At 44.1% G+C, this 72089-nt stretch overlaps 1 protein-coding gene across 1 annotated transcript; it reads right to left on the bottom strand.

The window, feature by feature from the left end:
* Positions 1–41542: 41542 nt before the first annotated feature.
* Positions 41543–63127, bottom strand: xrcc2 (X-ray repair complementing 2). The gene is made up of 3 exons (XM_080213005.1): positions 63025–63127; positions 58271–58352; positions 41543–42949 (listed from the first exon to the last, which is right to left on the bottom strand). Exons 1-3 carry the CDS (start codon positions 63061–63063, stop codon positions 42216–42218), a joined length of 855 nt encoding a protein of 284 aa, XP_080069131.1. The 5' UTR covers positions 63064–63127; the 3' UTR covers positions 41543–42215.
* Positions 63128–72089: the final 8962 nt, after the last annotated feature.

Here is a 72089-nt window from a genome sequence, read left to right as displayed (position 1 = left end):
ATGTAAGTCAGCACAGGGCGGCACGGTGGCACAGTAGGTTAGCATTGCTGCCTCACAGCACCAGGGACCCGGGTTCAATTCCAGCCCCGGGTAACTGTCTGTGCGGAGTTTGCACTTTCTCCCTGTATCTGCATGGGTTTCCTCTGGATGCTCCAGTTTCCTCCCATGGTCCAAAGATATGCTGGTTAGGTTGATTGGTCATGATAAATTGCCCCTCAGGAGGATTAACAGAGTAAACGCATGGAGTAATGGGAATAAGGCCTGGATGGGATTGTTGTTGGTGCAGTCTTGATGGACTGAATGGCCTCCTTCTGCACAGTAGGGATTCTATGATTCTAAAAACCTGCCATTGCCACCATGCATGTCTTCAACAACTACTTGCATTTAGCCTTTATCGTAATAAACTGTCCCACAGCCCTTTGCAGAATCAGGCACGGTGATTAACATAGCTGTCTCACAACCACAGGGACCCAGATTCAATTCCCAGTTTAGATCGCTGTCTGTGTGGAGTCTGAGTGTTCTCCCCGTATCGAGTTTCCTCTGGGTGCTCCAGTTTCCTCCCATAGTTGGAAAGACGTGCTGGTTAGGTGCATTGGCCATGCTAAATTCTCCCTCAGTGTACCCGAACAGGTGCCGGAGTGTGGCGACTAGGGGATTTTCACAGTAACCTCATTGCAGTGTTAATGTAAGCCTACTTGTGACACTAATAAATAAACTTAGAATCATTATCACCAAAATTTGACAATAAGTACATCGGGAGGTATTCAAACAAGTGACTAAAACCTTGGTTAAAGAGATAGGTTTTAAAAAAGTCTTAAAGGAGGGAAAATAAGGATCATTCAGACTTGAAATGTTGGCTCTATTCTGTCTCCACAAATGCTGTCAGACCTGCCGAGATTTTCCAGCATTTTCTGTTTTTGTTTCAGATTCCAGCATCTGCAGTATTTTGCTTTTATTATAGAAAGATTGAGAGATTTATGGAGGGAATTCCAGAAAATCGCAGCCTGAAAACAGGGTGAAAAATCAGATTTACTGACCTGCATTTCCTGAAAGGGTTCCTTTTGCACCTTCCTAAATTTTCATTACATGCCTATTAGTGTCATATTTCATAAAAGAGATAGGTTTAAGGGTTCAAGCTTGACGTTATAAAGTCAATTAATTTATCAGATAAAAAATGCACATTTAAAACAGCAATTTTGTTTCATCTTTGAATTTTTACATCATACATCACACAGATATTATTGCGAAAACTTTCTCCGACCTCCATGCTGTTCAAAGCATTAATTAGATCTGTATTCTGGAGCGCAAGTAAATGGATACCCTCTCTTTATGAGATATCAGTCATTTATTGTTGCACCTTACTGAATTCATCCTGTCAATAATCTCCTTCAAAATTGCAACGTAAGCAAAAGGTCATCTTCTGAAGACAAACTTGGGGCAGGCAGCAACATAAACTCATTCTCGGGAGAACAGTTTGGCTGTCGCTGCACATAAAAACTGGCATTCCATCATGAGAAATGAAGTAATACTATTCCACTTGAATATGTTAGCTCATATTAGTTCATATCATAGACATCAAATAGTGCAATCAATGACCCAGGTCTTGCTGGAGCTGGCAGCTCGCTGCATGTGCCATTAATTAGACATTTCTCTGCGTCCTACAGTTCAAAACATCGTTGCAGTGCAATTTGCTGAAGTTCGAGCTGTTAACGGCACAGCAGGGACAACAGGACACCTATTCAATGACAGCACTGACAATCTACCAGTGAGAATGGGGCATCGGATAAAGCGAGAAACAACTGAGAAGAAGGTTGGATTAGAATTAAATCAGTAGGAGATGGAAAGAAAGCTTGGATTAAGAAAGAGAAAGAGACTTAAAGAAAATGTTAGATTTTTAAAAAATCTGCTGGAAAGAGAGTTTGGATTAAGAAAAAGAGAAAGAGGCAAAAAGGAAATGTAATTTTTTTTAATCTAAGAAGAATTCACTACATGTATTTAAGAAACTCAATAGTTTAAATTATTTCCCTTTGATAGACAGATAGATAGATAGATAGATAGGTAGATTACTAAATAGATAGATGGATGGATGGATAGATGGATGGATGGGAGAAGCTAAAGTTCAAAAAAAGGTTCAAAAGTTCATTTGTTATTAGTCACAAGTAAGGCTTACATTAACACTGCAATGAAGTTATTGTGAAATTCCCTTGGTCACCTATAGTCCAGCGTCCAGGTCAATGCACCTAACTGGCACATCTTTCAGAATGTGGGAGGAAACCAGAGCATCCGGAGGCAACCCAAACAGACACAAGGAGAACATGCAAACTTCACACAGACAGTGACCCAAGCTGGGAATCGAACCTGGGTTCCCTGGGGTTGTGAAGCAGCAGGGCTAACCATTGTGCCAGCATACCGCCCAGCTTTTTCTGAGGACTGTTGTCATCAGAGAAAAGAGAGTTGAGAGGGGGATTGACAGAGCTAGTCAAAATTGTGGAGAGAGTAGATATGGAGAAACTGCTCCCATTCACGAAAGGATTGAGAATGAGTGGACACGACTTAAAATAATTTAGCAAAAGTGATCTGAGGAGAAACTGTTCTATGTGGCGAATGTTTAGAGGCTGGGACACACTTCCTGAGAGTGTGATGGAGACAGGTTCAACTGAGGCATTCGAAATGGAATTAGACTGTTACCTCAAAACGAAGAATCTACTGGGTTATCAGGGGAATGGGACTAGTTGAGTTGCTCATTTGGAGAGCTGGTGCAGTCACAATGGACCAAATGTCCTTCTCCTGTGGCGTAACAATTTTGTGAATGAGGCCAGAGCAGTTGACTGCAGTATATTAACAATTAGAACATTGTTAAGAGGGTACTTGCTAAGTCTGAGCCTAAACTTCTTGTATCAAGTTTGAGTTCAGTACTCAAATCCAGCAAGTTCTTAAAAATAGCAGATAGGTTCAGGTTTGCGTGAGGCAAAAGGTGGAGTAGCGTAAATCAACCAACAACTTATAATGATTCATAACTCACAGCACATCGTTTCTTCCCCCGAGTTTGCTGGCCAATTAGTACCTTAATAATGCAGTGTGCTGTGAACTCGCTGTTATTTTCCTGGGAAGATTTGGACAAATGACTCCCCTAAAGGTTTCTGTCTTCAACAAAGAAAACACAACTCATCACAGTGATTGGCTGGTTGAGGCCAGTCACCGCCCTATAAACTTTGCATTTTATCAGTCATTATCTGCATGTTGGTAGCCTTCCTGTATTTTGTCCACAAAGTCCCAGGGTAGATTTTATCTATAAAACAATACTTCATGCGCTTTGAGATTTCTCATTCGGCTCTTAGCACCTTATTCTAGTAGTAAAAAGATTTGTTTGCACAAATTGTTCTCGAATGCAACTTTTATCTGCGCCAGATACTTTCCATCGGCTGAGAAAATGCCCCAACACTACATGTACATCCATCTTCATTCAGCTTCACCATTTCAATAAAAGATTCGAGCTTGCTATGTGACGTCCCAAATCAACTTCTTCCCCAGTAAATGGGAAACAGCGCAAGAGCATCCATGAGTCATATCCTGAACCGTTGCACCAGTGGAAATGCATCCAGGTCTTTCGCACCTAACAGGCATTAAATCTGTCTCCATATGGAATTGGGTACTGATGAGCTCGTCATCAACTGTTCATAATCTGGTCTTATTCTGCTTCTTTTTTTATTTGCATTCATTACTATGCAGTGGCACATAAAACTTATGTTAGGCATGGTTTCCAGATGACTATTTCTGTTGCAGTCTTACTTCTGACCTTTATGATGACATTTTGTTGACATTCTGTCTTCTAGCTATTTTGGGTCACAAAGGGTTAATATGGTGTTATAAGGAACTTGTTCTTCAAATGTTATCATTTGGACACCCATGAGTTGAGGGAAGCTAACAACAGCAGAACTTTACTCAACTTAAGGGGAGGCAATGGCCTAGTGGTATTATCTGTCGAAAATTAATCCAGAAACTCAGCTAATGTTCTGGGGCCCCGGACTCGAATCCTGACCCAGCCGTTAGTGGAATTTGAATTCAATGAAAAAAATCTGGAATAAAGAATCTACTGATGATCATGATCATGAAACCATTGTCGATTGTTGGAAAAACCCATCTGGTTCACTAATGTCCTTTAGGGAAGGAAATCTGCCATCCTTACCTGGTGCATGTGACACCAGAGCCACAGCAAAATGGTTGACCCTGAATAAGGGCAATAAATGTTGGCCAGCCAGTGACACCCATGTTCCATGAATGAATAAAACCACAATTTATCATCTCATGGCCTGGAACATTCTCACTCTACCATTACCACCAAGCCAGGGAATCAACCTTGGTTCATTGAGAAGTGCTGTTGAGCATGCTAGGAGCTGTACCAGACATATCTAAAGACAGCAAGGGAAGTCCAGATTAAACTGCATTTATTTCAATGCGAGAGGTCTCACGGGCAAGACAGATGAACTCAGATAGGTATGTGGGACTGTGATATTATTGCAATTACTAAAACATGGTTAAGGGAGGGACAGGACTGGCAGCTCAATGTTCCAGGGTACAGATGCTAGAGGAAAGATAGAACAAGAGGTAAGAGAGGAGGGGGAGTTGTACTTTTGATTAGAGAAAATATCACAGCAGCACTGAGACGGGATATATCTGAGCGTTCGGGGACTGAGTCTATAAGGGTAGAACTTAGAAATAAGAAGGGGGAAATCACTTTGATAGTGTTGTACTATAGGCCCCCAAATAGTGAGCAGGAAATTGAGGAGCAAGTGTATAAGGAGATTACAGATAGCTTCAAGAAAAATAAGGTGGTAATAGTAGGGGATTTTAACTTTCCAACATTGACTGGGACAGCCATGGTATTAGAGGGTTGGATGGAGAGAAATTTGTTGCATGTGTTCAAGAGGAATTTCTCATTCAGTGTGAGTGACCCGACTAGAGAGGGGACAAAATTTGACCTCCTCTTGGGCAATAAGAAAAGGCAGGTGACAGAAGTGTTTGGGACCAGTGACCATAATTCTATTAGTTTTAAGATAGGTCTGGCCCAAAAGCTAAAATTCTAAATTCGGGCAAGGCCAATTTTGTAGGTATCAGGCTGGCACTTTCAAAAGTTAATTGGGGAGGTCTGTGGGAAAGCAAAGGGATGTCTGGTAAGTGGGAGGCTTTCAAAAGTGTATTAACCAGGCTTCAGGGTAAGCACATTCTTCTTAGAGTGAAAGGCAAGGCTGGCAGAAGTAAGGAACCTTGGATCACCTGGGATATTGAGGCCCTGGTCAAGAAGAAGAAGAAGGCACATGACATGCATAAGCAGCTGGGATCAAGTGAATCCCTTGAAGAGTATAGAGGGTGTAAGAGTAGAATTAAAAGAGAAATCAGGAGGGTAAAAAAGGGACACGAGATTGTTTTGGCAGATAAGGCAAAGGAGAACCCAAGTAGCTTCTAAGAACATAAGAACATAAGAAATAGGAGCAGGAGTAGGCCATCTAGCCCTTCGAGCCTGCCCCACCATTCAATAAGATCATGGCTGATCTGAAGTGGATCAGTTCCACTTTCCCGCTTTCTCCCCATAACCCTTAATTTCCTTGTCTATCAAAACCTATCTACCCGTGACTTAAATACATTTAGTGAGGTAGCCTCCACCACTTCAATGGGCAGAGAATTCCACAGATTCACCACCCTTTGAGTGAAGAAGTTCCTCTTCAACTCTGACCTAAACTGCCCCCCCTTTATCTTGAGGCTGTGTCCTCTAGTCCTGCTATCCTTTCTAAGTGGGAAGAATCTCTCTACCTCTACCCTATCCATCCCTTTCATTATCTTATACGTCTCTATAAGATCCCCCCTCATCCTTCTAAACTCCAACGAGTACAGACCCAGTCTATTTAGTCTCTCTTCATAGTCCAACCCCCTCATCTCTGGTATCAACCTAGTGAACCTCCTCTGCACTCCCTCCAAGGCCAAAATATCCTTGCGCAAGTGCGGCGACCAAAACTGCACACAGTACTCCAGCTGTGGCCTCACCAGTGCCCTGTACAGTTGCAGCAAGACCTCCTGGCTTTTATATTCTATCCCCCTCACTATAAAGGCCAGCATTCCATTCTCCTTCCTGCACCTGCAGACTGGGTTTTTGTGACTCCTGCACAAGGACCCCCAGGTCCCTCTGCACCGCAGCATGCTGCAGCTTTTTGCCCTTTAAATAGTAGTCCCTCCTTCTATTATTTCTGCCAAAGTGGACAACCTCACACTTGCTAACATTATACTCCATCTGCCAGGTCCTCACCCACTCGCTCAGCCTATCCAGATCCCTCTGCAGACTTTCCACACCCTCCGTGCAATTTGCTTTACCACTCATCTTCGTGTCGTCAGCAAATTTCGTCACCCTACACTCAGCCCCCTCCTCCAGATCATCTATATAAATGGTAAATAGCTGAGGCCCCAGCACCGATCCCTGTGGCACTCCATTAGTTACCAACCGCCAACCAGAATAGCACCCATTGATACCAACTCTCTGTTTCCTATTAGACAACCAATCCTCTATCCACACTAACACCTTACCCCCAACTCCGTGCACCCTAACCTTCTGTAGCAACCTTTTATGAGGCACCTTATCAAACGCCTTTTGAAAATCTAGAAACACCACATCCACCAGTTCCCCTCTGTCTACCGCACTAATCACAACCTCATAGAAATCCAATAAATTTGTCAAACACGACTTCCCCTTAACGAATCCGTGCTGCGTCTGCTCTATCAAACCATTCCTTTCTAGGTGCCTCGCTATTTCTTCTTTGATGATGGATTCAAGCATTTTTCCAACTACAAATACAAATACATAAAGGACAAAAGAGTAACAAGGGAGAGAGTAGGTCTTTTAAGGATCAACAAGGTCATCTATGTGTGGATCCACAAGAGATAGGTGACATCCTAAATGAATATTTCTCATCAGTATTTATTGTTGAGAAAAGCATGGATGTGAGGGAACTTGGGGAAATAAATAGTGATGTCTTGAGGAGTGTACATATTACAGAGAAAGAGGTGCTGCAAGTCTTAAAGCACATCAAGGTAGATGAATCCCTGAGACCTGATGAAGTGTATCCCAGGGCATTGTGGGAGGCTTGGGAGGAAATTGCGGGTCCCTTAGCAGAGATACTTGAATCATCGATAGTAACAGGTGAAGTGCCTGAAGATTGGAGGGTGGCAAATCTTGTGCCTTTGTTTAAAAAGGGCTGTAAGGAAAAGCCTAGGAACTATAGGCTAGTGAACCTCACATCTACGGTGGGTAAATTGTTGGAAGATATTTTGAGAGACAGGATCTGCAGGCATTTAGAGAGGCAAGGACTGATTAGGGACAGTCAGCAAGGCTTTGTGAATGGAAGATCATGTCTCACAAATTTGATTGAGTTTTTTGAAGGGGTAACCAAGAAGGTAGATGAGGGCAGTGCAGCTGATGTTGTCTACATGGACTTTAGCAAGGCCTTTGACAAGGTACTGCATGGTAGGTTGCTGCATATGGTTAAATCTCATGGGATTCAGGGTGAGGTATCTAAATGGATAAAAAATTGCTTCTTGGAAACAAGAGGAAACATCGTCTCTGCGTCTAGAATCATAGAAATCATAGAATCATAGAAAAACTTCAGCACAAACAGGCCCTTCAGCCCCCAAGTTGCACCGATCTTATCTCTACCTACTAGGCTTACCTATAACCCTCAATCCAATTAAGTCCCATGTACTCATCCAGAAGTCTTTTAAAAGACCCTAATGAATTTGCCTCCACCACCACCAACGGCAGCCAATTCCACTCACCCACCACCCTCTGAGTGAAAAACTTACCCCTGACATCTCCTCTGTACCTACTCCCCAGCACCTTAAACCTGTGTCCTCTTGTGGCAGCCAATTCAGCTCTGGGGAAAAGCCTCTGAGAGTCCACCTGATCAATACCTCTCATCATCTTATATACCTCTATCAGGTCCCCTCTCATCCTTTGTCTCTCTAAAGAGAAAAGATCAAGCTCTCTCAACCTATCATCATAAGGCATGCCACCCAATCCAGGTAACATCCTTGTAAATCTCCTCTGCACCCTTTCAATGGCTTCCACATCCTTCGTGTAATGAGGTGACTAGAACTGAGCACAGTACTCCAAATGGGGTCTGACCAGGGTCTTATACAGGGCAGCATTATCTCCCGACTCCTAAACTCAATTCCTCGATTGATGAAGGCCAGTACACCATATGCCTTCTTAACTACCTCCTCTGCCTGCAAAGCCGATTTGATAGTCCTATGAACCCGAACCCCAAGGTCCTTCTGATCTTCCACACTGCTAAGAGTCTTGTCCTTAATATTATATTCCTTCATCCCATTTGACCTGCCAAAATGTACCATTACACATTTATCCGGGTTGAAGTCCATCTGCCACTTCTCTGCCCAGCCTTGCATCCTATCTATGTCATGCTGCAACTTCTGACATCCCTCCAAACTATCCACAATACCCACAATACCTCTGACCTTCATGTCATTGGCAAACTTACCAACCCATCCCTCCACTTCCTCATCCAGGTCGTTTATAAAAATCACAAACAGCAAGGGTCCCAGAACAGATCCCTGGGGGACTCCACTGGTGACCGACCTCCATGCAGAAAAAGACCTATCTCCAACGACTCTCTGCCTTCTGCGGGCAAGCCAGTTCTGGATCCACAAGCCAATGTCCCCTTGATCCTATGCCCCCTCACTTTCTCAATAAGCCTTGCATGGGGGACATTATCGAATGCCTTGCTGAAGTCCACATAAACCACATCTAACGCTCTTCCTTTGTCAATGTGTTTAGTCGCATTTTCAAAAAACTCAACCAGGCTCGTAAGGCATGATCTGCCTGTGACAAAGCCACGCTGACTACTTTTGATCATACTATACTTCTCTAAATGTTCATAAATCCTGTCTCTCAGGATCTTTTCCATCAACTTACCAACCACTGAGGTTAGACTCATCCATCAATAATTTCCTGGGCTATCTCTTTTCCCTTTCTTGAATATAGGAACCACATCTGCAATCCTACAATCCTCCGGAACCTCTCCCGTCTCCATTGACGACACAAAGATCATCGCCAGAGGTTCTGCAATCTCTTCCCTCGCCTCCCACAGTAACCTGGGGTACATCGCCTCCGGTCCCGGCGATTTATCTATCTTGATGCTGTTCAAAAGCCCCAACACCTCCTCTTTCTTAATGTCCACACACTCAAGCTTTTCAGTCCGCTGCAAGCCTGCACTACAACCACCAAGATCTTTTTCCACCGTGAATACCAAAGTAAAGTATTCATTCAGCACCTCTGCTATTTCTACCGGTTCTGTACAAACTTTCCCACCGTCACATTTTATAGGTCCTATTCCTTCGCATCTCATCCTTTAACTCTTCACATATTTGTAGAACACTTTAGGGTTCTCCTTAATCTTACCCGCCAAGGCCTTCTCATGACCCCTTCTGGCTCTCCTAATTTCCTTCTTAAGTTCCTTCCTACAAGCCGTATACTCCTCTAGATCTCTAACATTACCTAGCTCCCTGAACCTTTTGTACGCTTTTCTTTTCTTTTTGACTAGATTCGTCACAATTTACGTGCATCACGGTTCCTGTAACCTACCAAAACTTCCCTGTCTCATCGGAACGTTGTCGTGCAAAGCTCCAGACAAACATTCCTTGAAAATCTACCACCTTACTTCAGTACATTTCCCCGAGAATACCTCCTTCCAATTAATGTCTCTAATTTCCTGCCTGATGGCTTCATATTTCCCCTTACTCCAGATAAACACTTTCCTAGCTTGCCTGATCCTATCCTTCTCCAATGCTAGTGTAAAGAAGATAGAGTTATGATCACTATCCCCAAGATGCTCTCCCCCGAGAGATCTGACACCTGTCCAGGTTCATTACCCAATACCAGTTCGAGTACAGCCTCTCCTCTTGTAGGCTTATCCACATACTGTGTCAGGAAACCCTCCTGAACACACCTAACAAACTCCTCCCCATCCAAACCTCTTACCGTAGGAATATTCCAATTGATATTCGGGAAATTAAAGTCTCCCATCACGACAACTCTGTTTTTATTGCATTTCTCCATGATCTGTTTCCCTCTCTGCTCCTCAACAACCCTGTTACTATTGGGCAGCCTATAGAAAATAGTTATTGACCCCTTCCTGTTCCGAACTTCCACCTACAGATACTCTGTAGACAATCCCTCCATGGCGTCCATCTTCTCTACAGCCAAGAGACTATTCCTGATCAACAGTGCCACTCCCCACCTCTTTTGCCTCCCTCCCTGTCCCTCCTGAAACATCTGAAATCCAGCACTTGAAGTATCCAGTCCTGACCCAAGTCTCTGTAATGGCCACCACATCACATTTCCAAGCAGCGATCCAGGCTCTAAGCTCATCCACTTTGTTCACCACACTCCTAGCGTTAAAATAGATACATCTCAAATCTTCGGTCTGAGCGCTCCCCTTCTCCATCACCTGTCTATCCTCCCTCTTACACTGTCTACAATCAGTCTCTACTGGCAAGCTAACCTCCTCGCTCCCAGTCACTTCATTTCGATTCCCTCCCCCCACTACTTTAACAATTGCCCTTATTATTTTGTTCAGCTCAATTAGATCTCCTCTCATTCTTCTAAACTCCAGAGAGTATAGGCCTAAACTGCCCAACCTCTTTTTGTCAGACAAACCCCTCATCTGTAGAATCAATCGAGTGAACTTCTTCTGAATTGTCTGCAATGAAACTGCATTTCTCTCAAGTAAGAAGACCAAAACTGGACATAATATTCTAAGTGTGGTCTCACTAATGTTTTCTACAGTAGAAACACTTCACCATTTTTATATTCTATTCCTTTAGCAATAAATACCAAGATTCCAATTGCCTTCCTAACTACCTGCCGCACCTGCATACTATCTGCAAGTCATGCACGAGAACACCCAGATCCCTCTGCACCAAAGCACTGTGATGCTTCTCTCCATTTAGTTAATAATTTGCCTTTGCATGTTTCCTACCAAAATGGATAAGCTCACACTTACCCCCACACTTATCCATGACCTGAATGATGGTGGATGATTAAACAATTCAATGGAGGAGGAGGCTCTAAATACAACCCCATTCTCAATGATGGGGAAGACCAACATCTCAGTGCAAGAGACAAGGTTGATGCATTTGCAGCCATCTCGGCTTCCTCTGGAGGTCCCCAGTTTCACAGATGCCAGTCTTCAGCTTTTCTGATTCACTGCATGTGATATTGAGAAATAGCTGAGGCCATGGGATACAACCAAAACTATAGTTTATAGAACTTATGTTCCAGAACTTGCCAAACTGTTCCAGTACAGCTACAACAGTTAAAATTCATGTACCTCCCTGACGAGGTAGAAATTGCCTAGATATTCCCTGCCTACAAAAGCAGAACAAATTCAATCCAGCAATTAACTTCTTATCGGTGATGGAAGGTGATGTCGACAAAGCTCTCCCTCAGTACTTAGCAATAACCTGCTCATTGATACTCAGGTTAGGATCTGCGAGGGCCACTCAACTCCAGATTCCATTACAGCCCCAGTTGAAACTGAAGAGCTGATTTCTAGAGGTGAGCTGAGATTTACTGCTCTTGACATAATGGCAGGATTTGACCAAGTATGGCATCAAGGAGTCTGAGAATGAATGAAGTCAATGGGGGTGAACTCTCCACTGCTTGCAGTCCTGCTTAGTACAAAGGAAGATAGTTGTAGTATTTGGAGGCCTTTGTAATGGTTGGAGGCCATCACCTGGTCCGGGGCATTGCTGCAGGAGTTCCTCAGGATGGTGTCCTAGGCCCAACTATCTTCAGCTGCTTCACCTGTGACCTGTCTTCAAACATAAAGTCAGAATTGGGGATGGTCGCTGATGATTATACAATGTTTAGCACCATTCACAACTCTGCAGATCCTGAAGCAGTCCATGCCAACATGCAGCAGAATCTGGATAACGTTCAGGCTGCGGCTGACAAATGGCAAGTAACATTCACATCATACAAGTGCCAGGCAATGAACCTTTCCATAAAGAGGGGATTTAACCATCTTCTCTTAACATTCATTCAATGGCATTACCATCGCTGAATTCCTCCCCACCCTCAGCAATCAACATTAATACTTTGGCGATAAGACTAGGTAACAGGCTGGGAGTTCTGTGATGAATAACTCACCTCATGGCTACTAAAGTCTATTCACCATCTGCATGGCACAAGTCAGGAATATTCTCCACTTACAGCTCCAACAACACTCAGAAAATGTCACATCATCCTGGACAAAGCAGTCCACTTGAGCTTCACCCCATTAACTGCCTTAAGTATTCAGTCCCACTATTATTGATGCACAGTGGCAGCAATGTACACTAAATGCAAGATAAGCCTCCTTTGACAACACAATCCACACCTGTGACCTCTACCACCTAGGACAAGGATGGCAAATGCTTAGGAACACCACCACCTGCAAGCTCTCCCCAAGCCACATACCATCCTGATTTGGAACTATATTGCTGTTCCCTCACCATTGCTCTGTCAAATTCTTGTTTCCGAAGAACACTATGTGTGTACGTCCTCCACAAGGATTGCAGTGGTTCAAGAAGGCAGCTGCATTCACCGCCTTCTCAAGGACAATCAGGGATTGACAATAATTGTTGGTCTATACAGCATCACTGATAAAAATCCCCAGTAATAGGTCTCTAGAAAAAAAAGAAAATATGCCCAAAGACTTTAGGGTGGTAAATATTACAACCCCACGTGTGAAATAGGCAAAAGGTTAAGTCAGAGAATGAAGAGCAAATTAGTCTTATCTTCATCAGACTCCATTTGGAGTATTGTGAGCAGTTTTGGGCCCCATATCTAAGGGAGGATGTACTGGTCTTGGAAAGGGTCCAGAGGAGGTTCACAAGAATGATCCCTGGAATGAAGAGCTTGTCGTATGAGGAATGATTGAGGACTTTGGGTCTGTACTTGTTGGCGTTTACAAGGATGAGGGAGATCTTATTGAAACTTACAGAATACTGCGAGGCCTGGTCATGGTGAGGATGTTTCCACTAGTAGGAAAATCTAGAACCAGAGGGCACAATCTCAGGCTATAAAGGGATGATCTTTTAAAACAGAGATGAGGAGGAATTCCTTGAGCCAGAGAGTGGTGAATCTTTGGAGCTCTTTGCCGCAGACAGCTCTGGAGGCCAGGTCATTGAATGTCTTTAATGCAGAGATAGATAGATTCTTGATTAATGAGTGTAGGAGTTATGCGGAAAAGGCAGGAGAATGGGGATGAGAAAAATATCAGCCATGATTGAATGGCGGAGCAGACTCGATAGGCTGAGTTGCCTAATTCTGGTCCTGTGTCTTATGGTCTTATAGTTGTGTCTGAATCTCTGGAACCTAAAATCCGAGTTAAATTAGCTCCATTCACTCCTCCTGTAATGAAGCCAACATACAGCAGGGCTTGGACAACACCCAGCTGCCTAAGGGTAGTGCTATGGATCTGGGTCTGTTGCAGGTGTCTACACATGTGCAGACTTTACTTGACGCAGTCCCACTACTTGCTCAGTTGAGTCCGTCTGTGCTCTTTTAGATTTCTGAGAAGCAAGAGTCAGAGTGTAGCAATATAAGTCCTTTGTGATCTGGGCTGAATATCTGCGTTAATCACTTGTATACTGTTCAAACATAGAACATAGGAAATAGATGCAGGAGTAGGTCATTCGGCCCTTTGAGCCTACACTACCATTCAAATGATCATGGCTGATCATGCACTTTCAGTATCCCATTCCAGCTTTCTCTCCATACCCCTGGATCCTTGTAGCCTTAAGGGCCATGTCCAGCTCCCTCTAAAACATATCTAACGAACTGGCTCCAACAGCTTTCTGTGGTAGACAATTCCACAGGTTCACAACTCTCTCAGTGAAGAAGTTCTTCCTTATCTCAATGCTGAATGGCTTACCCATTATTCTTAGACTTCCCCAACACTGGGATAATTCTTCCCACATCTAGTTTGTCCAGTCCCATCAGGATTTTATATGTTTCGATAAGATCCCCTTTCATTCTTCTAAATTCCAGTGAGTACAAGCCCAGTCGATCCAGTCTCTCTTCATATGTCAGCCCTGCCATTCCAGGAATCAATTTGGTGAACCTTCGCTGGACTCCCTCAATAGCAAGAATGTCCTTTCTTAGACTAGGAGACCAAAACTGCATGCAATACGCAAAATGTGGCTCACCAAGGCCCTGTATAACTGTAGCAAGACATCCATACTCTTATACTCAAATCCTCTAGCTATGAAGGCCAGCATGCCATTAGCTTTCCTCGCTGCCTGCTGTACCTACATGCCAACCTTTTGCGACTGTTCCATCATGGCACCCAGGACACGTTGCACTTCCTCCCTTCCTAAACTGCCACCATTCAGATAATAATCTTTCTTCCTGTTTTTGCCACCAAAGTGGATAATCTTACATTCATCCACATTGTATTGCATTTGCCAAGTATTTGCCCACTCAGCCAGCCTGTCCCAGTCACCCTGCAGCCTCTTAGCATCCTCCTCATAGCACACACTGCCACCCAACTTAGTGTTATCTGCAAATTTGGAGAAATTGCATTCAATGCTTTCATCCAAATCATTAATGTATATTGTGAATAATTGGGGTCCCAGCACTGAACCCTGCGGTACCCCACGAGTCACTGCCTATCACTCTTTTAATTTTTCTGAAGGTGAATAAGGTTAACACTTAGGCAAAAGGACAATCAGTTTGATTTGTAAGTTACTTTATTACAAAAAATATTTATAGGATCAAGAGAAACCAGAGTGTACATTGTATGTAAAACATTTGTTTTTTAAAGGATCTTACTTCATTCCATTGTATGTAAAGCACTATGATTACGGGATTAAAGCAAAATATTGCGGATGCTGGAATCTGAAACCAGAACAAAGAATGCTGGAAAAACTCAGCAGGTCTGGCAGCATCTGTAAGGAAAGAAAAAAAAGTTAATGTTTCGAGCCTGTTTGACTTCTTCAGAACTAATGAGAAGGAAAAATGCATTGGATTATATACTGTATAAAACCAGCCTCCCATCGATTGACTCTGTCTACACTTCCCGCTGCCTCGGCAAAGCAGCCAGTATAATTAACAACCCCACACACTCTGGAAATTCCCTCTTCCATCTTCTTCCTTCAGGAAAAAGATACAAAAGTCTGAAGTCACGGACCAATTGACTCAAGAACAGCTTCTTCCCTGCTGCTGTCAGACTTTTGAATGGGCTTACCTTGCATTAAGTTGAACTTTCTCTACACCCTAGCTATGACTGTAACACTACATTCTGCACTCTTTCATTTATTTCTCTAAGAATGGTATGTTTTGTCTATATAGCGCGCAAGAAACAATACTTTTCACTGTCTGTTAATAGATGTGATGATAATAAATCAAATCAAACCAAATCAAAGAGAGGAGTGGAACAGTTGAAATAGTGTAGAAGGACAATGATTAATGTGAGCTGGGGGAGAATGCAACAGTGACATAGCAAAACTTAAGGATACGTGACAGATGGCCCAGTGGGGAGGGGGAGGGAGAGTTTTTGCATTGGGATATGGGTGGGGGAGTCTAAAACTAGAGGGCATAGGTTTAAGGTGAGAGGAGAGAGATACAAAAGTGTCCAGAGGGGCAATTTTTTCACACAGAGGAACAAATCTGGAACAAGCTGCTAGAAGTAGTTATAGCGACGTATAGACAGTTACATGGGGAAGATGGGTATCGGGGGATATGGGCCAAATGCAGGCAATTGGAACTAGTTTCGGACTTTAAAAAAAGGAGTGGCATGGACAAGTCGGGCCAAAGGGCCTCTTTCCATACTGGAAATCTCTATGAAGCTGTGACTCTAAAAGGGTTAGAATGGCAGAGAAAGGTCACAGTGTAAAGTTGTTGAGCTCAGTGTTGAGTCCTGAGTGATGTAACGTGCCTAATCAGAAGATGAGGTATTGTTCTTCCAGTTTGCATTGAGCTTCACTGGAACATTGCAGCAGGCCAAGGATAGACATACGAGCATGAGAGCAAGATGCTAAGTTGAAATGGCAAGCGGCTGGGATTATACTTGCGGGCTGAGTGAAGGTGTTCCACAAAGTGATCACCCAATCTGTGTTTAGTCTCCCCAGTGTGGAGGAGATCGCGTTGGGAACAGCAAATACAGTAGACCAAATTGAAGGAGGTGAACGTGAAATGCTGCTTAACCTGAAAGGAGTGTCTGGAACCATGGACAGTGAGGAAGGAGGAGGTAAAGGATAGGTGTTGCACAGGGGGACGGGTGAGCAGGAGGGTGGGAACCTTAGTTAAGAATAAAGGTCTGCATGTCAGAAGTATTATTTTTGAAGGTGACATCATTGGAACATGTGGTGGGAGTGGAAACTGAGAGAATGGGATGGACTGCTTGCAGGAAGCAGGGTTTGGGGAGCTGTAGTTGAGGAAGCTGTGGGAGTTGTATGTAATGTAATGTTGTATGTAATGAACATTGGTGGTCAGTCTACCACTGGAAATCAATTTCTTTAACTTGAGCTTCCCTCACTCTGTGGTTGACAGGGCACTCAAACAAGTTTGACACCCAGACCTCAGTCCTCACCCCTTCTTCTCCCTCCCACAACCACGACAGGGTCCCCCTTGCCCTCACTTTTACTTCACCAGCCTCTGCATTCAAAGGATCATTCCTCGCCATTCCTGCCAATTCCAGCATGATGCCACCATGAACCACATTTTCCCTTCACTGTCTCCTGTCAGCATTACTCAGGAAATCACTCCCTCCGTTAAACTCTAGTCCGGTCCTCCATTCAGCCCGACTCCTCCTAGTGTTGGAGGGATTAGGGAGATAAATATGTGGGGTTATGGGAATAGGGCCTGGGTGGTGTTGTGGTCAGCGCAGATTTGAAAGGCCGAATGGCCTCCTTCTGCATTGTGGGGATTCAGTGATGAATATCTGCTGTTGCTTAACTGCATCCACAGATTCTGCCTGAGGCGACCACGGTAGGGCAGAACAAACCTTCCCTCCTACTGGATCTCCACACCTCTTTCTTCACTTTGGGACATTTTACCCTCCCCATTCTGCCCCAAGGTCCTCCTTTACCCTTTCACTCCCATCCCAGAGTTCCAACTGTACCCTTTCACTCCCCACCCAACTTTTCCAGATCCAGCTGCACTCCTTCAAGCCGCCCTCCACCTCTCCCTCAGCTTCTGTTTAACCCTTTCATTCCTCCCCATGTTCCTCAAATGACTTTGGAGAGCTGTTAGCAAGGAAAATGAGAACAAAATAATTGATTGCCACTTAGGTTAGGAATTTCCTTGAATGTATGTCACGTTGCTGCCATAAGCTTCCCCACGAAGTTGTATCGACAGGTTCCCACAGCGCTTCTGCTGAAATTACTTGGCAGAGCGGGAGTAGCAGTCAGGAATGTCCTCCCCTTAAAAGAAACAAAAGAAAGATTTGCATTTATATAGCATCTTTCACAACCACTGGACATCTCAAAGTGCTTTACAGCCAATGAAGTGATTTTGACGTATAATCATTGTTTTACTGCAGACAACACTGCAGCCAATTTGCATTCAGCAACCTCCCATAATACAGCTAATAGAGATGGTTAAAACTGCTGCTTCAAAGCGCCAGGGACCCGGGTTCAATTCCGGTCTCGGGTCACTGTCTTAGTGGGTTTCCTCAGGGTGCTTCAGTTCCCCCCACAGTCCAAAGATGTGCGGGTTAGGTTGATTTCGCTGTGCTAGATTGACCCTAATATCAGGGAGATTAGCAGAGTAAATGTGAGGGGTTGTGGGAATTGGTCCTGGGTGGAATTGAGGTTGGTATACCCTTGATGGGCCAAATGGACTCCTTCTGCAATGTAGGGATTCTACAATCTATAGATCTCTGTTTATCTATGGAGTAAGCACAGTAAGAAGTCTCACAAAATCAGGTTAAAGTCCAACAGGTTTACATGATAGCATGAGTTTTTGGAGTGTCACTTCTTCAGGTGAGAGAGGAGTTGTGTTCACAAACAGGGCATATACAGACACAAACTCAATTTACAAGATAATGGTTGGAATGTGAGTCTTTACAGGTAATCAAGTCTTTATAGGTACAGACAATGTGAGTGGAGAGAGGGTTAAGCACAGGTTAAAGAGATGTGTATTGTCTCCAGATAGGACAGTCAGTGAGATTTTGTAAGCCCAGGCAAGTTGTGGGGAGTTATCTGATCCCGCATGAGGCTGTCCTGAATCTTTGGTTCATGTCAGACTGTCTGTAACCCCCACGACTTGCCTGAGCTTGCAAAATCTCATTAACCATCCTGACTGGAGACAATACACATCTCTTTAACCTGTGCTTAACCCTCTCTCCACTCACATTGCCTGTACCTGTAAAGACTTGATCACCTGTAAAGACTCGCATTCCAACCATTATCTTGTAAGTTGAGTTTGTGTCTGTATATGCCCTATTTGTGAACACAACTCCTCTCTCACCTGATGAAGGGCAGTGCTCCAAAAGCTTGTGCTACCAAATAAACCTGTTGGATTTTAACCTGGTGTTGTGAGACTTCTGACTGTGCTTAACCCAGTCCAATGCTGGCATCTCCACATCATACCTATGGAGTGTCAGTCAAGACTTTGTGATCAAGTCCTGGAGTGGGTCTTGAACCCAGAACCTTTTAACTCAGAGGCAAAAATGTTCCCAACTGGGATACAACTGGTGCTTAGCACGCGTCAGTTTTATTATTAACAACTCCATTTGTGAAGTATTAACTTAAATATGGGTATTGGCAGAAATTGACTGAAAATTTGTGGACAATACAAAGAGTGGTTCGCTGTTATGATTGTGGAGAAGGGCACCATACTGCAAACAATGTTGAGGCATTGGGAGAAAATGGGAAAATGGACCAAGATTAGCAAATGATGTTTAACTTGGTTAAGTCCAATGTTATGCGCACAGAATAGGGAACAAAAATTAAATCTGCAAAAAAAAGAAAATGATCTTGGACTCACATTCAATGTAATCACCAGGACTAGTTTTGATCACGTGGTGAGGAATTTTCCAGAAGTTCTTCGCTTTGCTAATTGGTCATGGTGGTTGGAATTTTCTGGCTGTTCATGCCCCGTCACCATTGCCAGCGAGGACAGTGAATTTGGCGCAGAGCCAAATCTCTGTTCACTGCAGCAGGACCGGCTGCGAGCGAGGTCGGAGAATCTGGCCCATTGCGAACCTCCCAGAACAGAAGGTGGGGACACGTCTGAATCATGATGCATAATGAGCCATGGCAGGCAAGTTTGATCAGCCATGATCTTATTGAACGGCGGAGCAGATTTGATGGGCCGAATGGTCTACTTCTGCTCCTACATCTTGTGTTCTTGTGGACTGGCATCTTCTCCTGTCCTGCCTTTGCATATGTTTAACACTGATTCTCAATTCATCGATAGGTGGAAAGATAATGAGGTTCATTTTCCGGTGCCACCTGCCCCAGGAATTGTCGCAGGCGGGACGGACAATTTGACAGACCATCGAACGATCTGAAGACCTCTGATGGGAATTTCAGAACTCGGGTTGGACGGCCCCAGAAATTCCCACCAAGTGTGTTTGGTTATCCAGGCTGTTACTGACAAGAATTATGCAAGTTGGACATGTTTGCATTGCCCAATTTTCTCATTTCCCACTGTTAAATCAATAAATTTAACTTGCAAGAAACAGCTTGCATTTATGTGAGGTCTTTAACATGAAATAATCCCCGAAGGTGTTTCACAAATAAACACAATAACAACACTGAGCCAAGAAAGTAGACATTAAGAGCAGTGAATTAAATATAGTCGGAAGAGATGGATTTTGAGGATGTTCTTAAAGGTTAACATTTCCAGGGGTAAATTAGATACTTCAGCTGGATCCTTCTGTTGATTTCAGACAAGTTTGACATTTAAAAATCTCTAAGAACAACTTACTACCTCCAGGAATGAGATGCCATTGCTTATCTTGTTAAATTTCTGGTTTGGAGCAGGTAATAATTTTCTAATTTGTTGTTCATTTATGGGATGTGGGTGTCGCTGGCTAGGGCAGCGTTTATTGACCATACCTAATTGCCCTTGAGAAGGTGGTGATCAGCTGCCTTTTTGAACTGCTGTAGTCCACGTGATGTATGTACCCACAGGGAGGGAGATCCAGGATCTTGACCCAGCGACAGTGAAGGAATGGTGATATAGTTCCAAGTCAGGATGGTGAGTGAGTTGGAGGGAAACTTCCAGGTAGTGGGTGTTCCCAGGTATCTGCTGCCGTCGTCCTTCAAGATGGTAGTGGTTGTAGACTTGGAAGGCGCTGTCTAAGCAGCCTCGGTGAGTTCCTGCAGTGCACCTTGTAGACGGTACGCACGGCTGCTACTGTTGGTTGGTGGTGGAGGGAGTGAATATTTGTGGTAGGGATGACAATCAAGTGGGCTGCTTTGTCCTGGTTGGGTTATGCATTAGAAGTTATCACTGTTAAAAAGCTATTAAAAGCTACTTGTGCCGTTAACATGCTGTGGCAATTTCTTAAAAATAGTGGGAGGTCAAAGGTGACATTCAGCTTGTGCAAAAACAAATGTCGGAAAGCCATAAATCAACCAGCTGGTTTGGAGATTCACAACTATTGGTGTTCCTGTCAATCTCATGAATCTGTTGGCTGTTTGGCGCATTAATCATAACATATGTTGTTAACACAACATTATTTTTCCAGCAAGAACCAGCCTATGGAAGGAGTACTCTGTAGATGGTTAATATTCAGCTTAGTTTTGTACCGACGTTCACAAAATGAAGCTTTTGGCGTGGAATTTGAACCAACGGTATCAGACATAATAAACATAATTCATGAAGTAATAATTTGGGCCGTGCAGGTTGATTATAAAAAATACTTGCATTTATATAGCGCCTTTCACAACCACCTGGCAACTCAAAGCATTTTGTAGCCAAATAACTACTTTTGAGGTGTTGTCACTGTTGCAATGTCGGAAACATAGCAACCAATTTATGCACAGGACGCTCCCACAAACAGAAAGTGATAAGGACCATATCATCCGTTTTTGTCATGTTGAAATGTTAGCCCTGCCACCAGAGATAACTCTCCCGCTGTTCTTCATGTTTCATCAGAAGTAACTCTTCAAATGCGGACAATAAAAACAGAACAAAATTTACTTCAGCTTATAAATCAAAGAAAGGGTTTAATAAATCATTACTCCACACTTGGGGCCTCGCCCTGGGCCAGTTCAAGCTCTCCATAATTCCAAACAGGTTCTTATTTATAGTGAGTCAGCTGACTATTACATCATTCTGTGATTGGTTCCACAGTTTACTGGGTCAGCTGACCCTTACATCTTGTTACCATTTGTCACATTACATTCAATACAAAGTTGTCACCAGTTACATTCTAACACTTCAAAGCAGTGCTGTGGGATTGCTTGCATCCTCCCTAGAGAGCAGACAGGATTTATAGTCTCATCTAATAGACAGCACAAGCAGACCCTCAGTACAGCACTGGAGTGTTTTTATATTCAAGTCCTACAGGGGAGCCTGAATCAACAGCCTCCTATTCTGGAGATGATAATGTTGGTTACTTGCACCTTAACATCCAGCCTCAAACTCTCTGCCTTTAGCAGTGCATCACGTTTATACATTGACAAGTTGCATTTACTGTTTCACAGATGCCTGTACTCATTTGGTCGTAACGTTAAGATGCAGCCAATTTTCCTTCTAAAGTCTGCACATAAAAGCCGCATTTTATTGACTGCAATGACTTAAAGTTCTACGTTTCTTTTCAAACCTTAGGTTTTCTGCTGAAGATGGAGGACAACATGCCAAATGTACGTTTTCGGCGACTGCCAGCTTAAAATAATCAATTTTTGCAGGAAGAGAAACTTTCCTTCCTCTTTGTGCTTTTCCTTCCTCTCCTGAAAAATACTTTAGATTTTCTAAACAGCCTCTCTTTATGTGACGACGAAGCCTCTCGTGCAGCTGGGTGTCCTCAGATATAAAGTGCTTTGTGATTCCAGTTTAAAGAGGTTCCTTCCAGATGGGACAAGAGTCGCCTCTGTCTGCTGATGTAAGGTTTCTACATGAAGTGAGTGCGGGCAGCCTCAAGCCAGTTCTCATTGCCCCCCATCACAAAACGGTTCCTTATTTGGCATCAACGGCTGGGTGAGGTTTCCACTGGCAGCGGGTAATTAAAAAATTAATTCCTTCCATTTACCATGTTACTAAGCCGAGATTATGCAGTACTGTGTCAACCTTGGCTCAGTTGGTATCACGCCTCTCCATTGTAAGGTTCTGGGTTCAAGTCCCACTTCATACCTTCAATACAGAAAAAGCAAAGCTATCACTTCAGTGCAGTGCTGAGAGAGTGCTGCACTTTCAGAGGTGACGTCCGTCAGACGTTGGGCGGGAACTTCCAGCCGTGCTCACCTCGAGACCAGAAAATCCCGTCCGAGCTCAACCGACCTTCTCATGGCTCGAATGCTACGATTCCCAGTTTGGGCAGGACAGGAAAATTCCATCCATGATGTTTCAACTGAAGCTGTCTTTTTTTTATTGATTCATGGGACATGGGCATCACCAGCTCGTGAGCATTTATTGCCCATCCTTAGTTACCCTCGGAGGGCAATTGAGATTCAACCACATTGCTGTGACTCTGGAGTCACATGTAGGCCAGACCAGGTAAGGACGGCAGATTACCTCCCCTAAAGGACTTTAGTGAGCCTGATGGGTTTTTCTGACAATCGACAATGGTTTCATGGTCATCAGTCGATTCTTAATTCCAGATATTTTTATTGAATTCAAATTCCACCATCTGCCGTGGCAGGATTTGAACCCGGGTCTCCAGAACATTAGCTGCTTGGTGGTTGGGCACTATATTGAAGTATGTTTAATGCTCAAGAAGCAGATTATCTGATCATTATCACATTGTTATTTGACTGCTGTGTGAATATTGGCTGCTGTGTTTCCGACATTACAACAATGACCACACTTTAGCATGCTTTTGAGATGTCCGTTGATTGTGAAAAGTGCTATATAAATGTAAATCTTTATATACATATTCACACAAATAGGCATATAACAAAACATGTCAGCTTAGGCCAACTAAACATTTGTATTAGAAAGAATACTTGTATGATTTGGTTCGTATGCACACACACGTACATATGTATCATTACATGTAATTTAATCTTACCTTTACCTTTCCATCTCATGATGAAAATCGGGATCAGGGTCTTGATGGCTCAGTGAATAGTCGAACCTGTTTTAATGTCACTGAGGGTATGAACAGTACTGCAGTATCCAATCTGACAAGATACTGCAGTCCAACTCCACTTTCAAGAACATAGACAATGCGGCAAAAGATGAAATGAAAATCTGCAATTCATTGGTATATGACATCAAAGTGTTCTTAGAACATTTGCCTGGGGGCAAAACAAACCAACGTGACCTGGTTCCAATGTAGAGGTTGAAGTAGAAGAGGCATGAGCTATATTTTTTTATATATATTTACGTGATGCAAAAACAACTGATAGAAGACTATATTACAGTAGATTTGGCAGATGACAACTTCAATGAGATTACATTAAAGGGAGAACTGATGCCCGAGTTTCTCTGGTGCCTATTCCAATACCCATGGGTTCAACTATTTCATTGTGCTCTGCACTCTTTGTGCACAATACATGAGCCTAAATGATTCAGTTAATACCGCATAATCCAAACTTGTTACAGATCTTGCCGGCCATACAGAAATACAAAGAAGAACAAAGAACAGTACAGCACAGGAACAGGCCCTTCGGCCCTCCAAGTCTGTGCTGACACAGCTGCCTTTCTAATCCAATATTTTCTTGCCCCTACATGGTCCCTATCCCTCTATTCCCTTCCTATTCGTGTATCAATCCAGATGCCTCTTGAACGTTGTTTAGGATTCTGCTTCCACCAACTCCTCCGGCAGTGCGTTCCAGGCATTCACCACCCTCTGTGTGAAAATCTTGTCCCTCACATCTCTTTTAAACATCCCCCCCCTCACTTTCAACCTATGCCCCTGAGTAATTGACCGTTTGATCCTGGGAAAAAGACTCAGACTATCCACTCTATCCAAGCCTATCATAATTTTGTAAACCTCTATCAGGTCCTCCCTCATTCTCCGATGTTCCAATGAAAACAATCCAGGTTTGTTCAACCTTTCTTCATAGTCCATATCCTCAAACATCCTGGTAAATCTCTTCTGCATCCTTTCCAATGCATCAACATCCTTCTGGTAATGTGGCGACCAGAATTGTACACAATACTCCAAATGTGGATTATACAGCTGCAACATGATTTTCCAATTCCTATACTCAATGCCCCAAATGATGAACGCCAGCATGCCATATACCTTCTTGAGGACCTTGACAATCTGAGTTGCAACCTTCAGGGAACTGTGGATCTGCACGCCTAGATTCCTCTGAATGCTAATATTTCTAAGGGCTCTACCATGTACTCTATACTTTCCTTCTGTAGTAGACCTTCCAAATCGCATCGCCTCACATTTGTCCAAGTTAAATTCCATCTGCCATCTTTTGGCCCAGTTCTCCAGTGATTTATATCCTGCTGTATCCTCTGACAATCCTCCTCACTATCTGCTATGCCCCCCCCAATTTTTGTATCATCTACAAATTCACTAATCAGACCACCTTCATTTTCTTCCCAATCTTTTATATATGTTACAAACAACAGAGGCCCCAGCACTGATCCTTGTGGAACACCACTTGTCACAGTCCTCCGGTTAGAAAAGTACCCTTCTACTGCTGCTGTCTGCTTTCTATGCCCAAGACAGTTTTGTATTCATCTTACCAGCTCACCTTGAATCCCATATGACTCCACCTTCTGTATCAGCCTGCCATGAGGAGCCTTATCAAAGGCTTTACTAAAGTCCATGTACATAACATCCACTGCCCTGCCCTGGTTAGTTTTTCAGCCAGGATTGTGAGACACAACCTTCCCTTCATAAAACCATGCTGCCTATCGCTAATAAGCCTATTGTCTTCCAGATGTGAATACAACCTGTCCCTAAGAATCTTTTCCAATAATTTCCCCACCACTGATGTAAGGCTCCCAGGCCTGTCATTTCCTTCTTAAACAGAGGCACAATGTTAGGTACTCATCAATGCTCGGTACATCACCTGTGGCTAAAGAGGATACAAAGATTTTGGCCAAGGCCTCAGCAATTTCTTCCCTTGCCTCACTCAGTATTTTAGGGAAATTTCACAGTAACTTCATTGCAGTGTTAATGTAAGCCTTACTTATGATTAATTGATAAACTTTAAATTTTATTCTGGGATAGACCCTATCTGGCCCTGGATACTTCTCCACCTTAATGTTTTTCAAAGCATCCAATACTTCCTCCCTTTTTATATCAACATGTCCTAGAATGTCAACAACCTCCTTTCTACACTCACCATCCACCACATTCTTCTCCTTTGTAAATACTGATGTAAAGTACTTGTTAGGGACCTCATCCCCTCACCTGGACTCACACACAAATTCCCTACGCTGTCCTTAAGTGCACCTACCCTTTCCTCAGCTACCCTCTTCCTCCTTATATATACATAAAAAACCTTGAGATTCTCCTTAATCTTGCCTACCAAGGATATTTAATGCCAAAGTCCCTGATTAAGCTCTTTCTTGCTATTGCTATATTCCTCAGGAGCTTTATCTGTTTTCAATTTCCTGAAATTTATGTCTGCCTCCTTCTTCTTTTTCACTCAGCTCACAATGTCTCTTGTCATCCAGGGTTCCCAAATGTTGCCATCTTTATTCTTCATTTTTACAGGGACATACTTGTCCTGAATTGTTAACAACTGACTCCTAAAAGATTCCCAGTATTGGATGTGGATGTACCCTCAAACAGCCACTCCAGTCTACATTCCCTAGCCCCTGCTTAATACTGTCATAGTTAGAGTACATGGTGAGTGAGGAGGTGGGTTGGGACTGCGATTGTTTACGATTTACATGGATGATTTCGAATTGGGGACCAAGTGGCAGAGCAAAATGTGCAGAGGATGCTGAAAGTCTGCAAGAGGATATAGATAGTCTAAGTGAGTGGGTGAGGACCTGGCAGATGGAGTACAATGTTGGTAAATGTGAGGTCATCCATTTTGGTAGGAATAACAGCAAAATGGACTATTATTTAAATGGTAAAAAATTGCAGCATGCTGCTGTGCAGAGGGACCTGGGTGACCTTGTGCAGGAATCTCAAGGAGTTGATTTGCAGGTGCAGCAGGTAATTAAGAAGGCAAATGGAATTTTGTCCTTCATTGCTAGAGGGATGGAGTTTAAAAACAGTGAGGTTATGTCGCAGCTGTATAAGGTGCTGGTGAGGCCACACCTGGAGTACTGTGTACAGATTTGGTCTCCTCACTTGAGAAAGGATATACTGGCTCTGGAGGGGATGCAGAGGGGATTCACTAGGTTGATTCCAGAGTTGAGAGGGTTGGCTTATGAGGAGAGACTGAGTAGACTGGGGCTATACTCATTGGAATTCAGAAGAATGAGGGGAGATCTTATAGAAACATATAAGATTATGAAGGGAATAGATAAGATAGAAGCAGGGAAGTTATTTCCACTGGCGGGTGAAACTAGATCTAGGGGGCATGACCTCAAAATAAGGGGGAGTACATTTAAGATTGAGTTAAGGAGGAACTTCTTCACACAAAAGGTTGTGAATCTGTGGAATTCTCTGCCCAGTGAAGCAGTTAAGGCTACCTCGTTGAATGTTTTTGAGACAAGAATAGATAACTTTTTGAACAGTAAAGGAATTAAGGGTTATGGTGAGTGGGTGGGTAAGTGGAGCTGAGTCCATGAAAATATAACTAAAGCAGTTGATTTGTGTGAATAACACAGTGGGCGAGATTTTTCCTGACTCGCTCGCTCCGAAACTGGAAAATTCCACCCGAGGGCGACAGACCTTTCCATGGTCCACCTCCTCACCTGCCATGATTCCCAAGGTGGGCTGAATGGGAAAAGTATGTCCTAACCACTGGCCAGAAAATATAATTACATATGAAAAAAAAATAGTGAAATTAAACTGAACAGTAAAATGTGCAAAATATCACCGGTAAAAAATATAATTGCCATTTGAGGTGATAGTTTCACTGTTTAGAGGTTAGCGAGGTAATGGGGTGATTGGTACAATTGTTTCCAGTTAGTAGAACACACCCTGTGTAGGTCGGTGGTGTAAGTGAGTAAATATTAGAGTGTTGGCTCCAGGCTAGAATTAATGAATAGGGACAAGCCTGAGCAAGGGACGTGTCTTTTCACCTTATCTCAATAATTATTACGCATCAAAAATATTAAAAAACATTTTGCAATCAGAAGAAAAACAAAATGTATTGATTTAACCTGATAAATAGATTCTCCCACATTGTCAGTACGCCCATGGATTCTTGGTAATTCTGTTACACTATCTTTTAATTGTTGGTCGACTCAGGACTGTGCAGTATACCACTAACGGTGCCAGAGTACAGCGCTGTTCCAAAGTGCTGTGATCTTCAGGGGGAAAAGTAAATAATTTCCTACCTTCAAAAATCAATCAAGTCAGGTTGCTGTTGCCAGAGACCTGGTTACAAAGCAGCGTTGCAGAGATTCAACTCAGATTTGGCTATTCTTGTATGCAGCTTTGGACACACTTGAGTACACTGTCCTCTTCTGACATCCACCTTTGGGATACTCTGTCAGAGAGTTGGTGCAGACTCGATGGGCCAAATGGCCTCCTTCTACAATGTAGGGCTTCAATGATTCTATTCTATGAATTTATAAGATGGAAGGTGTGATAATGGTTCATCTGTTATTTTTTGGCTGGCTCAAACGTGATGGACCTAAAAGCCTCATCCTGTGCCACAAATGATCCAAGTTTTATTAAAAGAATGATCATGTTTTGTTTTTAAAAATTCTTTCATGGGATGTGGACGGCAGTACACTAGTGTGGCACACTGGTTGGCATTGTTGCCTCATAGCAGCAGGGACCTGGGTTCAATTCCGGCCTTGGGTCAATGTCTGTGTGGATTTTGCATATTCTCCTTGTGGTCTGGGTTTCCTTCGGATGCTCCAGTTTCCACCCACACTCCAAAGATGAGCAAGTTAGGCTAATTGGCCATGCTAAATTGCCCCTTAGTGTCCCAAGATGCGTAGGTGAGGTGAATTAGCTATGGTAAATGGGTGGGGTTATGGAGGTAGGGCAGAGGGCCTGGGTAGAATGCTCTTTTGGAGAGTTGGTATAGACTTGATGGGCCAAATGGCTTCTTTCTGCACTGTCAGGGGTCTATGAAAAAAATCCATACATTTACTACGACTAATCCACTTAACCTACACATCATTGGACTGAAATCTTTGCAATGGCTTCACTTACTAGCCCTGCACAGTTACTGTGCGGTCCCTCAAGGATCTATCCTTGCCCCCCTCTTAAGTCTCAATTAAATCCTTTACATCAGTGACAATACACATCAAGAAGCCTCACAACACCAGGTTAAAGTCCAATAGGTTTATTTGGTAGCATAAGTCACTAGCTTTCAGAGCGCTGCCCCTTCATCAGGTGAGTGAGAGTTGTGTTCACAAACAGGGCATATAAAGACACAAACTCAATTTACAAAATAATGGTTGGAATGCGAGTCTTTACATGTAATCAAGTCTTAAAGGTACAGACAATGTGAGTGGAAAGAGGGCCTAGCACAAAGAGATGTGTATTATCTCCAGATAGGACAGTTTGTGAGATGTTGCAAGCCCAGACAAGTCATGAGGGTTACAGATAGTGTGACATGAACTCAAGATCCATGTTGAGGCCGTCCTCATGCGTGTGGAACTTGGCTATCAGTCTCTGCTCAGCGACTCTGCGCTGTCGTGTGTCGTGAAGGCTGCCTTGGAGAGCGCTCCCCAACAGGACGAGAATACTCTTGCCTGGTGATTGTCGAGTGATTCATCCGTTCTCATAGCGTCTGCATGGTCTCCCCAAAGTACCATGCCTCGGACATCCTTTCCTGCAGCGTATCAGGTACATAGAACATAGAACCCTACAGTGCTGAAACAGACCCTTCGGCCCATCGAGTCTGCACCGACCACAATTCCATCCAGGCTCTATCCCCATATCCCTACACATTTACCCGCTAATCCCTCTAACCTACACATCCCAGGACAGTAAGGGGCAATTTTAGCATGGCCAATCAACCCAACCCGCACATCTTTGGACTGCAGGAGGAAACTGGTGCACCTGGAGGAAACCCACGCAGACACGAGGAGAATGTGCAAACTACACACACACAGTGACCCGAGCCGGGAATCGAACCCAGGTCCCTGGAGCTGTGAAGCAGCAGTGCTAACCATCGTGCTACTGTGCCGTTGGCCAAGTTGCAAGTGTATGTACTGTGTACCTGGTGGATGGTGTTCTCACATGAGATGATGGCATCCGCGTTGATGATCCAGCACATCTTGAAGGCTTCTGGAGAACAGTGACCACAACACCACAGAACCCTGCCACAGCAATCTCTGCAAGATGGTGCAGACTTGGGAATACTTCAGCAGTCACAGGCATTCGGCCTCTGGTCTTCGGGTGAGCGTTCTCCAAGGTGGCCTTCACAACACACGACAGCACAGAGTCGCTAAGCAGAGACTGATAGCCAAGTTCCGCACATATGAGAACAACCTCGACCGGGATCTTGGGTTCATGTCGCACTATCTGTAACCCCCACAACTTGTCTGCGCTTGCAAAATCTCATTAACTTCCTCACTGGAGACACTACACATCTCTTTAACCTGTGGTTGGCCCTCTCTCCACTCACATTGTCTGTACCTTTAAGACTTGATTAGCTGTAAAGACTCGCATTCCAACCATTATTTTATAAATTGGGTTTATGTCTTTATATGCCCTGTTTGTGAACAGAACTCCCACTCACCTGATGAAGAGGCAGCAAGCGCTCCAAAAGCTAGTGGCTTATGCTCCCAAATAAACCTGTTGGACTTCAACCTGGTGTTGTGAGAGTTCTTACTGTGTTTACTCCAGTCCAATGCCAGCATCTCCACATCACAATACACATAAACAAGATGTCGAGCTCCACATGTATAATGATGACATTTAGCTTTGCCTCATAGCACATTTCATGATACCCCCTCCCCCGACCCCCACACAAACTGCCTCTTTTGTCAGACAGTTTGTCCCACATTGTGTCTTGGATAAACTGAAATTTTATTCAGTTTAGGACAACTGAATAGTTAGGAGAACCATAGCCTTTTGTCTTCGAATTCCCCGAGTTTCCTCCCACCCCCCCCACCCCACCCCACTGCCCCGGGGTCAGGGTGAATCAGGCTCTTCAGAGCTTCAGCATCTTATCGGGGCATTTTTTGAGCGCTGTTATTAAAACAAGATTTGATTTCAGTCAGTCATCAAGCAGGGCATTGAAATCAAGGGGTTTAGAATTTGATGCAGCTTTATTGTTGTGTGCTACAGGAGTGCCTTAGGCTTTTCGAAATGACTGTGTGAAGATACAAGTGGTGATTGCAGAGCTGAATCTACAGGATAGTCATCGGGGAATCAAAAACCCCAATTAAAAAGAAAAGCAAGTAAAAGCCTGAGTTTTCCGGAGCGACCTTTAATTGATTAAGTCCAGAATCGTAAATTAGTCTTGTCAACATTCTCTGGAGTATTCCTCCTGAGAAAACAATAAAGACTTGCATTTATATAGCACCTTCGATGGCCTCAGTGCTGTCCACAAGTCCTACATGTGACTCCAGACCCACAGCAACGTGGCTGACCCTTAACTGCTCCTCTGAAATGGTCCAACAAGTCACTCAGTTCAAGGACAACTGGGGAACAGCAACAAATGCTGGCCAGCCAGTGACGCCCACATCCCATGAAAATGAAGCATGATCATTCTTTTAGAATCTTGAAACATTTGAGCACAGGATGAGGCCTTTTGGTCCATCATGCCTGTGCCAGCCAAAAAAGTACGGTTGAACCATATCACACTTTCCATTTTATAGATTAATAGAATAGAATCATAGAATCCCTACAGTGCAGAAGGAGGCTATTTGGCCCATTGAGTCGACACTGACTCTCTGACAGTGTGTTTTACCCAGGCCATCTCTCCGCCCTATCCCCATAACCCATAAGATTTACGTAACATAAAACATAAGATTTACTATGGCCAATCCATCTAACCTACACATCTTTGGACATTAAGGGGCAATTTAGCATGGCCAATCCACCTAACTTGCACATCTTAGGACTGTGAGAACACCCGTGAGCCTTACTTCTGTTGTGGGCAAAGTTTTGGAAAGAATTATAAGGGATAGGATTTATAATCATCTAGAGGGAAATAAATTGATTAGGGATAGTCAACACGGTTTTGTGAAGGGTAGGTCGTGCCTCACAAACCTTATCGAGTTTTTTGAAAAGGTGACCAAAGAGGTGGTTAAGGGTAAGGCAGTTGACATGGTGTATATGGATTTTAGCAAAGCGTTTGATAACGTTCCCCATGGTAGGCTACTGCAGAAAATGCAGATGCGTGGGATTGAGGGTGATTTAGCAGTTTGGATCAGGAATTGGCTAGCTGATAGAAGACAGAGTGTGGTGGTTGATGGGAAATATTCAACCTGGAGTGCAGTTACAAGTGGTGTACCTCAAGGATCTGTTTTGGGGCCACTGCTGTTTGTCATTTTTATAAATGACCTAGATGAAGGTGTAGAAGGATGGATTAGTAAATTTGCTGACGACACCAAAGTTGGAGGAGTTGTAGACAGTGAGGATGGATGTTACAGTTTGCAGAGGGACATAGATAAGCTGCAGAGCTGGGCTGAGAGGTGGCAAATGGAGTTTAATACGGAAAAGTGTGAATGATTCACTTTGGTAAGAGTAACAGGAATACAGAATATAAGGCTAATGGAAGGACTCTTAGTAGTGTTGACGAGCAGAGCGATCTCGGGGTACATGTGCATAGCTCCCTGAAAGTTGGCACCCAGGTTGATAAGGTTGTTAAAAAGGCGTACAGTGTATTAGCTCTTATTGGTAGAGGGATTGAATTTCAGAGCCGTGAGGTCATGTTACAACTGTACAAAACTCTGGTGCGGCCACACTTGGAGTATTGCGTACAGTTCTGGTCACCATATTATAAGAAAGATGTGGAGGCATTGGAAAGGGTGCAGAGGAGGTTTACCAGGATGTTGCCTGGTATGGTGGGAAGGTCTTATGAGGAAAGGCTGAGGGACTTGAGGTTATTTTCATGGAGAGAAGAAGGTTACGAAGGTTACTGTGTGCAGTTTTGGTCGCCGCACTTACGCAAGGATATTTTGGCCTTGGAGGGAGTGCAGAGGAGGTTCACTAGGCTGATACCGGAGTTGAGGGGGTTGAGCTATGAGGAGAGGCTGAATAAACTAGGCTTGTACTCGTTAGAGTTTAGAAGAATGAGGGGGGATCTCATTGAGACGTATAAGATGATGAATGGGATGGATAGGACAGAGGTGGAGAGGTTCTTCCCGCTCAGAAAGGACAGTAGGACTAGAGGGCACAGTCTCAAGATAAGTGGGGGGGCAGTTTAGAACGGAGTTGAGGAGGAACTTCTTCACTCAAAGGGTGGTGAATCTCTGGAATTCTCTGCCCGTTGAAGTGGTGGAGGCTGCCTTGCTAAATATATTTAAGACGCGGGTAGATAGGTTTTTGATAGGCAAGGGGATTAAGGGTTATGGGGAGAAGGCAGAAAAGTGGAACTGAGCCACTTCAGATCAGCCATGATCTTATTGAATGGTGGGGCAGGCTCGAAGGGCTAGATGGCCTACTCCTGCTCCTATTTCTTATGTTCTTATGTTATGTTGACCTGATTGAGGCATACAAGATGATCAAAGGATTGGATGGGGTGGACAGTGAGAGCCTTTTACCTCGGATGGTGATGGCTGACACAAAGGGACATAGCTTGAAATTAAGGGGTGGGAATTATAGGACGGATGTCAGAGGTAGGTTCTTTACTCAGAGGGTAGTAAAGTCATGGAATGCCCTGCCTGCAGCAGTTGTGGACTCGCCAACTTTAAGGGCATTCAAATGGTCAGTGGATAGGCATATGGATAACATTGGAATAGTTTAGGTTAGAGGGTCATTAGATTGGTTCCACTGGTCGGCGCGACATTGAGAGCCGAAGGGCCTGTACTGTGCTGTAATGTTCTATGTTCTATGTTCTATACCCAGAGGAACAGCTATGGGGAGAACGTGCAAACTCCACAAAGACCACAATTGAACCCGGGTCCCTGCACAGTGATGCAGCAATGCTAACCATTGTGCCAATGTTGCCACTGGGACAACCTCCCAGCCAAAAGTACGCCAAACCATCTGCCAATTAATTACTTTAAGGCCCTTGACCTCTGGTTATTGATCTCTCTGCTACGATAACTTTGTCCCTCCAATCCACTCTAGCTAGGACTCCTATCATTTTGTACGCACTCCCTAAGCCTCTGCTGTTCCAAAAATAACAATCACAGGCTTTCTTCAGAGGTAAGATTCTCCAGTCCTGGGAATATCTTTGGAAATCCTCTCTCAAGTGCAATCTCATCCTTCCAGTACATGGCCTGAACTGTATGCAGCACACAAGATGTAGCTGAACTAGTGTTTAGAAAGTTCTAACATGACCCTCTCTACTCTTATATTCTATGGTTCTGTTAATAAAATAAAACAGCCTCTATGCCTTTTTAAACACTTAATCTGGCTGTAATGTAGGAACAAGGCAGCTGATATGCAAACATCAGCATTTATAAATGCGATAAGGACCAATAATGAGGCTGATCTTTCCTACAAATAAACACTGGGAACACTAAAGCCTTTGCCTTCAGCCTCCCCGAGATTTCAATTTGACCTGCATCCCCTCCCTGTTTCAGGCTGACTCATTTCAGCATCATATCTGAGCATTTCTGAGCTGCAATATTGAAATTAGATTTTAGTCAGTCGTCAAGTGGAGTGTTGCAATCAAGAGATTCAGAATGCGGTGTACCTGTTATTGTTCTGAGCTACAGGAGTAGCCTCAGGCCTGTCAGAGTGACTGTGTGACAGCCTCAAGCGGTGATAAGGGAGCTGGATATACATGAAAACCATCGGGAAATCAAAAACCCCACTTAAAATAACAGACAGAACCCCCAGTTTGGTTAAGGGATGAGGATTGGCCGTAGCATCCTGGAGTACTGCCCCGCTCTCCGTTAAATAGTCAAGGGATCTTTTACCAGGGTAACCAACCCTTATGAAAATAAAGAAATGAAAATCTGGGATGTTTTGGCCATGGGATCTGTGGGGGGTGCAAGGTGGTGCAGCTGACCAATTTCAGCAGGTGCAGCGAGTCTTTGGGTGGGGCAGGGAGGTAAGAGGCAGAGACAGGACCTGGTTTGGTTTAAAGGAGCTAAAAAGAACAGATTTAAAAGAATTTTACATTCAACCTAACACAGATGCTTAACGTGCCACAGAACTTAATTGAAACTTATAGAATGCTGGAAGCCTGGATAGAGTGGACGTGGGGAAGATGTTTCCATTAGGAGGAGAGACTAGGATCCAAGGGCACAACCTCAGAGTAAAGGGACGACCCTTTAGAACTGAGGTGAGGAGGAATTTCTTTACCACAGAAGGCTGTGGAGGTCAGGAATGTCTTTAAGACAGAGATAGATAGGATCTTGATTAATAAGGGGATCAGGTATTATGGGGAAAAGGCAAGAGAATGGAGATGAGAAAAATATCAGCCATCATTGAATGGTGGAGCAGACTCGATACGCTGAATGACCTAATTCTGCTCCTATGTCTTAAGGTCTTAATTAGTTCTGCTGGTTCTGCTCAGGCTTGCAGTCCCCTCAAGTCAGTCAACTGAGATACCCAATCAGGCTGAGTTTCCCAAGCGCTGTCTGTGGAATACGGGATCAAGGGCACCCCTTGAGGGAGATGAGACAGGAGTAGCAGTAGGTGGCACAGTGGTTAGCACTGTTATCTCATAGCGCCAGGGACCCGGATTCAATTCTGGCCTTGGGCGACTGGGTGGGTTTCCTCTGGATGCTCTAGTTTCCTCCCACAGTTCAAAGATGTGCAGGTTAGATGGATTGGCTAAGCTAAATTGTCCCCCAATGTCCCAGATGTGTAGATTACATGGATTGGCCCTGGTAAATGTATGGGGATTGGCAGGGGAAAGGGCCTGCATATTCTATCAGAGAGTTGGTGCAGACTCGATGGGCCAGATGGCCTCTTTCTGCACTGTAGGGATTCTGTGATTGAGACAAAGAGCCAAAGTAAGGAATAATTCCTTCAAATACTGGACAGTTGGTCACCCTGTCTTTAATGTCCACTTCAAGGAGAAGTTATTCGAAAGGTGACATCTCTGACATTCCAGGATTCCTTCAGTACTCTATTCAAAGTCAGTGTAGGTTTCGAGCTCCAGTTTCTGAAGTGTGGAGTTGCATCACAACCTGGTGACTTAGAGCTTCGAGTGTTCCTACTGAACAACATCTGGCCCTACTCTCTTCCCAGATGCAGCATGTTGTAAATGTGGAATCTTCTCTATACTGCTGTTGCCTTGCACTTTTTTATGTAGGCTTTAGCAGTTCAATAGGGCAACTGAATATAAAGCTATAAACTCAGCAATAACCATCTGAGAGTTTGAGTTATCGAGCTTCAGCTTCATAACCATGAAAAATTATTTATTACAATAGACCGTTATGTGATTGTATAGCAAAGGGAAACAGAAAATTTCCATTTCACTTTAATCTAGCATTCTTAGGACAGGAATAGGCCATTCAGCCCTTTCATCAACTCTGTCATTCAATTGGATTGTGGCTGAACTCCGTTTACCTAAATTCCTTCACTATTTAAACAAAGCCAGAAAGAAATGAATTCCTGAGAAACAGTTCTGACCAGCAACTTAACTCCCCCACAAAAACTAGGTTGAAAATTGAGACACCTATGACTCAGATCATTTATTAGGCTGAAAAGAATCATGCTGCCAAAACTTTTCATTCTGCACTCATCAGGACAACTGCAAGAATGCCAAGTTTCACAATAATTTATACTATTGGAGAAAAGCATGCTGATTGTTTTGTAAGTCAACCCTGATTGGTTGAGGTGTTGCCATGGAGAAAGCAATGGGTAAGCTACATACTCCTCAAGCTCCAAGGTTATTCAAACAATATGAAAGGCTTGAACATATTCCTTTCGTTTCCCAACCAATTAGCATCCTTTTCCCTTGTACAATAAGTTACTGTGATCCTTTGAAAATTGGGAATTTTGCATTTGTCCTAATGAAAGTCGAAAGGCTTCATTCAAGCAACATAGAATCATAGAATTTGTACAGTGCAGAAGGAGGCCATTCAGCCCATTTGCCCTAAATTTCTGATGGAGCATCTTACCCAGGCCCACCTTCTGACCTATTCCGATAACTCCACATTTTTACCCCACTAATCCATCTAACCTACACTTCATTTACAGTAAGGGGCAATTTAGCATGGCTAAGGCACATAACCTACACATTTTTGGACAATGGAAGGAAACCAGAATATCTGGACGAAACTCACGCAGACACAGGGAGAATGTGCACACTCTGCACAGACAGTGATCCAAGCCAGGAATTGAACCTGGGTCCTTGGATCTGTGAGGCAATAGTGCTAACTACTGTGCCACCGTGCTGAGTGCCACCCAATATCAGCAATATTCAAGTTCCATACCACGAAGTTTAGAGTTTACTTATTAGAGTCACAAATAGGTTCACGTTAACACTCCAGCGCCTGTTCAGGTACACTGAGGAAGAATTTAGTATGGCCAATGCACCTAACCAGCACATCTTTTGGACTGTGGGAGGAAACTGGAGCACCTGGAGGAGGAAGCCCATTGCAAAAGCTGGGAGAACATGCAGGCTCCACACAGACAGTGACTAAACTGGAAATGAACCTGTGTCTCTGGTGTTGTGAGGTAGCAGTGCTAACTACTGTGCCCCCCTGGTGACAGTATTTATTGTGCTTTTATTTTAACTCCAAAATAACAGGAGGGCTAATTTAAAAGAAAAAAAGTTAAAAAATCCAAGAAGTAATTTAAAGTAACAATTGCGCTTGAATTCTACAGCCCCACCACCATGGCATCAGAGTGAGCGAGGGACGGTCAATGGAAATGTTCGTTGACCTCTGGTGGGAATTTCCAGTCTCTCTCGAGCCCTTGGTTCGCTTGCCTTTTTATTCCAAGAAAACTGAGCCAGCCTTGAGTTGAAGTAGGGGTGGTCATTTTTTGCTAGGAAAAGCAAACACTAGTCCTGATGTCCACATAGTTTAAAAAATGACCTAATTGAAAACACTTTCATCAGCAACAAGTTTCCTGCCCACACCTTTGAGCCAAAAACATTGTGTGTTTGGTGTCAGTTGGAACTTTCAAACTGAGATTGCTAGATTCTTACTGTTAGGCAAAGGGGTAATAAAATTAAGGTTCACAACAGCTGTGGTCTAATTAAATGGAGGAATAAACTCAAGAGGCTGAATGGCCATCCTCTGTTTCCATGTTTTCTCTGCTTATTGATTTCCTAATTTATTCACCGCATTGGTTGATCTCCTGTGGCTTTGTCAATAGTGAGTCAGAGATCCCATTGTTTTCTAACAATAGGGGTGCTGTGCCATGTGAAATACAAACTGTTATCAAGGCCCGTGTGTTTACGATGAAGGAATAAATTAATTTCCATTTTCCTTATGTGGCATTCATTTACACCGGTGGTTTAGATATCAAATGCTACAACTGTCCTCTTTGCTTGTGCTAAAGGAAAGTTTCAGGTCATGTTTTGATTTCATTTGATTTACTATTGTCACATGTATTGGTATACAGTGAGAAGTATTGTTTCTTGCACACTATACAGACAAAGCATACCATTCTTAGAGTACAAAGGCAGAAAGTCCACCAATGTCTCTATTTTCTCAGGACGTGAAGGAAATTTGGCATGACTCCTATGCCTCTCACCAATTTTCACAGATCACCATAGAGAACATCCTTTCCGGATATATCACACCTAAGTATGGCTCCTACTCTGTCCAAGACTTCAAAGGATTGTGAACGTAGCCCAGTGCATCACGCAAACCAGCCTCCCATCCATTGACCCTGTCCACACTTGCCACTGCCTCGGCAAAGCAGCCAGCATAACCTAGGACCTCTTCTATCAGGAGAAAGGTACAAAAGTGAGATCATGTACCAACCAACTCAAGAACAGCTTCTTCCCTGCTGCCATCAGACTTTTGAATGGACCTCCTTATATTAAGTTGATCTTTCTCTACACCCTAGCTATGACTGTAACACTATATTCTGTACTCTCTCCTTTTCTTGTTAAGGAGACTTGTGTTAGCTCACAGGGATTTCCCCCATCAGCCATTTTGAACAAGTCCTCCAATTATTTTGAATTGCACTTTCTCCTGATACATCCTGACCTGGCTCTCGCAGCTGCTTCTTCCTTCTCCCTTCTCCCATTTTCTATTCCATAGTTGCTGTGATGTTCCTTCACTGTCACTAGGTCAAAATCCCGGACCTCCCTTCCAAATAGCACGGTGGATGTGCCTCTACCACATAGACTGCAGTGGTTCAAGAAGGTAGCTCATCACTACCTTCTGAAGGCAAATGGGGATGGGCAACAAAAGCAGGCCTGGCCCATGGAGTCCACATCTTGTGAAAGAATATAAACAATCCTCCTCCTGCAGACCTCTTCCCTTGTCCCGTTATCTGCTACTCTTTACTCCCATCCTCTTCCCTGCCTCCAACCATTACCACTAACCCATCTTCCTCATATCATGGCATTCCTCTCACTGCATCCATTTTTGTCTTACTTTTTCATTCCTATATCCTGCACTCCTTTTCAAGCCCTATCATACACAACCTAAATGCACTTATAAGTTGTCTGGGCCCTATTCCTCTATCCTGCCCCACACTCCCGGAGCTGCATGACACATCCCAGTTTCTCTGACTTACTGATTGCACTGATTGCTCATGGCATAGGGAGACAAATGGTGTAATGATAATGTTTAGTAATGGTTTAGTAATCCAGAGGCCCTGGCTAATGTTCTAGGGACAAGGGTTCAAATCCCACATGGCAGATGGTAAATCGTAGAACCCCAACAATGCAGAAAGAGGTTATTTGGCCCATCGAATATGCACCAATTCTCCAAAAGAGCACCTTACCTAGGCCCTTCCTCCACCCTATCCCTATTGTGCTGTGCATTTATCATGGCCAATCCACCTAATCTGCACATCTTTGGACACTAAAGAATAATAATTTAAATTCATCTTAAATTGCCAAGCACATGCAAGAAATGGTGACCATGAAACTATCATTGATTGTTGTAAAAATCCATTTGGTTCACTAACATTCTTTAGGGAAGGAAATCTGCTCTCCCCACCTGGACTGGACTGGACTACGTGACTCTGGAGACACAGCAATGTGGTTGACTCCTAACTGCCCAGTTGTGTGGCAAGCCACTCAGTTCAAGAGCAATTAGGCATGGGAAACAAATGCTGGGTTTGCCAATGATACCCACATCCCAAAAAAAACATTTAAAAAAAATGGCTTCTGTACATCTGCACCTATCTCAACCACCCCTCCTTTCTCTACATGTTCTTGTTCTGCCACTTCTCCCACTGCCCCCTTCTTCCACTTTCCCTCTCGTGTACAAAAATAGCAACATGCCAAATGATCCATGTAGGTATTTTTGTTCCACTTGAGCCTCCTACCATCCGACTTCACGCATCTCAACATAATGTTTTACCACTTCCTCCCTCGAAATCACCCTTTAAATTTATCAGTGCCCCAACTTCAATGCATCTCTGCAGCATTCTTACTCGTCCCAGGCTAAAGATTTCCTTTTGAATTCTCTATTGGATTAATTAATGACTTGTATGCATTCGTAAAGCCCAGCTTTTGATCAGCTACAAGCCAGTCCATCTTTCTTTTTAACTTTTTTTACGACATGTGGATGTCACTGACAAAGCCAGAATTTATTGCCCATCTTTAATTCCTCTTCAACCGAGTGGCTTGCTAAGGCCATTTCAGAGGGAAATTAAGAGTCAACCACATTGCTGTGGATCTTGAGAGATATGTAGGCCAGCCTGGGATAGGACAGCAGATTTCCTTCCCTAAAGGGCATGAGTGAACCACTCAGGGTATTTTACAACAATTGATGAAACTTTGTGGTTACCATTACTTATAATTCAGATTTTAGTAACCAAATTTACATTCCATCAGCCCCCAGAGCATTAACCTGGGTTCATTAGTTCACTGAGATAACCACTCTAGCACCAGTCTCTCAACGTTATCAAACACTTTCATTACCTTAATCAAGTCACCCCACAACCTTCACATTTCAATATGCCATGTAAAATATTCCCTTTTTGCTAAGTGCTCATAGAATGTGGGCATCGCTGGCTGGGCCAGCATTTATTGACTAGCTCTAAGGGGCATATGGATCCGGAGTCACATGTAGGCCAGGTAAGGACAGCAGATTTCCTTCCCTAAAGGACATTAGTGAACTAGATGGTTTTTACAACAATCAGCAATGATTTCATGGTCACTATAAATTCTTAATTCCAGATATTTTTCATTGAATTCAAATTCACCACTTGCTGTGGCAGGATTCGAACCCGGATCCGTGGAACCTTAGCTGAGTTTCTGGATTAATTGCCTAGTGATAATACCACTAGACCATTGTCCCCCAGATTTACAGAGGCAAAACCCGTTTATAAATGTGGACAGAGAGAGAAAAGGTAAAGAGTGATAAAAACGTGATGACAGGAGGTTGAGTGGTGCAGACAGGAAATGTGCGTTGCTGAAAGATTTTTAATATATTGTAGACAGATACTATTCAAAGACAAATAAGGGAACACAGAATATACAACTATAAGCAGAAACTTTTATTAAAAAATATCCTTAATCTTTGAAACTTCCTTCTAAAGACAAAGGGTCAGGTGATTTGAAACATTGTTTTTGGACATCAGTATTTAAAACCTGTTTCTGTCACCACACATTAACATTACCAGTTATTATATTAAATTGCGGATCTCATTTACAAGCACTACTGCTTTCAGAAAACAAGAGATCTTGAATCAACATTTTCATGAAAGGGATTTAAACGTTTCATTAATTATACTTTTCAACCACGGTCATAGTCTAAGATTTAAAAAAAATTTTTTTTATTAGTGTCAAAGTAGGCTTACATTAACACTGCAAAGAAGTTACTGTGAAAATCCCCTAGTCGCCACAATCTGGCACCTGTTCGAGTACACTGAGGGAGAATGTAGCATGGCCAATGCACCTAACCAGCACACCTTTGGACGGTGGGAGGAAACCCACACAGACATAGGGAGAATGTGCAGACTCCGAACAGGCAGTGACCCAAGCTGGGAATTGAACGCGGCTCCCTGATGCTGTGAGGCAGCAGTACTAACCACTGTACCACCCAGTGCATCCACAACAAGTTTAGTCATATCATTTTTTAAGAGGGATGTGCAGAATGGGGGGGGGGGGGGGGGGTGCAGCGAGTTGAATTTGATAACGGAGCTGGAAAGGTCATGAAGTGTCACTGGGCTGCTTCTATAAAGGATTTGGCTCCAACAAGTGAAAACTGCGTGCATCAAACAGCTTTCTGGCTGAATCTTTTTTTTGAACTTTATGCAGTTCACATTAAACTATCTGACAGACAGGTTATACAGAAACAGCACACTATTCAATTCTTCAAATGGAATGGTTAAAACTGAATTTAGTAGGAACAATCTGATCATCACTGCAAGAAAATACTCCAGTTTTTCTGGCATTTTGCCCCAGATGCGCGTATATATTAAGGGCACATCCTGCACGCACAAAGAACACATACATCGAAATGGAGCTTTCAAGGAGGTGTCTGGATTAGCCTCTGTCCCCTGGCAAAACAGGCCAAAATCAGCTGGAAAATTCCCACTGAAAATAATAGGAATCCTCCACAATCTCCACATGAAGAGGGCTAAACCCCCCGTTAGGCCTTGTTGAGGGTCAGATCACAGTTAAAGGGTTAATCTTGAATTGCCCACCAGGAAAGCTGATGAATAGACTTCAGTTAACCAGAACAATTAGCAGTAGTTAAAGAAAAAGGGCACTTTCCCATGTGTGGGATCGCGAGCGTCGGTAGTGGTTCTTCTTTAAGAATGAATGCTCAAGGGTTAAAGAAACTGGACCCCACCATCTGTAATAATAAAAGAGCACCTGGCCACAACACTGTTTTTGGGCTGAAGAGACACAATGGCAAACTCTTGCTTATTGTCTCTGGTGGTGTTCTTTGAGAAAATAAACCTATGCTTGACCAGCTTTTGCCACGATTTACAGAGGTATGGTTTATATTCTGCAAGCGCAGCGAGAGGGGGTTGCCAGGCGGCAGTAGCAGCTCCATCCGGCCTAGCTGTCCCTGTCCCTGGCCCGTGCATCAGGGCCTGCGTGGTTGCGAGTAGCACCAGCCGGTACTCGGTCAGCAGCTTCTCCAAGCACTCGGTACAGCGCCGGAGGTTGGCTTCCTGCTGGCTGAAGCTCTCCCCGCCATTCAGTCTGTCGATCCAGTAGAAGGCCGACATGCTGTCCACAATGAGGAGGCAGAGGGCAGGGCGGCTGCAAACCATGGTCTCCAGCGAGTGCAGCAGGAGCAGCAGCTGGCCACTGCTGCTGCAGTGGACGAGAAACAGGCGCCCCAGACACTGCTTCACTGCCTCCTCTGTGCTTGGCACCAGGCGATGCTCCAGAATGGTGACCAGGCGCAGCATGTCAAAGTGGTAATCCGTGTCGATGAACAGGACCTCAACCTGAAGGCCCCCTGCTGATTCTGGGAGGATGCAGGAAGCCGCCAGGTGATACAGCATTTCTGTCTTCCCTGCTCCCTCTGGACCGTGGAACTCCACAGTGTCTCCTGTGAGTGTGCAGAAGCAAAAGTCAGCATCAAACTTCAAAAAAAGCACCAAGGTATGCCTTTTGTAAAGCTTCCTTTCCCAAACAAGGAACATTTGTCCTTCCGAACTGATTCCACAGTAATTATCCCAAAATGCTAAATCCCATTTCTTTGCTTATGATCAAAAATCAAAGTGGAATCACTTTGAAATGTCCACGCATTTATTTAAAAACTATAATTAAAGCAATTCCTGGCAGGCACAATCATATATTAAGGTGGTGTCATTAATTACTGTGCCATTAATTTTTCAAAGTACAACGGCACAAAGGCTCTCAGTTTCAGACTACCCTGCATTTAATGGCATAAAGCACGTAATTGTGGATGATAACGACTGCTCCAATCTGGAGCATTCTCAATGGCTCAGCTTGTTCAGACACCTGAGCCACAAAGCCACAAGGCAGCAAACGGGTTTGATCGAGGCAGCTGAATGTAGCGAGGCCGCAGTACAGGCGCTATAAAGAATCTGTGCCCCAAGGTTAGGATTGGGTAGGGTTCCTGCTCCAGTAATCTCCACAAGCACAGTCATACCCGGATAAGAAACAAAAACAGGAAATTCTGGAAAATCTCAGCAGGTCTGCCAGCACCTGTGGAGAGAGAATACAGCCAATGTTTTGAGTCTGGATGACCCTTCATCAGAGGGTATTGGATGTGGACTTGATCAAGATTGGTTATCATGCCCACATTCATGTGAAGTGGGGGTGGCCATTGCCTAGTGACACCCTCGCTAGACTATTAATTCAGAAACTCAGCTCACGTCTGAGGACCCGGGTTCAAATCCTGTCCGGCAGCTGGTGGAATTTGAATTCAATAAAAGGAATCTGGAAGTAAGAATCTACTGATGACCATGAAACCATTGTTGATTATCAGAAAAACCCATCTGGTTCACTAAAATCCTTGAGGGAAGGAAATCTGCTGCCCTTACCCGGTCTGGCCTATGTCTGACTCTCCATTCACCTGACGAAGAGGGTAACCCCTCGAAAGCTTGTGTGAGAATATTATCAAATAAATAGGTTGGACTAAAACCTGGTGTTGTCAGACTTTTTACTGTGTTGACTCCAGAGCCACAGCAATGTGATTGACTCTCAACTGCCCTCTGAAAAAGGGCAACTAGAGATGGGTAATAAATGCTGGCCAGCCAGCAACGCCTATGTTCCATGAATGAGTAAAACAAAAAATCAAATACTGTTAGATATGCTGCATTTAATGAATGGTGCGGCAGAGAGGAGTCAAAAATCTCAGAGGCAGAAGACCAAAAAAAAGTGATCAACTCTGTAGCCTCCTGCAACAATAGTTTAAAAATCTACAATCAACTTATGTTATGTTTGCTTTATAAAGCTGATACTTTAACCTTGTGCCAGCACATTCACCTCAGATTTAACATAGCCAGCTGGTAAGATTCCAGACAAAACGGTTACAGAACGGACAACTGATTTAGTCCTTTAAATCAGCCAGGAGGTTTCATAACGCAAAGCTCCCTCGCCACCCAACTCTCGGAGTGAGAAACTGTGCCATTTGCATCAACGCACATTAAATATAGTCCAAGCAGGCGACTGTGAAACAGGCAACCTGGAGAGGCTGTAAGCGAGTCGGTCTGAGGGAAGATATATGTGGGTTACCAAGGGAACAAGCCCCTGCGAGGCAGCAGATGCGACTCCCCATTAGCTCCCAGTTTAGGCTATCGGATCTCTGGACCGATCAAAGCCATATGCAAATTTGGGGTAAATATTTTAAAATAAAGAAGAAATGCACATATAATTAGCACTTCTAACGACCTCCGGATCTCCCACAGAGCTAGACAGCCAATGAAATATTTTGGAAATCTAGTGGTGTAGGGAAACAAGACATCCAATTAGCACATAGCAAGTTCCCACCAACAAAAGTGAGAGAAACGACGAGACTGTGTCTGAGAAATTCAATCACTCTACTCCCAGTTTACAGGCAAAAGGGTCTATCATTGTGGGTGCTGTGAGCACATACATTCTGTGCTTGAAGCATGTTACTGACCACATTGAAGTGGGCTCCAATTTAGATGACCAGGATGCTTAGTAAAAGTTGTGTAAAATGTTCATTACAAATCGCTTGCTGTAGGGTGATTTTCTGAATTGGACTGCCGCACTGCCTAACTCATCCTGTGGGACCCACACTCCCACCAATCAGGGTGCTCACAAGCAGAGGAACTTGTTCCATGCCGCTTAAATGGCTCATCTGTATCCAAACTGGGTCAACAGCAGAGGAACCCCGACATGGGGGCCTCCCTTGCAATTTGCGGACAGCACGCAATCAGAATTGAACTTGGCCAATAGGAACATAGGAATTAGGAGCAAGAGTAAGCAATTTAGCCCTTCGAGTCTGCTCCGTCATTCTATATGTTCATGGCTGACTGCCGTCGTGTCCCAACTCTACTTCCCTGCCTTTCCCCATAGCTCTTTATCCCGCTTTTGATCAGATATTTATCTATCACTTTCTTGAATCCATTGATTGATTCTGCATCCACTGCACTCTGGGGTAGAGGGTTCCATAGATTCATAACCTTCTGTGAGAAAGAGCTAAAGAGAAGCTATTTCTTGAAACCCCCCCCACCTCCCAACTTACTCTACAACAATGACCTCTTGTCCTAGACTGTTCTAGAGGGGGGAACATTTGGTTAATATTTACCTTATCAATCTTATTGAGGATTTTACATACTTCAACCAAATCCCCCCTCATTCTTCTGTACTCCAGCGAGTACAAGCCCAAGCTACTCAACTGCTCCTCATAAGACAACCTCTTCAAACCTGAAATCAATTTAGTGAACCTCTTCTGAACCGCCTCCACTGCCACCAAATCCTTCCTCAAAGAAGGTGACCAAAACTGTACACAATAGTGTTTCACCAAGTGTAGTTTCACCAATGCCTTACACAGTGGTAACAACACTTCTCTACTTTTATACTCTAGACTCTTTGTAATAAATACTAAGATTCCGTTTGCCTTCCTTATAACATTCTGCACCTGCATACCCACTTCCTGAGACTTATGTACAAGGACACCCAGATCCCTCTGCCCAGACACCTTTTGAATCTATATCCCTTTAAATAGTAATCTGTCCTTTTAATTTTCCAGCCAAAATGGATAACTTTGCATTTATCCATATTAAACTCCATCTACCAGGTTCTGGCCCATTCCCCTAGCCTGTCAAAATCCATTTGTAAACTTTTTAACTCCTCATCACAGCCTACTTTTGCACCTATTTCTGTGTCATCAGCAAATTTCACTATGTTACATTCTGCCCTGCTTGTAGATCATTGGTATTGATTGTAATGTCTTTTGGACTGTGGGAGGAAACCAGAGGATCTGGAAGAATCCTATGCAGACATGGGGAGAACATGCAGACTCTGCACAGACAGTGTCCTAAGCAGGGAATTGAACCTGGGTCCCTGGCGCAGTGAAGCAGCAGTGTTAACCATTGTGCCACTGGGACAATCTCCCAACCAAAAGCGCTTCTATAAACCATTCCTCCTATCTTCGACGTGCCAAAAATTCTTGATGTAGAGATGCCGGCATTGGACTGGGGTAAACACAGTAAGAAGTCTCACAACACCAGGTTAAAGTCCAACCAGTTTATTTGATAGTAATCACACAAGCTTTCGGAAACGCTGTTCCTTCATCAGGTGTGTGGAAGATTCTGATCAGAGAAGGGCATATAAAGTCACACACAGTTTACAGAATACTGATCATAAACTGCGTGTGACTTTATATGCCCTGCTCTGATCAGAACCTTCCACACACCTGACGAAGGAACACCGTTTCCGAAAGCTTGTGTGATTACTATCAAATAAACTGGTTGGACTCTAACCTGGTGTTGTGAGACTTCTTACCAAAAATTCTTACCATAATTGTCCTTACTCTCACTGCTTAACAGTTCAACTTTTTGGATTTTGTTCTACGAACTAAACAGTGACACCAAAACCAGAACAAAAATCAAACATTTTTCAAATGGAACTCCAGTTGTCTAATATTTAATTGGAATCCTTAAGAATCACTGTTGCACAACCTATCATACCCGTTTTAAGAGTTTGGTTCCTTTTCCAACAAAGCTGGAAGTAGTTGATGCCAAAACATTGAATGTTTTCGTGAGGCAGCTGGATATAGTACTTGGGGCAAATGGGATCAAAGGTTATAGGGAGAAAGCAGGATTAGACAATTGAGTTGGATGAATGGTAGAGCAAGCTTGAAGGGCCAAATGGCCTCTTTCTGCTCCTATATTTCCTCAGTAGCTGCATCTTGCGAGGTGGAGGGATGCTGATCTTCCAGCAAGGACGCTTCTGATGGCTGTGGTAAGTGACCTCGAGCAGCTTTGAGTACCCGGCCTCAGGCTGCAACACCTCGGTGCAAAGTGAGGTAGCTTGGTTCATCTAACTGCAATGGTGCTAACAATGGCAGGGGTGGAGTGGATGCTGAGGGAAGTGGGAATGTCAACTGTCTGACAGTGGTGAGGCTGGAGGTGTCAGGAGAGAGTTATTGTGAAGAGAGAATAGGGTTTTCATGTCAATCAGTCCACGAAGTGATCAGAACGGTGAACTGAAAGTTCAGCTCTTTCACACTGGCTGACTCTTTGGCCCCTTCCCTCTTGACGTGAATCTAGAGGCTGCAGAAGATCATTTTCCTCCTGTCTGCACGGGTATTCAAAGCAGGATCAGATAACCTTCGAGGGTGTGAGCAGGGAATCAAGCTACAGTTCTTGCAGCCAGTTTCCTCCTCCTCAAGCACCCCACTCATCAACAATTGGAAAACGCCTCCACTTTGTGGCTGCGTTGAAATGGCATCACACATGCATAATCCCCCACTCCTTCTGCCCCACCATTGACAAATGGCTTGCAATGAGCAGCACTGGCTGCAACCCATCTCTGTAGAATGAGCCACCAGCACCAATTTTGTGTGCCCCTTGCACCTACGCCAACAGGTGCATGCTGTCCGTGCCATGCCTCCTTTGTGCCAGCTCTCTTGGTCCAGCTAATGTGGTAATGGTGATAAATATTGTTCAGGACACTGAGAGCACTCTCCTGTTTTGTTTTGAATAGTGCGGTAGGATCATCTGTCTGACACTTTATCAGCTCCTCAGGGGACACAGAGTACTTTATAATAGATTCCTCTCTGAAACGCAGTCACCTTTGCAGAGGCAAATGTTGTGACGGCTCAATTGTATACAGCAAGTGCCAGAAATTGTAATGGCCACAAGTGCAGAGAAATTGCCGATTCTTGCTAACATAGAGGGCAGATTGCCTCTCCCTGTTCTGCTTTTCAGGTAAGCAAAGAACTTATCAAAGATAAACTTGTGGTGGGGCAAGGGTGGGGGCAGGGAAAAATTATGTCAGACGAGCTGCAATGGAACGTTTCTCTGCTTTCTATCACATAGAATCCCTACAGTGCAGAAGGAGGCCATTCGGTCCATTGAGCCTGTACTGACAATAATTCCACCTGGGCCCTATCCCTGTAAGCCCATGTATTTATGCTGTTAATTCCCCTGACACTAAGGGACAATTAACATGGCCAATCCACCTAACCCACACCTAGAATCCCTACAGTGCAGAAGGAGGCCATTCAGCCTGGACCGTCCCACCCAGGCCCTATCCCTGTTACTCCATATGTGTACCATTCTAATCCCCTGACACTAAGGGACAATTTACTACGGCCAATGCTCCTAACCAGCACATCTTTCGGACAGGAAACCGAAGCATCCTGAGGAAACCCACGCAGAAACGAGGGGAATGTGCAGACTGCACACAGGCAGTCGCTCGAGGCTGAATTGAACCCGGGTCCCTGGTGCTGAGAGGCAGCAGTGCTAACCATTTGATTTCCACATTTCCACTACCCCAATTAATTGCTTCGATTTTGCAACTTCTGGTAAAAATCGCCCCAGCTGCATGTGCAGAGATTTCAACAGGGACACAGAGTTGCAGCAAGGTCAGGGTTGCTGCGAACTAAAGCAGCCCAACTCAATGCATGTCCTCACACTCTTTATAAACTTTCAGTGGAGGCAATTTGATGGCAGCACCCGAACAGATTTAAGGTGGTGATTTATTTTTATAAAAAGCAGCACGTACCAAGGAGCCAGATGTGCAGCAACTCCAAAAACTGAGAAACATTCCCCAACTCTTTCCTACTTGCACTGCTTCATAATGCAAACGAGGAGACAGCAAGTGATTTTTTTTTTAAAAAAGCCACACACATGACAAGCAGGAGGCAATCAGTCTGGCACTGCGCATTATGTCACCAGCACTGACAACACTGGCATCACCCCTGTTGTTTATAGTTGGTTGGGGAAAAATAAATAAAGTCAAAGCTCCTACCTTCTGCCATCAATTTTGGAAACGCAGCGGCGGGGTGGTGGATTTTGTGTCGCTCTGTTTTTATAGTGGCAAACAAGAGCTGAGTTATGGGTTGATTCAGTTCTCATTGACAACACTAGTGAGGTGTTGCACAGCAGCAACTGAATACATTAAGGTAGGAAGGAAATATTTCTCAATAAACCCAAGGTTCTGGGTGACGCAGTGAATCAGAAGGACCAAGGTTTGGAATTCAGACCGTGCCGAGGAGATTAAAACTGTTGTCAAGTCTCTGCGGGGTTCCCGCACAAAATGAGATTCAGCCAGCCTGGTCCAAGTGCCATTAATCAGTAATCCAGGGTGCAAAACTGCCCATAACTCAACACTGAGGAGCCATAAAGGACAGCTGGTGCGAGGAGAGGAGATATCGTAATGGCAAGGGATGCAGTTTAAAGGCTGGTGACAATGTTGGGAGAGTGCCCAATTCTCTTTCACCCATATCTAACCCTAAACTGCTCCAGAACTGGGAACATCTCATCTCCATAAAGGGCTCAAAGCAGCATTTTACAGGTTTCTGATTGCAAATTATTTTAACCATGTGGAGATTATTGATGGGCAGCATTTGGAACACTGCAGGGGTGCAGCGATCTCTGCAATCCTGATCTTGCAGCAATGTTGGCTACCCTACTTTCAGTACATTAACAACTTGGACAGCTTTGACAGGAGCAATTCTAACATTGACAACACCTAGAAACAGGAGACTTGACGGTTTTAAAATTAATTCTTGTTGGAAAAAAATGCACAGGGGGATAGTGAGGGTGGGAAGGGGGGCTGAATATAATTCAGGGCTGTCTGAGAGATCAGGCTGGTTCCTGGGATGGCAGGTTTTAAAGTTACATTTTATTTATTAGCAGGCTTACATTAACAATGCAATGAAGTTACTGTGAAAATCCTCGCGTTGCTACACTCCTGCACCTGTTCAGGTACACTGAGCGAGCATTTAATGTGGCCAATGCACCTAACCCTGCACATCTTTGGAATGTGGGAGGAAACCGGAGTACCCGGAGGAAATCCACGCAGACACTCTACAGACAGCGACCCAAGCTGGGAAATGAACCTGGGTCTCCAGCACTACGAGGCAGCAGTGCTAACCACTGTGCCACCATGCTGCCCTGTCATATGAGGAGAGACTAAGTCAGTTAGGATTACATCCACTGGAGTTTAGAAGAATAAGACGGGATCTCGTAGAAACTTATAATATTCTAACAGGGTTAGACAGGGTAGATTCAGAAAGAACGTTCCCAATGGTGGGAGAGTCCAGAACTAGGGGTCATAGTTTGAGGATAGGACTGAGGTGAGGAGAAATTTCTTCACCCAGAGAATGGTGAATGTGTGGAATTCACTACTGAAAACAGTTGAGGCCAAAACGTTGCCTAATTTCAAGAAGAAATTAGATATAGCTCTTGGGGCTAAAGGGATCAAAGGAAATGGGGGGGAGGGGGGATCAGGATATTGAGTTCGATGATTAACCATGATCAGAATGATTGATGAAGCAGGCTTGAAGGGCTGAATAGCCTACTCCTGCTTCTAGTTTCTATGTTTCTGTCACTGCAGAGCCTAAAGCTGTGGAATTCCCTTCCTAAGCCTGTCCCCTTCTACTCCATTGCAAGCCTCTCTTTAAAGCTATGCCAATGACTAACCCTTTAGTCACCTGCCCTAATACCCCATGATATATGACTAGGCGTCAAATTCAATTTGATAATCGTTCCTATGAAGTAACCTGGGACATTTTGTCATGTTGAAAAGATTACATGAATGCAAGTTGCTGAGGGAATAAGCCAAAAAACTTTCAGAATAAATAGTGGGATGAAAGCACGTTGTAGTCTTATGATTTTCTGCTTTTTTTTTGCAGTTAACTAGTCTTTGAACAGTGCCCCAAGTGTTATGAGTGGAGAATGGTCAAGGGACCGCAAATAAAAATCTATTTCTTTAGATTCAAAGACTGAACTGTTGTATGGAGCATGAAGATTACTGTGCTCAATGTCAGAAAATAAATATGTCTTTCTTTTTTTTAGTTAAAAGGTATTGATGAAATCACTGGATCTGAATGGTTATAATGAAAAATACACTTGTCTAATTACTGAAATGTTCATGATTGATTAAGAATTCAGCTTAAACATTTAGAATCTACAGACTCTTATAGAATCCCTACTGTGCAAGTGGCCATTTGGCCCATCATGTCTGCACCGACCCTCTGACAGGACCAGCCTCCAACCCTATCCCTGTAATCCCACACATTTACCCTTAATCCATGCATTTTAGGATTTCATAGAATCATTGAATCCCTACAGTACAGAAGGAGGCCATTTGGCTTGTTGAATCTGCACCAGCCACAATCACACCCAGGCCCTCTCCTCATAACCTTATGCATTTATCCTAGTTAGTACTCCTTAACAGGAAGGGGCAATTTAGCATGATCAATCCACCTAATCCGCACATCTTTGGAGGGTGGGAGGAATCCAGAGGACCTGGAGGAAACCCACAAAGGCATGGGGAGAATGTGCAAACTCCACACAGACAGCAACCCAAAGGGGGAATCGAACCTGGGTTCCTGGCGCTCTGAGGCAGCAGTGTTAACCAAAGTGTCATCCCTGATGCATGGCCAATCCACCTAACCTGCACATCTTTGAACTGTAGAAACCCATGCAGACACAGGGGGAATATGCAAACTCCATGCACACAGTCACCCAAGGCTGGGATTGAACCCAAGTCCACGGCACTGTAAGGCAGCATTACTAACCACTCTGCTATTGTGCCGTCACACTACAAACTCAGATGCAAATACTAATTTGAAAAACAAAATGTGAGGAATTAAAACATTACAGAACTGTTCCACAGGAGTGTTCAGATTGGATAATTTTCTTCACATTAATGGCCACATCATGTACTTGCTGTAACAGTAGAAAGCTTGGCTGGCAGTGGCACAGCAAGATCCCACAAGCAGCAAATTTGATAAATGACAAGCTACTTTTTGGTGGCGGGATTGAAGGATAAATTCCACGTTTACATCACACATTTTCAACAAAGGTAAATTAATTCCTTAAAATGACCACAAACTTTGGACTGTGTTCAAAATTCCTATTTTTTTTGTATAAATTTTATTGGGAAATACTCATAAACTAGATAAATAACTGGAGCACCTTAAATGGAATTGGAGAGAAAATTATGCAATAAAACAGAAGTGTAAACAGATTGGATTTTAAAACCTTTCCAGACCTTTGCCAGGTCTGACGAAAGATCAGTGAATTGAAATGTTTCTCTCTCCACAGATGCAGTCAGGTCTGCTGAGTTCTCCCAGTGGAATGTGTATATTTCACATTTCCACCATCCGCCGTGGTTTTGTCTTTGTGGCATGGCTGCTCTGCTGACATGCTTAGCTCAGGCAACAAATGACAAAGTCCATTGCTGAGGATCAATAATTTCTCACCATTGGTTTTGATCCTTTCAGAGGATAGCATAAGCCAGCTTTCATTGCCCATCCCAAACTTTTCTCGAGAAAGCATCATGACCAATGTCAAACGTCATCTAGGTGTCATCAGCCTACTTTTCCTCGTCATCTTTTTGTGAAGTGGCTGGTCATGAGAACACCAAATACAGTATTTTAGATTCCTAGGACTGTTATTGTAGGAGAGCAAAGAGGAGGCATGAAAAACATTGGCAGGTCAGATAAGGGAGAATCCCAAGATTTTATAATGGGGAAGGGAATAATCAGAGATAATCTCAGGAGGCTAAGAAAATTTGGCTACGACTTTCACCAACTTTTGCAGATGCACCACAGAAAACATTCCTTCTGGTTGTATCACAGATCCCTGAAGGTAGCAGGTTAAAAGGGTAGTTAAGAAGCCATATGAGACACTTGCCTTTATCAGCTGTGGCACAGATTATAAGTAAGAGGTCTCACAACACCAGGTTAAAGTCAAAAACGTTTGTTTGGTAGCACAAGCCACTAGCTTTCGAAGCGCTGCCCTTTCATCAGGTGAGTGAGGACTTGTGTTCACAAACAGGCATATAAAGATACAAACTCAATTTATAAAGTAATGGTTGGAATGCGAGTCTTTTCAGGTAATAACTTCCCACCATTGGTTTTGATCCTTTCAGGGGATGGTATAAGCCAGCTTTCATTGCCCATCCCAAATTTCTCTCGAGAAGGCATCATGACCAATGTCAAATATTATCTAGGTGTCATTTGCCTAATTATATACCTTATATATACTTATAACTGTAAAGACTTGCATTCCAACCATTATTTTGTAAGGTGAGTTTGTATCTTTATATGCCCTGTTTGTAAACAGAACTCCAACTTGCCTGATGAAGGAGCAGCGCTTCGAAAGCTAGTGGCTTTTGCTACCAAATAAACTTGTTGGACTTTAACCTGGTGTTGTGAGACTTCTTACTGTGTTTACCCCAGTCCAACGTCGGCATTTCCACATTATAGATTATAAGAGCAGGGAGGTCATGTTGGTGAGGCCACAGCTGGAGTACTGTGTGCAGTTCATGTTGTCTCACTGCAGGAGGGATGTGATTGAACGAGGGAGGGTATAAAGGAGATTGACCAGGATGCTGCCTGGGATGGAGCATTTGAGCTGTGAAGAGAGACTGGATAAGTGCAGGTTGTCTTCTTTTCAGCAGAGAAGGCTGAGGGCTGACCTGATTAAGGACAGGGTAGATAGGAAGTAATTATTCCTGAGTAGAAGGGTCAATAACGAGGGGGCATAATTGAAGATGAGGGACAGGAGGTTTAGAGGGATTTGAGGAAAAGTATTTCACTTAGAGGGTGGCGAGAGTTTGGAATGCATTGCCTGGGAGGGTAGTACAGGCAGGAAACCTCACAGCCTTTAAAAAACATGCGGACAAGCACTTGGAATGTCATAACATTCAAGGCTATGGGCCAAGTGCTGGAAAGTGGGATTAGGGTAGATTTGGTATCGCTTTGTTGGTACAGACTCAATGGGCTGAAGGCCCTCTTCTGCTGTGTGACACTATGACTATAGTCCAGATTTGGACATAATCAAAGTCTTCATTCAAAGGCCAATGGTAAAAAGAATCTGACCTTCCGCCAATGCCCACTCCCAATGCTGACACACCGAGCAACAGCTCGTAGGTCACAATTGTATTTCCTGGTTGCCACAAGATCACCTGACCACTCATAAGAACATAAGAAATAGGGGCAGGAGTAGGCCATCTAGCCCCTTGAGCCCACTCTGCCATTCAATAAAATCATGGCTCATCTGAAGTGGATCAGTTCCATTTACCCGCCTGCTCCCCATAACCCTTAATTCCCTTATCGATCAGAAATCTATCTAGCCGTGACTTAAACATATTCAGCGAGGTAGCCTCCACCACTTCAATGGGCAGACAATTCCAGAGATTCACCACCCTTTTGAGTGAAGAAGTTCCTCCTCAACTTGAGCATAGATCTTGCATACAAGCCAAAAGGAAACCCCCCTATTGATAACCATGAGGGAGAATTGATCCAATGCATGTGTTATACGCTTAAGCTATCTTGAGACTTTGCTAAGGTGGGGGAAAAAAAAAATCAGTGACACAATCCCTTCTCAGTAAGATGCTGAAGCATTGCAACCAGGTGTCAACTGGGTCCAATGTTCCCATCACTCTCATTCAGGGCACCGGCCAAAATGTTCCACAAGGTTTACCCATTGTTCAAGATGGTGAGTAATGCACCCCAGATCCCTGCATGAATCTATCAACCCCACACTCCTGTTTGTTAAAGGATACAGTGTAATGTGCAGAACTGTCCTGTGCTAGAGACTCTGTTGCATCTCTGGTGAAATTGTCAAACAGATCATTGATGAGGTTGCAAAATAGATTGGGTGAATGCGCTCTTCTACAATAACAGCCCTAGAAATCTAAAATACTTAAAAACTTGAGACTTTTCAGAGTCATTGGCCAGAACGTTACCATTATTCATGCTGGCAGGATTTTCCCATCCTGCAGCAGTGGACAGAGATTTGGCTGGACGCCAAATTCTTTGACCTCATTGCAGCAGGAGCTGGCAAGATTGTGACCGTAGAGTTTTGCAATGCAGAAAGAGGCCCTTCAGCCCTTTGTGTCTGCATCAGCCATCAAACACCTATCTATTCTAAACCCATCTTCCAACACTTGGTCTGTAGCCTTGTATGCTGTTGGGTTTCCAATGCTGATCAAAATGCTTTTTCAATGCTGAGAGGGTTTCTGCCTCCACCCACCCTTTCAGGCAGTTCCAGATTCCCACCACCCTCTGGAGGAAAAAGGTTTTCCTTAAATCACTTCTAAATTTCCTGCTCCTCCCTTAAATCTATGCCTCCTGATTTTGACCCCTCTACTAAGGAGAAAATTTTCTTCCTATCTATCCAGATATTTAAGCCTCAGAAACAACTAAATAAGATTTATTATCAGTAGGAACAAAGCAGCCAAGTCCATTTAACTTGGGCCCTGATGTCCAAAAAAGAACCTTCCAAAGTAGTCGGTGTAGAGGCTAATCTGCCATCGGTGAAACTATTTCCTCTCCTTGGATCAAAATGAACCAGATAAGAGCTGTCAGATAACAAGCCAATAGCTTCCAGACTCTTCCAAGTTAAATGAACGCCATAGAATAAGACGCCAAAATGGTACCAAGTGGCTTAAAAATACAAGCCAAGTACTTATTTAAAAGTCACCATGCTAAAGCAGTCCTGCCAATTGATAGCACTGTCTTCTTCACTGTTATAAGGCCTTGATGTGGAAATGTGACATTCTGTAGCTGCTCCTTGGCTCCTGGTACTCACTGCCTCCCACTGCTCACTGCTTGAGACAGGAACTGGGTGCCAAGGTTAACAAATATAACTTCACAGCTCCATTCCTCACACTTGGGAACATAGAAAATGGTGCATTCACAGCTAAAGGCTAGGAAATGCAGTATTTGCACAACCATCTGTTGTTGTTTTGCATTGCACCCGTTTTCCGTCTTCCACCTGTGGGAGTGAGTGCAGAGGCGAGGTTCGTGCAGGACATGGAGTGTGACAGCGCAGGGTGTTTCCCAGCCATCATGCATTCAAGGATCCTATGAAGGCGACTGGTAAGGGAGATGAAAATAAAAGCATGCCAAAACTCTGATACAAATCGCAAGCAATAAAAGTTACCTCATCGCATGCAAAGCGAGTGGTTAAGTGTCAGCCGTGACTCAGTTGCTGGCACTCTCGCCTGAGTCACAAGGAACCAGATTCAAGTCCCACAACAGGGCCTGATCACAAAATACCGAGGCTGACTTTCCAGCACTGAGGGAGCACTACATCGCTGGAGGTGCTGTCTCTGACAGACATTAACTTGGGGCCCCATCTGCCTGCTTGTGGCACTATTTCAAAGAAGAAAGGGGAGTTCTTTCATAGTATCTCTACAGAACAGAAGACCGTTTGGCCCATTGAGCCTGCACCGACCACAATCCCACCCAGGCCCAATCCCTGTAACTTCCCCTCCAGTGTCCTGGCCAAGTGCATTTATCATTAGGAAGGCAGTGACGTAGTGGTATTTTCACCGAATTAGTCATCCAGAGGCCCCGGGCAAGTTCTAGGTATCAGGGTTCAAATTCCATCATAGCAGACGGTGAAATTTGAATTTGATAAAAATCTGGAATTAATGATGACCGTGAAATCATTGTCGACTGTCGGAAAAACCCATCTGGTTCACTAATGTCCTTGAGGGAAGGAGATCTGTCGTCCTTAGCTGGTCTGGCCTATGTGTGACTCCAGAGCGACAGCAATGTAGTTGGCTGACTCTCAGTTAGGGAGGGGCAATAAATGCTGGCCCAGACAGCGACGCCCGTATCCCGTAGATGAATAAAAGAAGACAAAGTACAAGTTATGTGGTCATTGTCACATTGTCGTTTGTGGGAGCTTGCTGCGTCACGTTTTCCTACATTTTAACAGTGGCTACCTTTGGAAAATACTTCATTGACTGCAAGATGTTGTGTTGCCAGGAAAGGTGCTAGTGAAATGCTTTTTTTCTCTCAAATTGGTGGCCCCAGTCTGATAGCATGTTGTATAGACTGACATGGACAGAGTTGCTGTACAAGATGCCCGAGACACTGCCACAATTCCCTGAGACACATATAATGGCATAACATTCTGTACGGGACTGAGAGAGTGCTGCACTGCCAGAAGTGTTGTCTTTATGATGAGGCTTTACACCGAGCCTCTGTCTGCTCTCCCACACAGACATAAGCAATGGCACTATTTTAAAGAGCAGGTGAATTCTCCTTGAATTGCTGGTCAATTTTTATCACTCAATCAATATCACAAAAACTAATTATCTGCCTATTATCATCTTGTGGCATAGTGGCACAGTGATTAGTACTGCTGTCTCACAGTACCTGGGACCTGGGTTCAATTCCCAGCTTGGGTCACTGTCTGTGCAAAATCTGGACATTCTCCCCATGTCTGAGTGGGTTTTCTCCAGGTGCTCTGCTTTCCTCCTACAGTCTGAAAGACATGCTGGTTAGCTGCACTGGCCATGCTAAATTCTCCCTCAGTGTATCCGAACAGGCGCCGGAGTATGGCGACTAGAGGATTTTCACAGTAACTTCTTTGCAGTATTGTTGTATGCCTACTTGTGACACTAATAAACTTTAAATTAAAGAAAACTAAACTTGTTGTCGTGTTTCCAACACTGTACTTCAAAATATGAACTTCATTGCCTGCGAAATGCTTTGAGATGTCCAGTTGCCAAGAAAGGCGCTATATAAATGCAACTCTGTCTTGCTCTAATTTCTGACTTATTCATCCACCATAAAACAGTAGGTCTGCTTTTATGAGTTCACATAAATAAATTTCAATTTTCTACGGGGATAGAGTGCTGTTCCGAAACATTCCAGAGAGAAAACAAACACCTGGGTTGAGCTTGCAAACATGATCCCTCACAATACTGTTGATGCTTTATGATTCCTCACCCTGACTTGGGAATCCATCTTCAGTAAATAGCCGCGGTTCGAGATGTTTCAGAGAACTTCTTCCTTTGAGTCGAACCAGCAGCTGCCAAAATATCAAAATCAGTGTTTCAATATTGAAGTGAAGTCCTTAATTAGTTTGAATTTTAATTAAATCTGCGTGACACTGCTGCAACAACTCTTTCCCCTGCTGCTGATCACAGCTGTATATAAAAAGGAGCTCAGACAGAACTGGACACAAGTGCACATTGTGAAATAGGGGCTGGGGTGGGGGGCGGGAGCTGGCACTGGAGGGAGATAAGCAGCAGTGTGCAGCCTGGGCCATGAACATCTTCACTGAGGGACAGAGGTGTAGGGTGAACAACAGCACTGGGTGGAGGGAAGGAGGAGGGGGGAAGGTTAAGATCAATGATTCATTCCAGCGCCACTGTGAGGTTTTTTCTGTAATTTCTCACTCGCCTTAGAAAGGTCCTTGTCACCTGGAGTGCCATTTTCTCTGGCTCCCTAACCCATTCCCTCACATCTGAGACTCGAACCTGTGATCTGTGTCTGGAAAAGGAGTTAAATATAAAGCAGGAACATAAGAATCTGGGACAAAAGAGTTGATTCAATTGAAAAGATTTTAGAATCCCTACAGTAGGCCATTTAGTCCATCAAGTCTGCACAGCCTCTGACAGTGTATCTTACCCATGCCCTCTACCCTGTCCTATCCCCATAACCCTGCACATTTACCATGGCTAATCCAGGGGCAATTTATCATAACCAATCCACCTAACCTGCACAGCTTTGGACTGTGGGAGGAAATAAGCACCTGGAGGAAACCCATGCAGACTCAGGGATAATGTGCAGACTCTACACAGACAGTGACCCAAGGCTGGAATTGAACCCATAAGCAATTACAATCCCCTCTCGCCCCCACCCCATCCAACCACAAATGAAATTAATCATATTTTTACAAATCTCTTGACTGATTTCCACATTGGATGAGCAAGATTGCCAGAGCACATTAAACAGCGGGCATGAACTAGCTCTGCTGTATGTTATGTTTATTTTTGCCATGAGCTGAACTGTGTATGAAGAAAGCCTGGGAGATAAGAGAGGAAAAAAGAGGGGTCGAGACAAAGCCATCAGACCACATGAAGAGCTGAAAAGTTGTCACAGGCTGGCCGTTCAACTTTGTGGATGCAACAGGCAACATCAAATTGTAAGAACATACACTTTTACACTTATATTTTTGTTCAATAGATTCCCTCACAGAAATGTGTGCACTCTTAACTTGCAGTAGAACATATCAACTGGCTTCACAGGAGAGTTATCAAACTAACAGGGGGAGGCAATGGCCCAGTGCTATTATCGCCAGACTATTAATCTAGAAACTCAGCTAAAGTTATGGAGGAATGAACGTCATGGAGGGGCACAAGATCAGACTTGGAGAAGAATAGTCATCTCTAAGGATCATAAAATCCCTAAATGTAGAAGGAGGCCATTTGGCCGATCGAGTCTGCACCACAATCCCAACCAGGCCCTATTCCCATAACCCCACACATTTAACCCGCTAATCCTCCTGACACTATGGTCAATTCAGCATGGCCAATCAACCTAACCCACATATCTTTGGACTGTGGGAGGAAACCCGAGCATCCGGAGGAAACCCACACAGACACAGGGAGAAACGTGCAACCTCCACACGGACAGTGGTCGGAATTGAATCTGGGCCCCTGGTGCTGAGAGGCAGGGTTGTAGGAGGTTATCACACTAGGGAGGGTGAGGTCATGAAGGGATTGGAAAACAAGGATGAGAATTTTTTAAAATTAAGGGGTTCCTAGTCCCTAGTCCCTGAATCAATGTACATCAGCAAGCAAAAGGGAAAAGAAAGCAGGCATGATGGTGTCTGGGACACTGTTACAGGTGTAAATCGTAAGTATGACTATATCAGGCTGTTGCTTGACAAGTCTATGGGACAACTTGTCAAACTTTGGCACAAGCCCTCAAATATTAGCAAGAAAGGAATTGCAGGGTCAATAGGGCTGGGATTGCAGTTTCTGTGTCCGGTGCCTAACTCGGTGCTGGGGGATCTGTTTGATTTCATTCCTTTCAAACTTTGTAATGGTCTGAGTGGCTTGCGGGGCCATTTCAGGGGACACTTCAGAGTCCACCACACTGATAATGAGGAGGTTGACCAGGGATGAGATAAGGGACTTCATTTATCAGGAGAGGCTGGAAAAACTAGGGCCATTCACCTTGGAAAGAGGTGACCTAATGAAGGTTTCAAGCTGATTAGTGGTTCGAGTTTTGAGCAGCAGGGTGGCACAGTGGTTAGCACTGTTGCCTCACAGCCCCAGGGACCCGGGTTCAATTCCCGGCTGGGGTCATTAGGTAGATTGGCCATGCTAAATTATCCCCTAGTGTCGGGGGCGGTAGCAGGATAAGTGTGTGGGGTTACGGGGATTGGGCCTGGGTGGGATTTTTGTTGCTGCAGGCTCAATTTGCTGAATGATGTCCTCCTGCACTGTTTGGATTCTATAATTGTAGAAACTTGCAGCACAGAAAGGGGCCGTTCAGCCCATCATGCTTGTGCTGGCACTTTCCAAGAGTAATCATGCTTAGTCCTTCATTCGCTACCCTTTCCAAGTGTAGCCCTCTACACTGTTTACCCTCAGGTACCTGACTGATTCCCTTTTTAAATTATTAATGGAACTGGTTTTATCATATTGTCAGGGAGAGCATTCTGAATCCTGACAACTCCCTGAAAGATCAAAAATTCACCTTCCCTTTTGATCTTTTTCCAATGATTTTAAAATTGAAGTTTCTGTTTACTGAGAGCGCATTCTTTCCCAATGTATCATAGAATCCAGCAGTGCAGAAGGAGCCCATTCAGTCCATCGCGTCTGCACTGACCACAATCCCACCCAGACCTATCCCTCTAACCCCTTGCACTTACCCTAGCTAGTTCCCCCGACACTAAGCAGCAATTTATCATGGCCAATCAACCTAACCCACACATCTGTGGACTGTGGGAGGAAACCGGAACACCCGGAGGAATCCCATGCAGACACAGAAAGAAAGTGCAAACTCTACACAGACAGGCACCCTCGGCCAGAATTGAACCAGAATTAACCACTGTGCCTTGGTGTCGCCCCAAGGAGACCTTTCAGCTCATCTATCTGCACCGATTCTCTGAAACAGCATCTTACCCAGGTACAACCCCCCCGCCCTATCCTCGTATTATATGAATGCAGTTAACTCACAATCAATACTGCGTTACAATTAAATCTGAACAGTTACTAAGGCAAAAATAAATACAAACTGAGATATATCAAGGTTCAATTATTTCATTTGAAAATTGTATTTCATAAATGAGGGATCAAAAACAATCTAACTTAGTCTAAATAGCGAAATGTCAACAGAACAAGTAAAAATTTGAGTGATTGACAAGAGATTGTGCAGTGTGGAGCTTTGTGTTGGGATTGTTTTAAAAAAAATGGAAACTCTACAAAGCAAATAACGCACAGAGCATTTATCCTGAAAGAGAAATATCTTACGATGTTTCGGTCAAAGACCCACATCTCTGTTTACATCCCTAACTCTGTAAGTCCTTCATTCTCCAATCCCCATCCCACTCGCTTTCAAAATTATTTATGGAATTAGTTTTCAGGCCACACTTCTGGGGCGAGTGTTCCAGATCGTGACAATTCTTAGTGAAAACAAGAAAGGTGGCACAGTGGTCAGCACTGATGCCTCACAGCAGTAGGGACCCGGTTTCATTCCTGGCTTGGGTCACTATCTGTGTGGAGTCTGCACGTTCTCCCCATGTCTGCGTGGGTTTCCTCCAAGTGCTCCAGTTTCCTCCCACAGTCCGAAAGATGTGCAGGTCAGATGCCTTGGTCAATTCTTCCTCTAAATTCCTCACTAAATCCTCCCTCAGTGTTACCCGAACTGGTGCTGGAGTGTGGCAACCAGGGAATTTTCACAGCATCTTTATTTCAGTGTTAATGTATGGTGTGGAGATGCCGGTGTTGGACTGGAGTGGGCACAGTAAGAAGTCTCACAACACCAGGTTAAAGTCCAGCAGGTTTATTTGAATCGTGATTCCAAATAAACCTGTTGGACTTTAACCTGGTGTTGTGAGACGCTCTTACAGTGTCAATGTAAAGTTTTTAATGTTTACTTATTGGTCACAAGTAGGCTTACATTCACACTGTAATAAAGTTACTGTGAAAATCCCCACATTGCCACACTCTGATACCTGTCTGGGTACACTGAGGGAGAATTTAGCATGGCCAATGCACTTAACCAGCACAGCTGAAGGGCCTGTCCTGCGCTGTAATGTATATTTCTATCTTTCAGTCTGTGGGGGGAAACCGGCGCACCTGGAGGAAACCCACGCAGACACGGGGAGAACGTGCAAACTCCGTACAGACAGTGACCCCAGCCAGGAATCGAATCCGGGTCTCTGGCGCTGAGAGGCAGCAGTGCTAAACACTGCGCCTACTTGTGACCCCAATAAATAAACTTTAAGCTTAAGAAGAAAATTCTCCCCACTGGTTGCCCTGCCAATGATTTTATCTTGGCTTCTGTGTTCGAAGATCACTGCAGGGAGTGGCTGTAGATTGTATGTGGACAGGCGAGGGAGATGCAGAAATGGAAGTCCCTGATGTTTGTGCTGTTCAGGACAGGATCCAGCAATTAAATTAAATTAATTTCACTGAAACTCGCTCTGAGAGGAGGCCCAGCCACCACTGTTATATTCACCTTACCTCCGTGCCTGACTCTGTCTGCCGGAAATCGTTAGTCATGACTGAGATGTTTTATTGCTGACAACAAAATTAAAGCCGAGCAGCTCCTAACCAGCAGCAGCCATCTTCCTTCACCTCTGACCCCCCACTTCCTCCTCCTGCTGGTTGCCATGGAGACCACACACACTACCACAGCTTAGTTTTGTTATCATGACTGCTTTCTTCTAGCATATATCTCACGTCTAATGCTGCAGCAATAATTATTTGCAAATATATATATCATTTGCAAAGTTCTGCCCTTAATAAGTAAGTGGCTTAATTTTTTTTTAAAAAAATTAAAGTTTAAGTTTTAATGTTATTTTTGAGTGCCGCAAGTGGGCTTACATTAACATTGCAATGAAGTTACTGTGCAGCATGGTGACACAGTGATTAGCGCTGCTGCTTCACTGCGCCAGGGACCCGGGTTCGCTTCCCAGCTTGGGTCACTGTCTGTGTGGAGGTTGCATGTTCTCCCTGTGTCTGCGTGGGTTTCCTCCCACAGTCTGAAAGATGTCCTGGTTAGGTGGATTGGCCATGCTAAATTCTCTCTCGGTATATCCAAACAGGTGCCCAAGTGTGGTGGCTCGGGGATTTTCACAGTAACTTCATTGCAGTGTTAATGTAAGCCTACTTAACTTTAATTAATAAATTATCTAAATACTCTGGCGCCTATTTGAGTACACTGAGGGAGAATTTAGCATGTCTAATGTATCTAACCAACACATCTTTCGGACTGCGAGAGGAGACCAGAGGACACTGGGTCCTGAAAGGGAAAACACCTTTCATTTCCTTTAATTGCAACTTTATTTCATCCTCTCATCCACCAAGTCACATAATTTCCCCTCATTAATCACGCCAAAATCATGTATAATGAAAAGATCACAGCAGTTCTGATTTCAGATTCCCAAAACGAAACAATTTAGGAATTTTGATAAGGTGGGGGAAGAAAAGAACACGTATGCAAACCGACATGTGAAAACATTTGTAAAAATTGCCTCAAGCTGCTTCACACAACTCAAAAAAAGCACCGCCTATTAATACACAAATGTCTAGTTGACGAAGAACAGTGCGTCAATGTGAGTAATAATACTTATTACAACATTCTGCAGGTTTCAAGATATTGTTTTAAGAGGGCATATCACACAATTTAATCTGCTTTTATTTGAAAACTGAAACCCAGTGGTCTCATGCAACACATGTTAGAAGTGGAGAGCCACTGAAACACTGAAGAGACCACTCGCTCCATTGGGTCCATGCTGGTCTTTGCACAATCCTGTCAGTTGCATTCCCCCACTTTATACCCAGAGCCCTGCAAGTTTTCCTCAGGTGCCCATCAAATTTCCTTTGGAAATCATTCATCATTTTTGCTTTCACCACCCCCTGCATGAAGCACATTCTCAGTTAGTTTTCTGTGACTCATGAATGAGGACACCCAGATCCCTCTGCACCGGAGCAGACATTTATCCTGATTCTCTGTCTTCTGTCCATCAGCCAGTCACCTATCCAAGTGAAATTATCCCTAATCCCATTGTCTGTTAGGCATGATTCAGTGAGTATGCCTCTACCTGTCTGTCGCTTGACTAATTTATGTGACTGCTCTCCTAATTTTGTGACACAAATCTCCAGCTGTTACGGAGGAGGACATGGCTTTTTTTAATATTCATTCATGGGACATGGGTGTCACTGGCTGGCCAGCATTTATTGCCCATCCCTAGTCGTCCTTGCCCAGAGGGCAGCTGAGAGTCAACCACATTGCTGTGACTCTGGAGTCACATGTAGGCCAGACCAGATAAGGACGGCAGATTTCCTTCCCTAAAGGACATTAGTGAACCAGATGGGTTCTTTCCGACAATCGACAATAATTTTATGGTCATCAGTAGATTCTTTTTTCCAGATATTTTTTCTTGAATTCAAATTCCACTATCTACTGTGATGGGATTTGAACCCAGGTCCCCAGCACATTAGCTGAATTAATGGGTTAGTAAATCTAGTGATAATAGTGCGTGGTTGTTACTTCCCTTGGGTGGGTGTGCCTTTCTCATATCTGGGGGGGTGCGATTTTCCCAAAAAAATTCTAAGTGTTGAATTTGTGTAAAAACTGGAGTAAAACCCTCTGGATTATTTCAGTGGGATTTTCAAACTGAGTCTCCCACACTCTGTGCGCTGCCGAGTGCACTATCGTGAATCACGCTGAAAATCAGGGGGCAGGGCCTATACCCGCTGGAGAGGCTGGCAGCATAGCACTGAGCATGCACCGATCTGTTAGCGCCAACATTGGCGCATGCGCAGTAGCCCCCCCCACTGCTGGCCTACAGATTGCTAACCAGTCTGATCACTGGCCAGCCCCATGAGCCTGCATTGCTACCCCTCCGAACACTCCCCCTCCCCCCTCCCCCCAAGTTGCTGGCCTCCTGCACCTACCCAGGCCAGCTCTGATGTCTCTCCCCCACTACCTGCCAGCTCCTATCTCCCCGACCCCTTCCCCTCACTGGCAGTCCTGGCCGCCCTCCCAACCGCCAACCCCCAGCAGCCCTGGCCACCACCCCTGCACCCCGACGGTTGGTCCTGATCAGCTCCCTCTACCACCAATCCTTTTGCAGAATGGCAGTAGGAATCGACCCCCTATAGGCCCCACTCTCACTTGCCTGCTCCGTTGGCACTGCCCAATGCCCAGTGAGCAGTGCCAGGGTGCCAGGATGGCACTGCCTGGCTGACACTGCTTAGGGAGCACCCCTCCCCCCCCATCCCGGCACCCAACCTCCTGTGGGGCCTCAGTGGCCTCCCTTCAGTCCAGTGGGATCAGGCTGCCAGTTTCCTGTTCGTGGGGAGCTGGAGTGAATCACTACTGGCATGGGTATGGGGGGGGGGGGGGGGGGGTGCGGTTGAGAGGGGTGGTGGAAGACGCTAGGAGGCCCAGAGACTTCAGCCCCGGGCTCACTAATGCCATGCAAATTCAAATATTAATATGTAAATCAGCTCCCTGCCGATTTCTGGAGCTGATGAAGCTGCAAATCTTCATCTGGGAGACGCGCGGAGGTCAAAGCCCCCAGTGGGGGACCCACTAAACAGCCTTTGCTGATGTCTCCTGGCCCGCAGTGCTGCTAGACCAGTGCAGCATGCTGGGAGAATCACCCAACCCACCCCAATATCCAGGCGTTATCATTTAACTAGATCAGAGTTGAGGAGGAACTTCTTCACTCAAAGGGTGGCGAATCTCTGGAATTCTCTGCCTGTTGAAATGGTGGAGGCTACCTCGCTAAATATATTTAAGTCACGGGTAGATAGGTTTCTGATCAATAAGGGAATTAAGGGTTATGGGGAGAAAGCGGGAAAGTGGAACTGATCCACGACAGATCAGCCACGATCTTATCGAATGGCGGGGCAGGCTCGAAGGGCTAGATGGCCTACTCCTGCTCCTATTTCTTATGTTCTTATGTAACTTTTGTCTCGCAGTTTGATGTGACCACAATTTGATGCAGTTGTTTGAACAGGCGTGGGGTAATTGACATGTGTGCGCCCAATTTCAGGGGTCATCTAATTCGTCTTTAGAGAGGCCAGATTAGTAGATTCTCAGTGCAGAACCTTCCCGTCCCGCCTGGCATAGGAACAGTAGCAGGCAGGACACGAACTATTGAGCTTGGGCAGAGTTTTCTGGTCTTGGGGCGAGCGTGACCAGAAAATCCCTCCCTGAGAATATGCATTAAAATGTTTCAAAAAAAAATTTTGTGGCAATTTGCCTTTCGCCACGCATGACATTGTAGCAACAATGCACAAATTTCATGGTGCGTTAGCCAGCCACAAAGCGACGTCCAATGCTAAGAGTCCTCTGGAGGTCTGTTGCGTGCCTGACATCAGTGAACAGTGCCGAGGTTTGTAGAAATGAACTGTAATTGGCAAAACTAACGGTTGCTACCATGACAAATATTAAAGAGACTGTCAATAGTCTAATCTCGGTTGCTCTCTTGTCTTTTACCGATCTTGAAACTGGCTTTCAGTCTTGGAATGATAAAACCTGGGTATCTTGCAGATGGAAGACAGAAAACAAATTTAATCAACACCAGCACTTGCTAATGTCACACCAGTGAGTTGGGAATCACCATGTCTAATGGTAACAAATGTTAGTGTGTGCAGCAACTGGCCATCTACTAGTATCTCTGCTCGGATAATGCATCTATCATCGCAGGTCTGCTGAGTTCTATTATTAACAATACTTTCTCAGGCTGTCCGTTACATTTTCCACCACTTCATCCTTTTGTTGACATTACACTGACCATTTAAGCCATAAGGATTGGGATCTTTAGGATTCCTTTATGTTCCAGACCTGAATAGTTTTCAGAACTGTTCAAAAACACTTTTTTTTTACCCATTGGGATTACAGCCCGTGACTTTATGTTTTCCGAAAAAGACAAACACATTACTTAAATTAAATTAACAAAAGCGGGTAATACTGCTGCAATGAAAATAATTGATTGGACTCCAGTTGGACTGCTCGACAGTATGTGCTGACATTTCTTGGGAGTTATGATATGGGCAACACAGTGGTTAGCACTGCTGCTTCTCAGCTCCAGGGACCTGGGTTCGATTCCTGGCTTGGGTCACTGTCTGTGTGGAGCTTGCACATTCTCCTCGTGTCTGCGTGGGTTTCCTCCCACAGTCCAAAGATGTGCGGGTTAGGCTGATTGGCCATGCTAAAAAAAAATTGCCCCTTAGTGTCCTGAGATGCGTAGGTTAGAGGGATTTGTGGGTAAAATATGTAGGGGTATGGGGGTAGGGTTGGCGCAGACTCGATGGGCCGAAGGGCCTCTTTCTGCACTATAGGATTCTATGGTATAGTCCTGGAGACATTCATGGAGGAAGAAGACCTTTTCAAAGTTTTTAGCTCATTTATCTAGAAATATCTCAGTACCAATTGTAACATACATTTGGTTCTGAAATGATTCTCAGATTTTCCCCTCCATTCTACCTGGTAGTCTACACTGGACTAACACTGATCACTGTTGAGTGTAGGAGAATTTTCTGATACGAGTCCCAATATTTTCGTTTGTTAACTTGAATCTGTGCCCCACCCCCCCACCCCTCACGATTTAATAGAAAGTCACTTTTCAAGATTTAACTGTTTAATATTGCCTATAATCTAAAGCAGGAGGTCTTATCATGCACGAGGCATCACAGAATCGAGAGCATTGGTACATTGCAGAGAGAGGCCATTGAGCCCATCGAGTCTGAACTGGCTTTCTGAATGAGCATTTCACCCAGTACCATTCACTATCCCTCTCCCCGTAACTGTCATAAATCCTCGGAGGCAGACTTCCCTTCACCAAAATCTCTTTAGTTACAAGTCTGACAACAGCATTCAGTTCGCTGTCTATGCTAGGAGCCCCAGAGGGACTGACACCCCTGGTTAACTACAAAGTAAGAGGCTCCCTGGTTGGTCCATCAATTAGGTTCGTAATTAGGGAGTTCATTTTCTAACAGGCCCACCTCAATTGTCTGATTAAAGTTATTACAGTAACCCTGCACATTGTTTCTTTTCAAATAATTACCTAATTCCCTCGGAATTTATTTTAATTCATTCATGGGACGTGGCTGTCGCTGGCTGGCCAGCATTTATTGTCCATCCTAGATTGCTCCTGTTTAGAGGGCAGTTGAGAGTCAACCACATTGCGGTGGCTCTGGAGTCACATGTAGACCAGACCAGGTAAGGATGGCAGATTTCCTTCCCGAAAGAACCAGATGGGTTTTTCCGACAATCGACAATGGTTTCATGGTCGCCAGTAGACGTTTCAGGTATTTTTTATTGAATTCAAATTCCACCAGCTGCTGTGGCAGGATTCAAACCCGGGTCCCTAGAACATTAGCTGAGTTTCTATAGTTCTAATCTAACGATAATACCACTTTGGCCATTGCCTCCCTGAATACCGTGATTGAACCTACTTCCGCCACACTCTAAGGCAGTGCATGCCAAACCCCAACCGCTCATTGCCTGGGCTAGTTTATTTTTCTGTATCATTTTTGTTTCTTTTCCCAATTACCTCCAATCAGTGTCCTCTGGTTCTCAATTCTTCCATCAATGGGAACAGTTTATCCCTATCTACCTACCTATCTATCTGCCAATCCTATCTGTCCAAAAAAAAAGTAAGAGCGGGAGAGATTCCTAGTAAGCTGTGTGATGGAAGGAATGTTGGAGCTTCTCCCATCACTATTCAGAGCTGCAAACTACAAAGTGCATATTGGCACAACAACTCGGATTCTCAGACTGAACTGAAATGCACCAATATGCAATCTGGACAATATATCCCTCAGTTGTTTGCTTTCAAGTTTGAAAACCTAAGTTTATCCAGTCTGCAGTGACGACACTTCAGAGGATTTTTTGATATGATCCTAATTTTCCTGTTACTGATCTGACGGAGAGTCATCCAGCCTTGAAACTTTACCTCTATTCTCTCCCCACAGATGAACAAAGAACAAAGAAAATTACAGCACAGGAACAGGCCCTTCAGCCCTCCACGCCTGCACTGACCATGCTGCCCTTGTGAACTAAAACCCCGTACCCTTCTGTGGATCATAGTCCTGCATTCCCATTCTATTCACGTATTTGTCCAGACAACCCTTAAAAGTCACCATTGTATCTGCTTCCAATACCTACCCCGGCAGCGAGTTCTAGGCACCCACCACCCTCTCTGTAAAAATCTTGCCCCTTACATCTCCTTTAAACCTTGCTCCTCGCACCTTAAAGCTATGTCCCCTAGTAACTGACTCTTCCACCTTGGGAAAAAGCTTCTGTCCATGCCCCTCATAATCTGGTAGACTTCTATCAGATCGCCCCTCAAACTCCGTCAGTCCAGTGAGAACAAACCAAGTTTCTCCAACCTCTCCTCATAGCTAATGCCCTCCACACTAGGTAACATCCTGGTAAATCTTTTCTGTACCCTTTCCAAAGCCTCCACATTCTTTTGGTTGTGTGGTGAGCAGAGTTGAACACTATATTCCAAGTGTGGCCTAACTAAGGGTCTATAATGTTGCTATGAGACATGCTGAGATTTTCCAGCATTTTTTGTTTTTGTTTCTGTTTACTAACTTGGAACTGCGACCTCTGTCACCATTTAATATAGAGTGGTTTCCAGGATTTAACTGTTTAATGTTTCACTGGTTGTGAGCTGGTTTGGACATCCTGAGATACGTAAGATGCTATTTGAATGCAAGTCCTTTTTTTTATTGACAGTTGCCAGGTGTGGAGATGGCAGTTTGGTGATAATAACACTAAACTCATGATCCACAGGCCCAAGTTAGTGCACTGGGGATATGGACTGAAATTCAAATTCAACTGATAACTCTGGAAAACTTTGATTTTTTAAAATTTGATTTGATTTATTATCACATGTACTAACATTCGGTGAAAAGTATTGTTTCTTGTGCACCATACAGGCAAAGCATACCATTCATAGAGAAGGAAAGGAGAGAGTGCAGAATGTAGTGTTACAGTCATAGCCACGGTGTAGAGGAAGATTAACTTAATGCAAGGTAAGTCCATTCAAAAGTCTAACAGCAGCAGGGGAGAAACTGCTCTTGAGTTGGTTGGTATGTGACCTCAGACTTTTGTATTTTTTTCCCGAAAGAAGAAGGTGGAAGAGAGAATGTCCGGGGTACGTGAGGTTCTTAATTGTGCTGATAAAACAGTTGTTCAAGTCATACCAAGCAGAAATCATGGACAGAGACAGCTGGGGTTACATACTTCATAGAATCATAGAGTGCAGAATACACCTTTTGGCCCATCGAGTCTGCACTGACACACAAGAAGCATTTGAACTCCCACTAAATCCCACTTATCAGCACTTGGCCCATAGTCCTGAATGTTATGACATGCCAAGTGCTCATCCCGGTACTTTTTAAAGGATGTGAGGCATCCCACCTCCACCACCCTCCCAGGCTGCGCTTTCCAGGTCATCACCACCCTTGGGTAAAAAGATTTTTCCTCACGTCTCCCCTAAACCTTCTGCCCCTCACTTTGAACCTATGTCCCCCCCATAACTGACCCTTCAACTAAGGGGAACGGCTAGTCCTTATCCACTCTGTCCATGTCTCTCATAGTCTTGTACACCTCGATCAGGTCGCCCCTCAGTCTTGGCTCCAACAAAAATGACCCAAGCTTATGCAACATTTCTTTATAACTTAAATGTTCTATCCCAGGCAGCATCCTGGTGAATCTCCTCTGCATCCCCTCCAGTGCAATCATGTCCTTCCAATAATGTGGTGTCCAGAACTGCACACAGTATTCTAATTTGTGGCTTCACCAAAGTTATATACAACTCCAACATGACTTCCCTGCTTTTGTAATCTATGCCTTGATTGGTAAAGGCAAGTGTCCCAAATGCCTATTTCGCCATCCCACTAATATGCCCTTTCGCTTTCTGAGATCTGTGGACAAACACGCCAAGGTCCCTTTGTTCCACAGATCTTCCTAGTGTCCTGCCATTCATTGAATACTTGCTTGTCTTCCTTGAATACTTCCTTGAATTACACCTTCCAAAGTGTATCACCTCAGCCTTTTCAGGGTTAAATTCCATCTGCCACTGATCTGCCCATTGACCATTCTGTCTATGTCTTCTTGTAGGCCAAGACACTCCGCCTCACTGTTAGCCACCCGGCCAATCTTTGTGTCATCCACAAATCTATTAATCCTACCCCCCACATAGTCATCAATGTCATTTATATAAATAGAACATAGAACATAGAACACTACAGCACAAACAGGCCCTTCGGCCCACGAGTTGCACCGATCACATCAACACCTACCAATCTATAGACCTATCTATAACCCCCAATCCCATTAAATCCCATATACTCATCCAGACGTCTTTTAAAAGACCCCAGCGAGTTCGCCTCCATCACCACTGACAGCAGCCGATTCCATTCACTCACCACCCTCTGAGTGAAAAACTTACCCCTAACATCGCCTCTGTGCTTGCCTCCCCACACCTTAAATCTGTGTCCTCTCGTAGCGACCATTTCAACCCGGGGAAATAGCCTCTGAGAATCCACCCTATCTA

This window comes from Carcharhinus amblyrhynchos, chromosome 2 (assembly GCF_965287045.1).
Source record: "Carcharhinus amblyrhynchos chromosome 2, sCarAmb.v2.hapA, whole genome shotgun sequence".
In the NCBI taxonomy this organism is placed as follows: Eukaryota; Metazoa; Chordata; class Chondrichthyes; order Carcharhiniformes; family Carcharhinidae; genus Carcharhinus; species Carcharhinus amblyrhynchos.
Note: the sequence above shows the minus strand (reverse complement) of the source record. Positions and strands in the feature narration are given on the sequence as shown.

What these genes read in the sequence shown, in the direction of transcription:
- xrcc2 (XM_080213005.1), bottom strand. Translation starts at nt 63,063, where the DNA reads ATGACTAACGATTTCCGGCAGACAGAGTCAGGCACGGAG. An exon ending in AGACAGAGTCAGGCACGGAG is followed by an intron (nt 58,353 to 63,024) that starts GTAAGGTGAATA and finishes ATATTTTGGCAG; the next exon opens with CTGCTGGTTCGACTCAAAGG. An exon ending in AGATGGATTCCCAAGTCAGG is followed by an intron (nt 42,950 to 58,270) that starts GTGAGGAATCAT and finishes GCACACTCACAG; the next exon opens with GAGACACTGTGGAGTTCCAC.